Raw genomic sequence first — 72089 nt, forward strand, 5'->3', positions numbered from 1 at the left:
ACAGGACTATCCATCTGAAGTGGGATAAAGTACAGTTTTGTACCTACCATAAATGTAGATGTCCGATAGGAATGCATCTGCAGTCCTTACAATGTGTTTAAAGCAGACAGGTCGAGAATAGGCCTCCATTTGTTCTCTTTTCTTGGTACCAGGAAGAGTCTGGAGTAAAATTCCCTTCCTTGCTCCATAGATGGTACCTTTTCCACAGCTCTCATCTTTAATAATTGAGATATTTGTTTTAGAGTTTCTGTCTTTTGATTTGGCGGTAGGTTTGGCATTCCTCTCTTCCCTGGTAGAGTATGGAAGTGGAACCTGTAGCCTTGGTCTATTGTCTGTAAAATCCACTTGTCTGTTGTGATGTAATGCCAGTTTATTGAGAATAAGGCTAGCTTTCCGCCTAAGGGTGCTTCTAGTTGTTCCCTTGTAGGCGATGCCAGAGCCAAGTCACTGTGATTGTCCTGTTGCAGTGATGGTGGCTGCCCATTTGTAAGGACTGCAGATACATCCTTGAAGGACATCTGTATATCACCCCCAGCTGAGGACTACCGCTGGGGAGAAAGGCATCAGTCCCTGAGGAATCAGTGTCCCCTTACTCAGTGCTTGTTGCAGACACCTTTGGTTTGGGATGGTTACTGACCCTGAATATTCCTGCGCAGCTTCCCTTTGCTGAGGTTGTAATCAGCAAAGCAGGATTTGCGATGCAGTGAGGCATGGTGGTGTTCACCTAAAAAATGACACACGCCACCCACAAGTAGAAAATTTGAACATTTTTCCTCTTCCTGCCTCAAACCCTCAGCTGCACATAACTACTTACTTGCATACACACCCCTTTGAAGCTTAACAAATCTCTTTTCTGAGAAACACAATGAGGTATGTAACTTCTGAAATCTGGTTGCGATAATATATAAGTACTGAAGTTTTTAACATGGAAAACAATCTTCTTACTGGCAGTCACCTCAGCCAAGATGATCTCAGAACTACAACCAGTTTGTTGCAAACCACCATATCTGTTTTTTTCATAAAGAGAGAGTGAGTTATTTTCATTTAAATATCTGTTATCTCTGTATGTCTTCCTCCCTTTGCCTTTAGCTAGTAAGTTAGCAAGGTTTCTAATGTTAATTTTTTCATTTTTTCTTGTTAGGCTTTTCTACCCTTATGAGGATATTCTACTAAGTACCATCATTGCTGATATTCTCATTCTAGTCCTCTTTTTCCTACCTAACTGTAGGATATTTTAGCTGTACTACCCACAATTATAGGCCACCATAAATTATCATATATGTTTCTTTTTTCTTCCTATCCCCCTATTTTTCTTTTCCAATAATATACTTCCTCTTTCTTTCTCTCTTCGCTCTTCAGCCACTATGCTAATATAACTTTTTTCTTCCACACCACATTTCCATTTTTATTTTTTTTACCTCCTCTTACCTTTGATGTCTAATACCTTATTGCTTAATATCCCATTACTTTCCTCCTTCTATTTACTGTTGCACTACTACCTCCCTCCTCCTGCTGTCAAACCTTTACAATTCAACTGTTCCTATCTACATTATTAATTCAAAAGTTATTTTGAACACAACTTGATACATTTTATGATACTTTTTTGTACTTTGTGCCTAGTATATGCATATAGCAACTCTGTCAACTGTTGACATATGTATATGTATATAATAACTCTGTCAATTTTATTAACACATCTTGTACTACTTAACCTGTATAGTTTGCTTTGTTAAAATTGTTTAGTGCCTTTAATTATGTACATCTTTTAGTAGTAGAGCTTTCTCCCTGGGCCTGGGTTCCTGACCCAGTGGACTTTCCCTGTCAACAAATAAATAAATAAATAAATGGTGTCATTGGTACATTTCCCTCTGATGTGCCTGTCCAAAAAAAAAACAACAAAAAAAAACTTTTTCTCCCTTTTACTCTTTTGCATGTCTTTTGTCATGGCTGACAAGCCTACGGGCTTTAGGAAATGTACTTCCAGTGAGCATAGGATCCCTAACTCTGATGCCCACAGGAAGTGCGTTTATTGTCTGGGCACAGCCCATTTACAGTTGGATGAACTTTCTGTTTGGAATTCAAATCCCATGCTTTGAGTGACAGGAGGAACAAATTGGTGATAAGAGGCTTATTACCTTCCACTTCTGATTAATTTTCAGCTGATGCTCAAACCCCCTCCAGAAACTCGATAAATGGAAACATGACTTAACTCCTTAGCAAATGGAATTCAGGAAACAGTCCCCTGAATATTCTTCTCAATCAGATCTGGTACCTGAACCTCCAGCTAAAGTTTCAAAGAAGCTGGATCTGACTGCAACCATGGATCCTACCACTTTTAAGATCAAATTTCCTTCGATCTTTTCTCCATGATTTTCTCCAGAGCCAATACCTTCTCGGCTCCATTCACCATTTTTACAAGAGACACAAAGAAAACCCTCAAGGCCAACTTCCACAAGTTTATCTCTTAGGTCCTCCAGGAGCTCATCTGAAATAGAGGTGGATAGAATCATGAGGAAGTTTCTCAGGGCTCAGATCCAGATGGGGGTGATCCTGTCTCCATCTCCCATCAGATCCATAAGCCTATCCTCCTCTCAGCCTCAAGTTATATCTCCTTTTCTGATTCAACCTATGGTTTTGGAGCTCTCAGATCTGAAGATAGTCTCTTCTTTCACTCTGACCATGTTCTTGAATCACTTGTCTCTGATCTCTTCTAAGTAGGATAACTCTCAGAGCCAAAGCATCGGTGACAACTCTGGGTTGTTGGTGTTGACTCTGAAGCTGTTAGAACCATTCTTGCCTCTTGGGGTCTCAGCGTTCTATGGGGATTCAGAGTTTGTCCATGCAGGTAGCTTCAGCTCTAGTGCAACTGGCTGTTGTTTCTTATGGCCCTACTGCCTTTGAGGTAATGGAGAGGGCTTTCCCTTTATCTAGAGAAAGAGGGCATCCTTACCCTCCTCAGATCCTATCTGTATTCCTCCATTGGATTTAAGCTCTGAGCCTCTCGTATCTATATCACTGGTACAGTCACATCATACTAGCCTTCAGACAGTCCTCACACAGGACTCCCCAGCCACTTCTGATATTTCACCAGACCACCACACTGATGAGTTCCCTAGGAAAAGGAAGTGTAAAAGGAGACACATAGATTCCCCTCAGGAATTTTTCACTGAAGACATGGACTTCAATGAAGGAGAGAGGTCCCACAGATCTCCACATGACAATGTCTCTTTTGGAGAGATCCTGGAACTTCTTAAGCAGTGAGGTGGATGGTCATCTGAACCCCCCTTCCCAGGATGAGTCAGTGTTTCTGGAGTCTTTCATAGCTGGCCCAGCTACATCTTTGGCAGTCCCTCCAGCTGATGAGTTGATCGACCTAGTCTCATGCTTAGCATGGAAGGAGCTAGATACTATGGAGCCCGTACCTAAGAGCCCTATAAGTTTTTAGCTCCACACATAGATTGAACTCACTGGAGCAAGGGAGTTCCAGTTGGTGTCATGGTCATGGCAGCAGCCGCTAAGAAGAAGCTTGCAGAACAGAGATCATCTGCCATCCCCCTAATAGGAAACCTATGGTCTTGGCAAGTTTGGTAAGCACATCTATGCTTGAACGACCTTTGCCCTTTGGTCACTGAATTATCTGGCATTCTTCACCAGGTTACAAAGGGATATGGCCAAAGGGTTTTCCAAATCTGTTTCACTGTCCACATCTGTGGAGGACCAGAAAAAAAGTTTCATCAAAACTGACCACCCATCAGTCTCTTTCCAGTGTGACCATGAGGTAATTTTTCATGCATGTTACTGTGTAAATAATGCCTTTCCAGGGGTTACAGGCCCTACGCCTGTGCACTGGGCATCAAAACCACCCTGGGCATGCATTATTTACACAAAAATACATGCTGGAGGACATTATTGCACTTAGTCTGTCTGTAAAATTGTCTTTTACTTTTTTCTTTCTTTTTTATTTCTATCTTCTTCTTATTTTTTTATATTTTTGATGCAAAAGAGTTTCTTCGCCTAATGTTTCATACTTGCTCTACTATATGTAAATGATGTTGGAGGAGGTATTTTAAATCCAAAATGTAAGATTTTCAAAAAATGTCCAAATATTTACCTTATTTTGTAGTAAACACGATATTATTCATAAAGTGAATCCAGACAAATCGTGACAAATTGCTTCTTAACTCACAATGCTGTGACAATAATAAAGGCAGCAAAGAGTGTTGTGACATTCACTGTTACATATTTATACAAGAAAGATTTTTATATTTTTTAGAGAAGTCTTGAAACTAACATTATAACATAATGCTTTAGAAATATTGAGCAAAGAATTTTCATATGTGATTGTAAAGCTTTATGAACTTATTAGCAACGTTTTGTCCAAAAGTCTATTCTGTCAGACTTGCCCTCTCAATATATTGAAGATGAAGTACAGTATACACTTATAAATAAATATCAGAAAATTACTTAGACATGTATAAGTGACTTTCTCTAAAGCGTTGTACTTCTGTTAAGGAAGAAGAGTCATAGGTGCATTTAGTACGTACTATGTAGCAAGTAATGTCTTGCCTACAGCTGACTGCTGAGTCAGGGATGTTCTTACACTATCTGTATAAAGAAGTGTCATGCTGCCGCTAGTGGAATTTATTTTAATGCTTTTTATGTATTTATTTATTTATTGTGTACCAAAAATTGAATTACATCCAATAAGCCAGTCTTAATGCAAATCAAATCATAATAAACCAAGCAGGAGCTGTATAACAGAATATTGCAAACATTGAAAGTGGGTCACACCAACAATTAAAAACTCATGTATGATCACTGACCACTAATCGAAAGAGACAGTAGCTACAGAATAATCCAGCCTCAAAGGGCATAGAGACAACATGCTATTCAGCCACAACTTCCTCTAACAAAGGATTCCTCAGACAATAATAGTCTATGGCTTTGGCCCACTCTTACATGCCCACATCTTGCTTAGTCTATCTCCCTGTACACTTAACACCCTTACATTATTTTTGCCTTCCATTCTTAACCTCCAATCCATGTTACCTTTCCATGACTTCACAACCACAGTTCCAACCCAGCCTCCCAATACCAGCAATATCACTTTCTCAGAGCACCTCCAACCTAGTTCTATCCCTAATAATAATAAAAAAGACTGCCATGTCTTTGAAATATTTTTTTTTTTAAAAAAAAATGTTTCCCATTCTCCAATACACTCCTCCCAACATTTACTGATGCTACTACATTCCCAAAACATAATGGGGCCACTACAGCCTGCATTTCACTGCACCTCCAACAGCTCCCTTCACCTTTATGAATCCCATCAGTCAAGTATGCCCATGTTCTAAATCATCTATGATGACCTCACAACCCTGGCAGAAACTTTAGAGTAGTTCTTAACTGTATGCAGTCTCGCCAGTCCTTAATGGAAAAATCAACTCATTCCTTGTCTTTCTGTTTCATCATTAAACCTTCCTTAGCTGGTCCATAAAATACTTTAGTTAATAATCTATGCAGCATACTACAAGTCAACTTAATCTTGAGTATCCTTGCATCAGTGCTGGTGACAGCATTAGCACCCATACAATCATCTCTAACTCTGTCCAGCCAGCCATCCTTAATTAATCTTGTCTAACTGCTAATTGTAATTGTTTAAACTGCATGCAGGCCCTCTCTGGGATTCCAAAACTATTTTTGAAATCTTCCTACTTCATATCCTTTCTAAGCAGAGGGAAACAAGACATATTCCATTCATTCTACCCATTTGATGTGCCATTAAAAAAAAAAAAGACATATCCTTGAATTAACATCTTGCTCTTGTTTGAAATTCACATTTTAACAGTACCAAAGATAGATTTTCTTGTTCCTTTTACCACATAAAGAAACTTATCCAAAATCTCTTTACCCTGAACATCACCCCCCTTCAAATTAAAACTCCACATCCTACCTAGTGGTGTCATGTGAAAAAAACATAGCAGTTGATGCAGTCAGGGCATATGGACCTTACTCTGGCATCCCCATCCTCCCGTCCACTGTGGCCACTTTAGTCTAGACTTTGCTATCCTGCTCCTTCTAGCACTACAAATAAATGTATCACATAAGTTTTGCAGTTTTTGTTTAAACCAGGAATTAGGCATCCCATAGTAGAGTAGGTGCTGGCTAAGATATAAAACTCTCAGCAAAATTATCATTTGTACTATGATAATCCTCCCTTCCATCAAAAAAAAAAAAAAAAAAAAAAAAACTTAGTGGGCCACTGCCTTAACAAAAAAGATGTTTTATTATATAGCTCCATGTCATGAGCCAATGACCTAATAGATTCTCCTACCCAAAGACATAAATATTAAACACTAGGTCTCCTAGTTATAAGTTTCTCATTAAACATATTGCTTCTTAGACCTAGTTTAAGTTGATATGTTTTGTTCCAATTAACATTCTAATGCTGACACCAGCCTAAACTGATCAAAGATCCAACCATCATTGGCAAAATGAGATCATGCGAAAAAGTGGAAGACCAAAAAATGTGGGTGTTTGCATCTTCAAACATCCAACCATCCATCCTCCTCTTCTCATGTAGCAGCCACATATCTTGCTTTCCCATGACTCTGTAATTTAAAATTTCTTTTTTCCATTTACTAAATTAAAGTCACCCTCCAATAATTTCCCTTTCACAACAGGGAAAAAAACTTGACCACTGTTGATAAAAATTCAAAAAGAAGTCAGCACCATCTTTGTTAGGTCTGTATAATGTCCATAACTTCCATTCATGCCCTATCAAAAAAGATCATTACCATCTCCCTTCTTTGCCTTCATTAACCCCCACTATAGCAGTTGCAAGTCTTCTGGTGAGCATAACAGCCCCTCACATTTGCCTTCCCTGCCCACTTAGCTTGACTCAACCACTCTCCAATTGCTGCCCTGCAACTTTGCAATTTTCTTTTTTAAACTTTAATTCTTGCAATAAAACAATACCAGACCCATTCTTCTAAGATTTCCTTGTATTCTAGAATGTTTATTAGTATGACACCCCCACCTCTACATTCCACATGACTATCTGAAACTGTTTCCCTAACTTAGTATTTTCCCTCATTTCATACCCTCTTCCCTTCTTCTGGACCCCCTCCACTACACATCCCAGGTTGGGTCCACTAAGACATTTGGATCCACACCAGATGTATACCAAGCTCTGTGTGCCGTAGATACTGTGGGCGCTAAGTGCATCTGTATACGGGCAGACTATATGGTTTCCTTCTTGCCATCAAAGAATACCTTCTGACACTAAACTTTATTTAAATATAATATTAAAAGATTTAAAATATAACAGCATTACATGTACCTTACTGTCAAATAAGATCTAATATGGATTGTTATCCATTGTAGCTTGCAGATAAATGAAAAGCTACCATACAAACACAAACATAAAACCTTTTAACCATACAATTGTTGATAGGTCTCATTAGCTTTAACATAACTGAATGGTAATGCCAGATGAGAAACAAGCCAATCCCTCTATTCAAAATATTTAAAAGTTATAAAAGAATAATCCTGCTACAGCAGTTCACCTTAAAAAGCAAAATCACAAAACAAATCACAAAGCAAATGGCATAACAGGTTATATCTGGCAAGGACATAACCGAGACCCAGCTTCCAAAGCATTAGGACACCTTCCACATACTCAAACTGTCAGTCAGCTCAAGCTGAGATGACTAAAAAGACAGGTTTGTGCACCAAGCCCTTCACAGGTTTCCTGCTGTTGAAAAATATGCACTTCCTAAGGCTTTGAAGGATTAATGGTTGGCCTGTGCTGTTCCTTTGTTGGGCAGATAAGCTCCCTTTGGGGAAAATCTTCCACATTAAAATACTGTTGTTTTATTGTACTTTCCTGTTTAGAAAAGTTATTTATAAGTTAGCTGTTTGTATTTTAATGTATTTTCATGACACTTAGCTGCGCTTTTAAATGGAGGCACACTTTTCCCTGTCAGTTTAAAACTTGATGCGATGTTGTCATTTTCATTTGTTCCTCAATGACTGGGTTCAGATCCTATTCTTGGGTCTGACTCAGTCACCTTCTCTAGATTCTAGGATCCAACTCTCAAGCTCCTCCCCTACCCATAATGTCCCTGACCACTGTGTTACTTCAGATCTTGTTTGCCGCTCTTCAGGTTCGGGTGGGACTGAGATCTGTCAAGCTCATTGTGGGTGTAGTGAGTGCAAAAACTTATATTTCTTCTCTTTAAATATTATTTCTTAGTTATTATCAATAGTATCTCCCTTACCTCTCTTCTAAACTTTCTAGCCACCAAAATTAAGATTTTTTTTTGGTAATCTTAATTACCATCATTGGTAAACTTTCTTCCTCTGTTATCTTCCTTTGAGGTATTTTTTAGTTATACCATTGCTGATATAAATCTTTTCTAGCTGTTATAACTGCTTAATAACAAAACAAAAAAAAAACTTTATTTTTTCCTTTGCTTGTAGGCTTTCTATCATGTGTTGCTTTGGGTTTATATCATAACTGCAAAACTGCACAACATTGAATGGCATTTCATCAAAACCAAAACCTCAAAAACTGACAATATCGAAGTCGCGGAACATCGAATTCTTACCCTGGGCAAACATTTGGTGGGCCGTTCCACAGCTTTGCTATATCCTCCACTGTGGTGCAATTTCAGAGTTGGTATATTTAAGTAGAAAGGGTGTGGGGGGCACAGCCCCCCACGTTAGACATAGTTTTTGGTGTGGCTGTGTTGTGTGTGTTTTTCTCAGAACAGCAATTTTTTTCCCTCGAAAAAAATTTACTGTTCTGAGTTTTCGATATTATCACATTTCGAACTTCCAAGTGTGAGCTTATGGTGTTCAATATTTTGGAAGTTCGATTATGTGATATAAACCTATTGCCTTAAAGTATGGCTGAAAAGCCTACTGGATTCAAAAGTGCACTTCCTGTGGGAATAAGATCCCAAACTCTGATGCCCACAGGTAGTGCATATATTGCCGAGGCCCTGCACACTTGGACAACTCCTGCTCCATTTGTGCAGGATTTAATGCCAAGGCATTAGTGATAGGAGGAATAAGCTTGTTTTTAAAGGCCTTCTTCCAGCTTCTGCTCCTTCCACTGGTACATTATCATCTGGGGCTCAAATCCTTTCTCATAAATCCAAGGAGCCCAGGGAGCACCAAAAATGTTCTCCTGCATTGTTCCCTAAATCAGTACTTCCTTCCAAGCCTCCTAAGAATATTTTGTAGATTCCAGATCTGAAATCTTTGGATCCAGTGTCGACTGTCCTCAAATTTCCTTGGCTCTGTAGTCCAAGGTTTTCAGTGAAGTAGGTATCCCCAATACTGAGGTCTCCTTTTCTTCAGTAGACTCTTAAATAGTCTTCCAGGCCACCTTCCACTTCTTCCTCCATTAGGTCCTCCTAAAGTCCTTAGAACAAAGATCCAGATTGGGGTCTCGCCGGCTCATTCTCCAATCAGATCCATGAGCCTTAAACCTTCTTTCCAGCTTGTTATTGCTCCTTTTCTGATCGGACCTACCATTTTGGAGCCCTTGTATCCAAGATCCATAAGAGTCAAACTGTTGTATTTGAAGATTCTTCTATCTTCCACTCTGGCAACTTCCCTGATCAGATTGGATCCTACCCCTCTGGAGCATGATGGTTCTCTGAGCCAAAGCATTGGATCTGAGGGATTGACTTTGACTCCAAAGCTTTTGGAGCCACCTCTTCCCCTCAGGGCTTTGGCATTGAACAACTCAGCTGCAACTCCTGCCTTGGAGCAGAGAGTCGAGGACTGCATTGGATAATCTGTGCTGAGAGCCTTGGCTCCAGTCAGATTGTCCTCAGTTTCTCTTGGTCCTTCCACCTTCAAGTTGGTGGAGAGGATTTTCTCTAACCCTAGAGCAGTTTTGACTCTTGCACCTTTGGATTCATTCCCTGTTCCCTCTTTGGATCCTGTGTCTGAGTATACTCATCCTACACCTCAGGGACAGCCAGCCAGTATGAGCTTCCAAGTAGTTCCTGCTAGGGAACTCTGAACTTCCACCAACACCTCTCCAGAACACACAACTGAAGGGGTTCCTCAGAGGAGGTCATGCAAGAGGAGGCACTGGAATTCCTTGAAGAAATCCCTCAAAGAAGACACCAATTTTGATGAAGGGGTAGGGCCCCCTAGATCTCCACCTGAGGATGTCTCATTTGGAGACATCTTAGAGATCCTTTACCAGAAAGGTGGTTGGTCTTCCCAAATCCCTTCCCAGGAGGAATCCATGTTCTTGGAAGCCTTCAGGTCTGGACCATCTATGTCCTGCATTACCTCCACTGTGGATGAGCTTATAGACCTTCTCTCCTGCAGGGCATGGAGGGAACCAGACTCCATGGAAATGATCCCCAAATGCCCAGTCATGGTTGTTGCTGCAGCCAGTGAAAGGGATCTGACTCAAGAGAGCTCCACTGTCCATCCCCCTAATTGGGAGTCTAGGGCACTGGACAGGTTTGGGAAGCAAGTGTATGCTTCAGCGACTTTTGTCTTATGGTTGCTGAATTACATGGTACATTTCACTAGGTTACAGAGGGACTTAGTTAAGGAACTCTTTAACTCTACCCCTTGGGTCCATGTCCAGTAAGAAACAAAAGCATTTTTACTCATGATTGGCCAACCTGCAATCTATTGCTAATACATCCATGAGGTTATTCTTGCACACAGCTAAAGGTTCTTCATGGGCAGCCAGTTCAGGCATGGCCATTAGGAGACATGCCTGGATGTGGTTGTGCAATGTTGCAGAGCCCATCAAGGATTCATTCTTTAGCTCTCCTTTTGATGGATCTTCTTTGTTTGGGCCAACATGTAAAGTGATGTTTTCTCACAGTGAGAAAGATGGAAATACCTTGTCTACCTTGGATATCCACTTTTCTACCCTGCAGAGACCATATTCTAGAAATCAGTGTGGTGGTAAAAACTTGTGGTTCCAGAAATCTCAATGACCTTTCCAAGAGTCACACAGAGACTTTTCCCACAGAGGCAGAGGGGGGACTAGCTACAATGGAAGGTGCCACCCACATGGCAGAGGGAGTCTACAGAATCAAGGGTCTTAAGATTCCTTCTCTGAGGGATCCTTTCAACATTCATGAAAGGTTGCCTGACTGTCCCTCTGTGGAGGCAGTTGGGGGGGGTGCTTGTCCTTGCACCTAAAATCATGGATAGCCATTACAAAAGATTAATGGGTTCAAAGGATCATATCCAGAGGATATTTCATTCCCTTTGATATAAGTTCCTCAAAGAAAAAGGAAATCTCTCCCAGATGTTCCACCCAATCAAAGGGAGATAGCATCTCTAGAGATTCAAAAACTGCTTGACAAAGCAGTCATCCAAGTGGTCTCCCAAGACCAAAGAGGATCCAGAATTTACTCAAAGTTCTTTTAGTGCCAAAGAAAATAGGGGACTTGAGACACATTTTGGATCTCAATTATCTGAACTTTTTGTAAAGAATTCCAAATTCTGGATGGTCACAGTTCAGTCCATTCTGTCTCTCCTTCAGAAGGATGTCTGGATGTGCTCTATTGATCTTCAAGGCACATACTATCACACCAGAATGAACAGGCACTCTCAAAGATACCCACACTCCTGGCTGGGAGGCAGTCATTACCAATTCAGAGCTCTGATCTTCAGTCTCTCCACAGCCTCCAGGGTGTTCACAAAATGCATGGCAGTGGTAGCAGCTCATCTAAGACTGCATGGATTCAGAGTATTTTCTTAATTAGATGACTGGCTCCTTACTGCACCAACCAGGCATCTTCTGAAAAGAGCCAGGGATTACTTGCTCTAACTATCTACTGTCTCACTCTCTGGGAATTACTAGCAATCTAGCCAAGTCACAACATCAACCAGTTAAAGTCTTGAAGTTTATAGGGGCTCATCTAGAAACAGTCAATTGTCTAGGTCTTCTGCCTCAAAGCAGAGTTCTTGCTTTGATGTTGCATGTCAGACAGGTTCTTTCTCATCCTTCTCCCCAACAAAAATGGTACTCAAAAGCCCTACGGTCAATGGCTACTGCAATAACTTTACTACCCACTGATCCTCTTTATATGAGAATTCTTCAATGGACTCTAGCAGTGCAATGGTCTTTTCATCAACATCCCTTATGATATGCGATAAAGTTATCCCAGATTTGCAAAAAAAATCCCTGCTGTGGTGGATACACTCCAAGGAGATTTGTCAAGGACGTTTATTTATTTTTCCTCCCCAAAATTCCAAGCTGACCACGGTTGCCTCCCAGTTGGGGTGGGGGTGGGTGGGCATTACTTGGGGCAGACCATTCAAAGCATGTGATCCCCAGAGAAGCCCAATTTGCATATAGATGTTCTGGAGATGGCAGCAGTGTTTCTAGTGGTGCAGGCCCTTCACAACTCTCTTCCACTAGGAAATATTACTATTTAAATGGACAACATGTCAATAGTCTGGCACATCAACAAGTGGGGGAATCAGATCTTATCCCCTTTGCCTAGAAGCAATGGAAATTTGGCAGGGGCAATCTCCTCTGACTGCTTCCTTGTAGTGGTGCACATACCAGGGATGTCCAGCATCTTAGTGGACAAGCTCAGCAGGACCATCCTGATGCCTCACAATTGGTCTCTCAGTCAAACTGTGGCAAACATGATCTTTAACAAATGGGGTCAGCTGTGCTGTAATCAATTCACCTCTCCCCTCAACAACAAATGCAGCAGGTTCTTTTCCCTAATTTCCCCTTAGGGAAAATTCACCAAGAGATGTCCTAGTCCGTGTTTGGCCCTCAGATCTCCTTTATGCTTACCATCCTCTGCCTATAATTCCCGAGTTCTTCAGAAAGTGCTCCAGTTGAGGTGTAAAGTAATCCTCATTACCCCTTTCTGGCCTTGGCAAGTGTGGTTTCCCTACCTATGGTATCACCCAGTATGTCCTCCATGGACACTGGATCCCACTCCACACCTCTTGTCACACCCATCAGGGATGTTTCATCAAGATATTTCAGGCCTCAAGTTTACTACATTGTTTCTCCAATTCCAATGATGGATAGACATTCCAGATGTTCCTCCCCATTTTGCCAAATTCTTCTTCATTTCACAAACCTTCAACTAGAAAGATTTATAAGAGTAAATGGAAGAGTTTTTTTTTTTTTTTGGGGGGGGCTTATCAGAGAGAGTTGGATCCTATCACTGCTCCAGTCCCTGCTGTTTCAGATTTCCTTGCCTCCATCTTTCAAAGCAGGGCAGGTTTCCCCTCCATCAAAGTTCAGTTAGCAGCCAAGTCCAACTACCACATCGAGGATAAGGCTTCTCATTTGGCTTCATCTAAGTTATGTAAGGCCCTTCTCAAAGGTACCTTCTTCAAAGATATCTTCTTACTTAGATCACTAATTAGGGACCCCACTCTACCTTGGGACCTAACTTTGGTTTACAGACTTTGGTGCATTCACCTTTTGAACCATCAGCTAAAGTAGACCTTAAGTTTCTTTCTTTGAAAATGGTCTTTCTGGTGGTCATAACTTCGGCAAGACAAGTCTCTGAACACCAAGCACTCTCTTTGAAACCACCATATTTGATTTTTTCACAAAGATAGTTACTTTACACATTCTTTCTTTCTTTCTTTCTTTCTTTCTTTCTTTCTTTCTTTCTTTCTTTCTTTCTTTCTTTCTACCAAAAGTTGCCTTTGAAACAAATATCAATCAGGTGATCAAGTTACCAATTTTCTTTTCCAAATTTGACAATAAAGGAGAATATACTCTTCTTCTCTTAGATGTACATAGGCAAGTTTACTTTTACCTTCACAGGACTAAGGAATTAAAAAAAAAAAACGACCAATTGTTTTTCTCCTTTGCTAACAATAAAATGGCAAAACCAGTCTCCAAAACTACACTAGCCAACTAGATAACAGATTTTATTTCCTGCGTTTATTCCTTGAGAGGACTAACCTTGCCAAGACAACCAAAAACACACTCAAATAGGCCAATAGCTACATCAGCTGCCTTTTGGGCTAGAGCCTCCATTGATGACATTTGTGCAGCTACCACATGGTCTAATTTTCATACTTTTATTGCTCATCACAAATTGGATATCATCTCTAGAAACAGAGCTGCATTTGATTCTGCAATTCTCCAGAACATCCTTCCATGATGGCAAGGTTACCATAGCTGGGTGCTCTGTCCCATTCATTGAGGAGTGAATGAAAATGACAACATCAGATGCAAAAGTTATGTACTCACCATAACTATGCATCTGTGTTATCAATTTTCATTCTTCCTCAACTTCCCCCCACCATTCCTATATCCATGTCTTTGGGAGAGACCTAACAGAATTGTTGTTATGAACCACAGTTCCTGTTTGAGCTCTTGAACTTTCAGCTATCACTTTTCTGTCATTGCAATACTGAGATACATTGTTGTGATATTGTAGAATAGCAGCAACTCGATCTAAGTTAACACAGTGGTCTGGGGCATTCATGCCAATCAAAGCTTCTCATTAGCTGTCTTTATGAAAAAACTTGACGATTGGATGGGAAATAGGAAATTCACCACAGGGATCAATTCTGTGGCTCTGCTTGACAGGGGCACAGGAAAATAATTTTCTTGTGAAAGCCAGGGAACCTTTTTGGCTAGGCTTATATAGGCCTCAGGGCCGATAGCCTAGTACCTACCTATGAACCTATGGGTAAGAGAACAGCTTGAAAGTCAGATCTTAGAATCAAGAGAAAGTAGCTGACCTGGATTTTAGGACTGGATCCGAACCCATTAACTGAGAAGGAATGAAAATGGACAACACAGATGCATAGTTATGGTAAGTGCATGACTTTCATTGTAAACTAATTGAACAATTTTTTTTCTGTGGAACAATTGTGCTTATTTAGCATATTATGAGGCTAAGAAATTGTTATACTGTTTTTTACTGTGTTTTTGTGTGAAAAAAAAGTGACTTTTAAAGACTTCAAATGTTTACCATTTTTTACTACTTTGTTTTCATCAGTAAAGAGGCTTCATTTTCAGTTTGAGAATGGAACAAACTTCCAGTCTCATGGTGAGTCTTTCTTCTAGCCACAAAAAGAAAAAGTTAAGCAAACAGTCTTTGCCACCACAGTAGGCTATCAATTTACCTCAGCAGCAAGTGGGTGATTCTGCTGTGGCCATACTTTGTTCTTCTGACCACTCATCTTTTACCCTGGATCCCTCTGGTGAAGCACCTTACAGCTAATATGGACTGAGAGTTAGACACACCCTTTGCAGCTGTTGAGGGTCCCCTGAGTCTGCAAGAGAAAGACTGTCTTGTTAGGTCTGGGGGAGGGAAAAGGTTACGCCCATTTCTGGGGAAGCTTTTGCTGCCATTAATAACATAGTGGGCCCCATTTGTCCTGTCAAAATGAAACATAAAACTATAAGTGTATCTATTCCTCCTCAAATTTTGTTAGAGAGGAGTTGTTTAATGTATTTGGTTCATGGTTTAATTTAGGCTATCAGTCCTTCTTATAAGGTGGTTTCTGGTAAAAATCCAACAGATGTATACAGACACTGGAAACACTCAATGAAGTAGAAGCTTTTAATATTTCACAATGTTCACAAAGCTTTCATGTATAGCTACCCTTCTTCAGTGTGATACACTGAAGATCAGAAGGAGGTTGACAGGGCATGACCTCATCCAACTTCAAATGACTGCCTGCATGATAGTCTTAATTCTCTTTAGGCACCTGTTTACTGAGAATATGCATCCAGTACTAATGGAGTCAAGAAGGCTTGTTGCAAGAAAATTATGTATTAGCAAATGGAAAAGGTTTTCTAACTGGTGCCAGCAACATAACCAGTACCCATCCAGGACTAGTTTTTCTCTGGTTTTACAATATTTGTGTGAGTTACTATCCTATGGCCTTTCTTACTCCTCCATCAAGGTTCTTTCATCAGATATACCAGCATGTCTGTCCATGAATCATCCTTTTTCAAAAGGGGGTTTGCATAAGAGGCCTCCAAGCAAACCACTGGCCTCTTCTTGGGATCTTAATTTTGTGTTGGAAAAGGTAACACTTGCTCTATTTGAACCAGGTAATCTGACTGACTTGAGGGTCTTAACATGGGAAACAGTCTTACTTGTTGCTCTGACCTCTGCAAGAAGAGTATGTGAATTGAAAGCTGCTATGGTGAGTTAACCCTATCTAATTTTCCACAGAGACAGGGTTTCTTTGAGAACTAATCCTTCGTTTATGCCTAATGTGGTATCCAAGTTTACTTTAAACTATACTATGCATTTTATTTCCTGAACCTAAAAATGAGGGAGAAAGGATTCTCTGTACTTTGGATGTCTACAAGCAATACAGCTAAAGCTTTCAGATATTTGAATCAATTGTTCTTTTCTTGTGAAGGCAAGAAAAAGGATCAATCTGTGTCAAAACAGACTTTCCAAATGGTTGTCTCAGGCTACTACCTTTTGTTATAGTCACCACAAGAAAACTATTCTAGGCAGGGTCAAGGCCCACACTACCTGGGCCTTGGCTTCATCTATGGATTTTTGAAAAGGGTTGGATTCTAGAAGGATTCTAGAAGCAGCAACCTGGTCCTCTGTGCATACATTTACAAGGCATTACAAGCTTGATTCATACTCTAGATCTAGATCAGGCTTTTTTAGGATCATTCTGCTGGCACTCCTGAGTCCTTCACCTTCCACCTCTCAAATGTAGTAAGATATAGTAATCTAGCCATATAGCTATGGCTTCTGCAGTTGTGGTCAATATGATGAACATAGTAGAGCTGTGTAAGTAAACTTACCATGACAGTAGATGTCAGAATTGTCACTGCCATAGATGTCACTCCCGTGGTCCATCCCCCTTGGTTTTTGGTGTGTTGTTTATGCCATGGACATTTATTTTTGTTGTTCCTAACATTGTTATTTCAGAGCTCAGCCTCCCTCTCTCTATATATGCTGGGATGAAGGTTCTGAAGGGCTTGGCACTCAAACCTGTTTTTTTATTAGTTAGCTAAGCTCAAGGTGAATTACTGTTTGGGTGTGTAGAAGGCTCCCAGAAGCTTAGGAAGCTGGCCAGCTGATAAAGCTACTGCAGCAGTGTTCATTTGAACATCTATTGTTATGGTAAGTTTACTTACACAACTGTACTTTGCAGTTCTGAAAAGGCTTCAAAATGCCCCAAAACTATGCAGTCACTTTCTAAGCCAGTCTATCAGTATTTTAGCTAGCTTTTTATTAGATATAATATTACCAAGGTTGTCTGAATGCCCTGCAGGTTGTTCCTCTGTAGATGAGTTATCCATGTCCTGTGACTCATCCATGATATTCTCCACCACAACAGCTGGCTCCTTCATTACTTCACATAAATCCTCTCTAACATGAGACACCCAACCATCTCTAAGGTCCTCGTTTTCTTTCCTGCCAACATCCACAGCAAAAAAAACCCACCAAAGGCAGCTCTTGGCTCTACACATTCACCCCTTCTTTTGTATTTGTCTTGCAGCAGTACCTTGTTCTCTAGATGCCTCTTGGATTACATGTTCCTCTCCTGGACTACCTCTTTGAGTGATTCATCTCTTCCATGCCTGTGATATAAAGTACATTCCATATTTTGATCCTCTTTGGCTGCCGTGACATTGTGTGCAACAGTGGGGGTCATATTCCTTTTTGAACCCTCTCTAACCTTCCTTTTGACTGTTGTGTCATACAAAGAAAAGGTCTGCTTTCCTGAGACTCATGTCTGAGAGGCCTGGGAGGATTGCAAAAGTAGTCCCTCAGCTACCAAAATGAAAACAGCTTGGAAGGTCAGCCAACATATGAGAATCCGTTCCTTCAGTGCTCTCCTCACCTCTTGAAAAGTACAATGGAGCAGCTAAATTTCATTTGAGAAATCTTGGTAAGGTTCTATTATTAAAACTTTAACCTTAAAACAATGGATCAGATATCTGTTGTTTAAAAAACATTCTTTGACCATGTAAGAATGGAGATTTAAGTATTTGATGTGTCAGGACTGGTTGCCAAGCCTGTTGCCTACCCCGTGCATGCGATCCACCTCCCACTCCATATGCATGGGCACACTGAACACAGGTTATAGTTAATTATATACAAATTAGATCATTTCAGTGTCTGGAATTGTCCTGGGTATTCTTGTAAAGCTGCTATTGCCTCTGCAATGTGTATTCTCCAAATCAGAGACTTTATTTTGCAAGGCATATTTGGTTTTCCAAATGTGTAATTCTGTCTTGGTGCTTTCAAGCAATGCAGATTTCTTTTGTAGTTTCTTTTCCTTAGTGGGTAGATCTGACTGTAGCTATGAAATTGATTTTTGCTGGTACTGCATCCATCCTTGCAGCCATTTGGTTTTAAATTAGACCTTGTGCATAATATCCAGTATTTAAAACGACATACGCTGTTCTGATCCCTTTTATTCTCTTTTTCCATGACAATGTCTTTTAGAAAAAAATAATACTCTTTAAGCTAGGACAGTAACTTTCTACAACAAGTAATTAATTAAAAAAACTTTCTGAGGAGTGAAATACATTTAGTCCACCATGTTGGGCTGCTAGCCACACCCCTTCCCCACTAGTTTTTAGGTCCATAGAGTATTACTAAGCTAACTGCCCTTGTGGGCCATCTTAAGCCTAGCCATTTATCCCATGTGAGAATAAAGCCACACACCCTATAGGTCCATAGCTTATTACTAAGCTGACTGCCCTTGTGGGCCATCTTAAGCCTAGCCATTTACCCCATCTGAGAATTAAACCACACACTCTGTGTTTATGAGGTAAACACCTTAACCATTATGCCAACCTCCCAACTGAATGCTTCATTTTCTGTCTTCCTTAGATTCATGGTTTCATAAATTCATAAGCTAATTATAGGGCTAGCTTTTTTAATTAGACCATTCTAAACCTAACTAATTTCCTTCCCTAAGGTGATACTCAAAGACTGTACGTTGTGTCTGGGAGGTAAACACCTTACCCATTATATCAAGCACAGTGGTGCAGATACTGGGTGTACCCTCTGGATCAGGTGGGTAGAACATATACACAGTAGTCACGGTATTAGCAGCACCTTGTGCATAATACACCCACAGCACACATAAAGTGGAATAGACATTAGTGGCTTCTTTTGGATCTTGCAGTTACATCACACATTGTTGTCTAGATGTTGGTGGTTTCATCTTCATCAAGAAATTGCTGTGCTTGAAGACTAGAAATGTACTCTAGCAGCTTCCTAATGTTTCCTCTGTTGTATATCAGATGGCATGCTTCTATTTTTGCCTCTTGTTCTCATCCAATAACATTTTAAATACTTTTTGATGACTTTTGTACCAGATGCATTGCCTGCATGACTTTAATTCAGATTGTTTTTCAGTATTAGAGTAAACATAATAAAAGCTTCAGACATTTTTATGAACACTATACAGCTTAATGAAAAGAAAAGAAAAAAGACAGTAATACTAAGTTCACCTTTCAGTCAGCTATAAATGCATATTAGATTCACAATATGTTTCACTGTAAAATATAAAAGAAAAATTATCTGCATGATCACCTCTTCCTTATTTTTAGCCACAAGAAGCTTTGACATTATAAATATAGCTTTTGCCAAGACTATTACATGCGACCCATGTGGATTTCTTTTCCAGATATTTTGCCCAGTTTATAGCTTCCATCAATATAACTGTTTGGATTTGTTCCATGTTTGCTCTTTACAATACAGCTGTCACAGTACTGCAGTTTCTCTTGGGCAAATTGGTTTATGCCAGTGTGCCTCATCATTCACTCCTTGTTTGAAAGACTTTAATATCTTTAGAGAGAGTATTGCACTAAGGGCGTGACATATAATATGAGCTAACTCTCTGGACACATACCACTGTGGTTTATTGTCCTGGGATAAACCGGATGTTCTTCATTACCACTAGCTCCATTGTGTGTCCCTTGAGTATAATCTAGCCTCTTCAATGTTTGTATGAAATGTATTTCCAAATTTTGCTATATATATTTTTTTTTTGGTTTACACATGAACTCACAGCCCCCCCCCCCCCCCCCACACACACACACACAATTCAGTTATTTTCCTTACAGCAAATGCATTAATGAGTATTCATGAAGATAAATGATGACTATCCATTGGGGAGTAACTAATAAACCTAGTCATTAATTATCAATGCCAACCACAGCTGTCTGCTTGATAAAAAAAACAAGTCTTCAAAGTTTTTTTTTTCTTTTAACTGTTTGCACATTGAACTGCTGCAGCTTTTTATTTGGCATGCTTAGTAAACAGAACCGCATGCAAAATCCCTGCGCATTGAAGGCAGACCTCTTTTTAATCAACCATGTAAAATTTAAACTTCTGGAAAATTACAAGACTTTTTACTAATTCTCTTGTCATGTATTTTAGCACACAGAAGAAAAGTATGTTATATAATGTTGTTAATATGCTTAATGATTTGTTTACAGTCATAGTGTAAGCTAACAGAATCTGTGTGTAGGTGTATTTTAAAATTCATGAGCATAGGATGATTATAAAGTAATGTCATTATTTCTGAAAAAAAAGTGGATGAATTTAGTGAGCTACAAATTATGGGGGACCACACTGTTTGTCACTGGGCACTTAACTAATGCTCAGAAGAATGCTGAACCTAAAAGATTGCCGTTGTCCTGTAATGGTGACTAGACTTGGATAAGAATGAAAAGGTGAGTGTTGCATTTTCCTCTCTTTCCCCCTCTTATCTCAGTTTGTGCAATCTCTGACTTAATTTTGAGGTGTGGGTGTTTGCCCCTGCACTAGGAGTACAGTTGGCATGAAAATAAACGCTTCATGTTTAGAAACCTCACAAGCATTGCTGTTTTGACTCACAACCTCCTAAGTTGTTAAATATTTTAAGTTCAGATAATCTTGTGTCAATTAAACATGATATGATTATTCATAGTTGACCTAAGGGACACATTCTAGTTCACTTCCAGTTTTATTGCCTTAAACCAAGAGTGGACAATGATGTCTTGTCTAAAAGAGCTGGGTGTGGTTCTGTCTGCTACATTTGACTATGTCATCTGTATATTCTTTACAGAATTTTCTGTATCATATGTTTCTAAGGAATCCTGGAATTGTTTTCTTTCTAATATCTGCTTTTTTATTTCATCTGTTATCAAAATAACATGTATAACCTTGCACAGTTTTTTGAAGACAGTGTTACATAAATATTAGACCCCTCTTCATCCCTGAGATACACATTTGGGTTGTGGCTCTTAAGAAAACCACCTTCTCCAATTTTTTTGTTCATATTTTCCTTACCCTTGATTTTTAACCTTAGTTATACTTTTGGTCAATCGTCAGTAAAGTCTTGCAGGATATATTAAAAGTGATGCCTTTCATAAGTGTAAAGACTGTAAGTAAGATCTTCCTAATACTGAACTGTTGCTCATCTGGTCAGGATAAAACAGACGAACAGTTGTGAGTTCAGTTCAAGCAACTTTATTACACACAGACACATCAGGAATGAGGCTTACTAACTTAAACTTAAATAAATTTATAAACAGACTAACTACCACACTCATACACGTCAACACTCTGTCTGTTCTCTCAAAATGGCACAGCTGCCTGCACATGCTCACTATATGCATGTGCCTACATCTGGAAATGCTTCTTAAAGTTGCATGCACACACTCTGTTCTATGTTCTCCCTCTTTGAGAAATGGATCAAATACCAAATGACAGTATTCAATGACATGCAATTACACATTATCTACTTGTTATCTCAATTACACAGAAATTATATTTTGACATACAATTATACAATTATACGGAACTAATTCTTTGACATCAATCATACAAAACTAGACACATATAAAACAATCATGTCCAGGTTGCTGTGTATTTTACACTAGGTCTGGAAGTACGACCTGATCATGTAACATAAAAGTCAGAACTGGATCTAGCAATGGGGACTGTCTTCAAGAAATGTTCAACTCTGACGCCACCTGGGACATCATCAGGAATTGGTATATTCTATACCCTCAAATTCCACAAAGTAGGATCTGGGCTTTTGGCACATGTGCTTCTCACCTGACCAATTTGATGAAAGCCTTTTGCCATTTGCATCCTCACTGTCTCCTTCTTTTAACGGACGAAGAAATCTGCTCATTTTATCATAGCTGAACTTCTGAAAGGAACACTTCTTAAAAAGTTGGGCTTTGATTGCTTTATTGTTTTTAGTACTGGGCGACAACAAACTAGAACTAATAGGCAAGGTTGTTCTGGTTTGCCTAGATAGAAGTCGCTGAGCAGGCGAGCCAAGTATATTTCTGACATTAAGTAAATTCAAGAAAATATCAGTATTGTCATGCTTTGACCTCACTAGTAATTACTTTGCACTCTGTACTGTACATTCAGCAAGGCCATTTGACTGTGGGTATTTCAGACTACTAGTAGCATGGATAAAGTCCCACTCTTTTGCAAATTTCTGAAACAATTGACTGGTATATCGGGTACAGTTGCCAGAAATAACTTTGTGTGGACTACCATGGACTGAGAAATTATGTTTCATCTAAGTAATAACAGCACTGGATGTTAGGTTAGGTAGCAAATCAATCTCAAACCAGTTTGAAGAAGAGTCTACCAACTTTAAATAATGCTGATTGTTCCACTCAAATATGTCAGTGGTTACTGTTGATCAAGGTAGTTCAGGAATCTGGCTTAGCTGAAGTGGCTCTTTTTGCAAATGCAGTTTAGTACTGTTGCATACTGACGAAGAAGAAAGCACTGCATCAATGTCCTTTGATACAGAAGGCCAAATACTAGTCCTATCACCCTTCTTTTGGTAGAATTGAAACCTGGGTGGCCATACTGCAAAACCTGAATGTATTCATGTTATAAGGAAGTAGGAACAATAACTTTTGGACCTTTGAAAATGATACCATCCTCCATCAGCATCTCATCTCTGTAAGGAAAAAAAAGGTTGTACTTCATCCAGCATTGATTAAGTGGTTGAGCTTCTGCGAAACTGGATCAGTCTTGGTATGATTGTTAGCTCATCAAGTCTTGTGGTAGAAAAATTATGCACTTCCGTGACATCAAAGTCAAAAGTCTCTGCATCAAGCTGTGGTATTTCTGGCCGATCTGGATAAAGTATCAGCCAGATAAAGAAGTTTGACTTTTGTGCAGACCATTTTGAAATTATGCTTTTGTAATCTAAGCATCATTCTTTGTAGTCTTGCTGGAGTGGTATGCATTGGCTTCTTTAAAATAGTGACTAGAAGTTGATGATCAGTTTTTGTTGGATGGCATGGAAATAGATGTAATCATGGAACTTCAAACATGTGAACATAATTGCCAAAAGTTCCTTCTAAATTTGAGCATACTGCATCTCAGTTTGGGTAAAAGTTCTAGATGTAGAGGCAGCACGTCTGCCCTCCTCAAAAATAACTGCACCAAGATCAAACTTTGAAGCATCACAGGAAACTGTTGGTTTGTGGACATCATAGTATCTCAATGTAGGCAGGTTGGCAATTTTCTGTTTGAGGTTATCAAATACTCACTGGTGTTGTTCTAACCATGATCAGGCAACATTTTTGCATGTCAGCTCTCTTAAAGGCACTAATAACTCACTAAAGTCAGGGATAAATGTGCCCAAATAGTTAACCCTACCAAGGAAACACTGTAGGGCTTGGACATTGTCTGGAGTCGGCATCTCAAGAATGGCTGCTCTTTTAGAAGAGTCTGGTTGTAAGCCTGTATTGATAAATAAGTGACCTACATAAATAAATTTTGGAAGTCAGAATTTACATTTCAGAGAACTAAGCCTTAAGTTTACTTCACGCACTCTGTTCAGATCTATCCTGAGGTTTCTGTCATGTTCTGCTTCACCATTACCTCCAACCAGTAAATCATTCACTATTATAGCACATGAATAGCCCAAAGAATTTGCTCCATTGCACACTGAAAGACCTCATTTTCAGGATTTACTCCAAAAGGCATCCTGAGGAATCTGTAAATGTCAAATGGTGTGCTGAATGTAGTCAGTAATGAAGATCTGCGATCAAGCATTACTTGACAAGATTAACTTTTTGCATCTAAGACAGAAAAAAACAGTGACATTTGGCATGAGGGTGGCAACTTCCTCAACTGTACGCATAGGATGATGAGGTCTCTTTAATGCCTTGTTCAAGTCTCTTGGGTCAATGCATATTCTGATTTCATCTGAACCGTTCTAATGAGTAGCTACCATGGAAGGCACACACTCAGTTGGTTCTGTGACTGGACAAATCACACCCTGCTGGACCATTTTGTCTAACTGGACTTTGACTTTGTCCTGCATAGCTATTGAAACTCTCCTCACTGGTCTGACCACTGGACTGACCTTTGGGTCTACTTTCATGGTGTACACAACTGGAAGTTTGCCTAATTTGTTGTTGAAAACTTCAGCATATTCTGAGAAAATAGCATCATTGAAGCTGGAACTGGGAGATGTTTCTACATGATGTACTTCTTGGTAAAAGAAAGCAGTTTCATTCTCAAACTGTCTCTGAGACCCAATAATGACTGCACAGGTCTTTTGACTACATTAAATTGCAAGCTGTAACTGTCCCCAGTCAAACAGCATGAAAGCACTACTGGGTCTTTGGTTTGAATCTCTTCACCTCCATAAGCAACAAGCTTTGCACATTTAGCCAAATTAAGTTGCTCACCAGCTCTCACTCTAGCAAATGTTTCTGCTGACATCACATTACACTTTGAATCAGTGTCTACTTTGAGCTCTGTGGGTTTACCATTGATCAGGACCATATATAATACTTTGTTGTTTTCTAATAAATCTTTTGCATTAACCTTTTCACTGACCACTGATACACCATCTACAAAGAAAGTAAGGTTGCAGCTTTCCACATGATCAGTTTGCTTTTTCCAGTGACCTTTCTTAATAAATGAATGAGGCTTGCTTGATTTACAAAACTTTTGAACGTGGTTCCCTTTTTTACACTTGAGGCATTGCTGACCAAATGCTAAGCACTTCCCTCTTTTAGACTCATGATTGGCATCACAATTATGACAGTTAACAATAAGATTTGACTTGAGTTTTGCTGACCCACCCTTATACTGCACAGAGCATGTCCATTTTGCTGAGCTAGTCTTGGAACCCACTAGAAAGTTACAAGTCCTCCCTGGGAATCCCACAGAGGTTGCAGCTCCAATGTGCTTAGGCCTGCTTCTGCTTGCCACATTCTGCATGCTGTCTATGCTTGCTCTAGAGGCTACTGAAACTAAGCTCTTATCACTTGTAAGCATACTTGTGTGCCTTTCTGTGAGCTCATGGATTTGACAAATCTCTATAGCTTTTCTCAACATTAAATCACTGTCAGGAGGCAAAATCTTTCTCACTGCAGCATTATTAACACCACACACAAGCCTGTCCTTTATTAATTCATCTTTCAAATCATTAAATCTGCACGTTTTAGCCTTATTTCTCAAGTCAGTAATATAAGCTGTAAAAGTTTCACCCTGCTTTTGGTCTCTTGTGTAAAATAGGTGCATCTGTAATGTAACATTTGTCTGGGGGCTGCACATTTCTCTTAATTTACATTTCAAGCAATCAAGGCCCTCTCTTTATTCAGCCGGTACAACAATATGGTGGTTTTCCCCTCACCTGTATATGTTGCTGGTGCATACACAAATGAATGCTCTCTCTCATTGGCCTCTGATCCAGCTAAGTTCAGCAAAATGAATGCCCTTGTATGTGCATCTTTGTTAGAAAAAGCTGCTTGTATGAAAATATCATATTCCTGCTCAAATACTCTCCAATTCTCTGCAATATTATGATCAAACACAAGAGAGTGGGTCTGCGAAATGCCTCTGCCATATTAACACATAATAGTGAAGGTGCTTGAAATTATATACGAACAAAAACACACACACACACACACACACACACACACACACACACACACACACAAAATCATATATATATATATATATATATATATATATATATATATATATATATATATATATATATATATGTATGCCAGAACTTGTAATTATGGCCAATTGCACAACAGACTCTTTGAAATAACTTCACTTTGTTAAATAAGTTTCTGTAACATAGGAATACTTTGTGAAATCACTCCTTATCAGTGTAAGAAATGCTCATGCTCTGCCAACTCTGTTTCCTCACTCCAGACCCTCACCCAAACTATATTCCATACTGTTGAAAATTGGTTCATGAGTCATTGCCTCCTCCTTAACCCCAAAAAGACTAAATTATTGCTCTTTACTCCTAACCAAAGATCTCCTAAATGTCACTTTACATTAACTTCTAACAATGGAACTACCATATCCCCAGAAACTACAACCCAACTCTTAGGTATTACAATAGACCACAGCCTTAGCTATGATGATCATATTAATACTACTATAAAATCAGTCAGCAGAAAACTAGGATCCCTTTATAAAATCAAACCCTTCCTCACACCACTAGCCAGAACTACCATTGCCCAAACCCACCTCATCTCTACCCTGTTTTATGCCTCTGCAATTTATACTAACCTTTCTAAAAACAACCTTAGCAAACTTGCAACCAGCTATAATAACATTGCCAGATGTGCCAGTGGATTGCCCTTTTAGAACCCATCACTGTCATAACCTTAAAAAGCTAGGATAGTTAGAACTACAGAATCAACTACTTTCTCAACAACTGACTATTACCCAAAAGATTCTCTACCACCCTAACAAGACTCCTATCCTCACTAGTTTGGTTACCCCATATAATAATCTGGCAACACTGCGCTCTGCTAATAAACTTCTAGTCTCTACTACTAAATCTAACAACACGGCTGGGGACTCACTATTCTCCAACACAGTGGGAAAAACCTGGAACCAGCTTCCTAAAGAATTATCATCACTTTCTTCCACACTACTCTTCAAAAAACATCTTAAAGAACATCTCAAAACACATTGGCTATGTCCCTGCTCTAACCCTGACTAAAAGTCTATTTCCCTATCTCCCACTCCCTTACCTCTCTGCTCTGTTGTTTTATTATGCCTATCAATTTGAAACTTGAATTATTGACCAATTCCTAGCATTAAAAAGACTTCCTCTCTGCACTGTTTCATGACTTACCTCTCTAAAAGAACTCACCTCCATTCTCCAGTATAAAATATGTAATGCAACTTCCTTCTTCTTTGTATATAATGTATTCTAAGATACTATTGCCTATATTGGAGTTTTTCTCTCCATGCCTCTACTGAATATGTACTGTTTCTAAGTAAAAGATTGTATGCCTGTAACCATGCCTTTAATTTAAGACAAAAAGACAAATATTCTTGGTATTCTTTATCATTTTATTATATACTATCCATTGTTTTTTTTCCAGGAAACTCTTAACACAATTTTTGCATTGTCTATTCTAAAAGATTGAAATGTAACATCTGTCTATTGTACATACTGTATGCTATGATATTTTTCCTATGTTGGAGCTTTTCTCCCCGGGCCTCAACTGAAAATGGACATATATCCAGTTAGACCAGCCCGGTAAACAAATGTAAAGTAAAAATAAAGAAAGAAATACAATACAGAAATTGAAACTGTAAAAACAGCTAAACTATTTGGCATCACTATTGATTGCAAACTAGCCTTTGAAAATCATATACACAACTCAATCAAAAAGATCCATTTTAAGCTTGGCAAACTCTATAGGCATAAAGTGTATTTGGACAAGTCTACCAAGTTGAAACTAGCTAATAGTCTACTTCTACCCTCCATCCTCTATGGTTGCCCCATTTTCACTAACCTACACGCATCTCTCCTGAACAAACTGCAGTCATGCTACTACAAAATAGCTAAGTTTGCCTCCAACATGTCAACTCTTACACATCATTGCCTGGCCATTAAATCTATAAATTGGTTTGAGTTCCCTCATTACCTATATTACTCCCAACTTACCCTCACCCACAGACTATTAAATAATCCAAACTACTGCCCATCCCTTCAAACTATAATACAAACACACACCCCTACTCAGCATCTTAGGTCCGATAACAAACAACTACTAAGCATAACTAAGCCCAACAAAAGAGCTGGGCAATGTCTCCCCTCTCTCTATTACCCAACTAAACTCATTCACAAGATTTAAACTTGCACTAAAAGAACACTATCTCAATAACCACGTCTGTTTTTGTAGACATATGATTAAACCACCTTAAATATTTTGGCCACTATATTCAACATATAATTTTACTAACTTGATATAGCAGAAATCTATTTGTATTCAATTGCTCTTGCTTTATTTCTGTGACTGAATAAACAGAAGTGCTTAAACAGTATTCTTACTTGAGAATGTACAAGCAAAATTACTCAAAATTTAACACTCCAGGTTTCATTTATTGTATTGTATATCTCTATATAAGGTATTTGTCTTTGTATTTCTAAATTAATATGCACTATGTAAGAAACTTATCTTGACTATCAGTTTTAATCTGAAGTTATGTAAATATTTCTGTGACTGTATGGAGATTTTCTCCATGGGCCTCCACTGAAAATGGGTCATTTGGGCCCAGTGGACTTCCGCAGTCAATAAATGTCAATAAATAAATAAATGAATGCACTTTGCAAATAAACTGTACACAGCACAGGAACCTTGGCTGGACTTTGTGAAATAACTCTGTACAGTGTAAGAAACACTTTGAAATGGTGGCACTCTGCGAATAAATGCACACAGTGCAAGAAACTTTTTCAAAACGGCTGTACTTTGACTGCACTTTGCAATATAATTGTACTTGGCACACAGCAAACTCATTGAAATAATTGCACCATAATAAAGCACACACTCTGCAAACACTTTGCACACTCTGAGATACATCAAATAACTTTAGTTATGCTTTGAATGGCTTTGATCAATGGGAAATAGTAATTTATGTCCAAAACACGATCTTCTACTAAAAAAACATGCAATCACCTTGCTCTTTAAGCTTAATTTGCCCATTTATTGTACTTGTTTTGCCCATTTACCCTCTTATCATGCTTATTATACTTTTCTTGTGCTTGTTTTACTTTAAACATCCTCGTTATACAAACCAAATGTAATTCAGTGCCCCATATTGAATATTTCTGACAGTTGTATCAAATATCATAGTTTCAAACATTTTGTCTAATTAATAATGCATTTTGTGCCTTTCATTTGATTAATAATGCGTTTTGTGCTACTCATTTGATTAATAATGTGTTTGTGCCCTATGAATGCTCCTTTTCATTTTCTTTGCAAAATAAACCATTTGTGCAAGTGTTGGTTACCTTAAGTTCATCTCTGACCATTTTTGATTGTTTGAGCACTGTTATCACCCAGCCTGCTCAGTATACCTTCACCATTAACTCTACACCTCATGGCTTGAAGAAGTTGTACTCTTGATCCCAGTTCTAATACCATGTCACTCGTCTGGTCAGGCTAAAACAGACGAACAGTAGTGGGTTCAGTTCAAGCAGCTTTATTACACATAAACACATCAGGAATGTGACGTAGTAACTTAAGCTTAATTAAACTTATAAACAGATGAATTACCACACTCATACATGTTAACATGCAGAGCTTGTAAGTACATTTTCTCTTGTAGCACTTTTGTACATCCACAGCAAAAGTTTAGAATTGAATTTAATTTCTATTCAGATTGCAGTACTAGAAACTTTGTCTATCTGAGTTTTTGCCAATATTGTAAAGCTTTTTATGTAGGCAGGACTGATAGAATGCTCAAAGAATGCATTTTAGAACACATGAGGGACATAGTATATAAAAAGTAGAGTAGTGCCCAAGCTAAACATGTAGAAGCTGAAGGGATGCACCAAGTGTTTAAATTTTTAGTTTTAGAAGTTCTGGAAGAAAATATCAGAGGGGGTGACATTAGAAACAGAACAGAAGAGGATGAGCAAAAATGGATTCTGCAACTAAATGCAGACAAACCCCCAGGCATTAATGAAACTGTTTCTTTGAAACCATTTTTAAAGGCAAGAGCCTTAAAGCACTAATTCACTTCTACATGGTTCTATAGGCATTCACATTTGAACTTGCATACTGCTTTTAACAGTTTTATGTCTATTTATGTTTTTTTCTACTATTTTTAAATTAATTGAATCTGATATAAATATTTAATTATTTATCTTAACTGACTGGTCACTTTGAAAGTATATATATCAAGGAAGGCATGGGATGTTTTATCAAGTCTGATGACGTGACCTGAAAGGTCGGGAAAGTGCTCACTTTGTTGTTGCAACAAAGAATTTTCCTTCTACTGTGGCAGTTCAACTTTTTATACATATTATTGGCTCTGAGGTGAAGACCGAGCTATTCATCTGGTACCTGTGTTTTTGCCTTTCTCTTTGTACTTTTTGTGAATATCAAGACCAGAACATGGCAGAAGGGTATGAAATTGAACTGAATTACTATCCAAATGGGAATACCAACACTAAAAAATTGAATGGAACGTTTTAGTAGAAACCTAAGCATCGAGGTAAACCCATTGGTTGAGAGACCAGTTTTCTCTGGTGAATATTCTGTTGATGTGGATGATGGGGCACAAATGCTCTTCAAAGACAAATTTAAAGCCTTTGAAAACAAGTTATATAAGTATAAAAGGCTCTAATGGCAGACATTCCATTTGGAAGCCTGCTTAAGATATATAATGTTTCCCAAAAGTCTGAAAGTTCTAACTATGCCAACTTATGGTGATGCTCTCCCTGACCTCCTGAAGAAATGGCAGCAGCTTAACTTGCAGTTAAGCTATGACTACATGAACTTATTAATTGACTATTTTTACCTGAAGAAAGGGAACTTGCAAATAAACTGAAGGCTCTGCAGATCGATCTATGCACTAACTTTACAAATAGCATTATTGGTGACAAGCTAGATACTCTCTTTGAAAGAATATCCAGCTATGAGAAAAGATTTCAGAATACGAAGCTGAAAAAGCTTCAAAGGGACATGAATGATTTCCAGTCTGGTGCTGTTTTCTCATGGCCCAAACCTTTTACTACAGCAACAGACCAGCCTGTAAACCCAGCCCCTTTTGTGATAGACAACACACAACCAGCAAAGAGAAGCCAAATAACTGAAGAGGGAGTGGCTGCAGCTACTAACACTGAGGAAACACAGAGTTGACCAGTGAATCCTGCTGAGCAGCAGTCAACAGTAAAATCAAAGGATATAAATACAAGAAGCAGCAAGAAGAATGACAGCAGACACCTATCTAATGAGAATCCCCCTTTTCCCCATACAACAGAAGGGAATGCCAGGAACTCAAATGATACCCATCACACTAATGGATGTTTTACCGATAAAAAGCAGATCAAGGAGCAGAGGGAGGGGGGCCAAGTCAGGCAGATACCAAACACAAAAGCAACACGAAGCACAATGGTAACCTGCAGCAAGAACACAAAGGTCTGGTAATAAATCTTTAACACTAACTGATGCACATATGTCACATTTGAATAAAGGGCTGTTGTTTATTCCAGTACAGAGAACTGTGTTAGTTGACATTCTTAAAGAAATTAAGTTATTTGGTCGCAACTTAACTTTAAAAACTATGTTTAAAGGACAGATGATTGACACTATAAATATTTTTAAAAAACCTAGTACCTTTGTACCTAAATTACATCCTATGGTAGAAGCCTATGTATCAGTATGTGAGAAGCAAATAATGGAAGCATTTAATTCAGATAGAAGAGCTGTCATTTATAACTTGAGTAAAGAAGAATCTGATGCTCTATATGACCTGAGGGAAATGCATTCAGTGGAAATTAGACATGCAGATAAAGGAGGGGGGATTGTGATTATGGATAGGGAATTTTACATCCAGCAAATGATGAAACTACTGAATGACCATGAAACCTATGCCTGTTTTCTCAGTAAATATAATTAAATGTGTTATGGACAGGATTGCTGTTTTGTTGTTTGATTTGCTGACTACAAATTTGATAACAGAGGATTTATTTAAGTATTTTAATGTAGAAACTCTCACCATTCCAGTTATATATGGCCTTTCCAATGTACATAAATATATCATATGTCCACCTATGAGACCCATAGTGTCTAGTAGAGGTAGGGCAACAGAAGCCATGTCAATATATGTAGAGAATGATCTACATCCAGTGCCTGAAAAGTGTGAAACAGTACTGAAAGGCACACAATCTTTTCTCCAAACAATATATAGAAAGACAATTTTTATAAATAAAGAATATTTGCTTGTAACCTTAGATATTACATCACTTTTTACAGTGATTCCAAATCAGTGGGGAATAGTGAACATTAGGAACTTGCTATGTTCTAAATGTGTTTTCTCTAATGATAGAGTGAATCTGTTATGCAGTCTGCTTGAAATAATTTTGGACAATAATATTTTTGTCTTTAAAGATGATTTTTACCTACAAAAGGTTGGCGCAGATATGGGCACAGCTTGTGCATACAGTTACGCCAACGTAACATTAGTCTAATGGAAAGAAATATTTCTATTACAGGGGAATGAATTTAGCAAATATGTTCTGTGGTATGCACGTTTTGTAGATGACATGTTTTTTTTCTATGGGAAAACTCAATAGAGATGCTGGGTAGATTCTTAGAATACCTACACACAACGACACCATTTTTAAAATTTACCTGTAAGTACTCAAATGAACAGACAGAATTCCTTGATGTTCTAGTGAAAAATCAGAAATGGGGCAGATGGCTACTAGCCTGTATAGAAAACCAGGTAGAAAGAATTCCATATTACGTAAAAACAGCATGCATCCAAGACATGTTAGCAAAAGCGTTATGAAAGGGTAGTTCCTGAGAACCTCAAGATTACATAGTAAAAATGATGAGTTGGAGAGGTCTATGGAAGTGTTAAAAGGAGAACAACTTGATAGAGGATATAACCAGACAGAAACAGACACCACCATAGAAGGAGTATATCAAGAACATCAAGGGAAGGGTAGACCTTACTTCTCAGAGCAAACTACAAAAGATAACACTGAAACTGAATCCAGGGATGAGAAACTCAGGTTCCCCATTACATATGCAAGTGATGTCAGTCAATTTTGTGATATATTTAGGAAGAACTGGAACATGTTGTTAGCCACTAAAGAACTTGAAGGTGTCATAGACTCTGGACCTCACTTCTCTTTTACAAACAAAAAAAATCACTTAAAAGGCAGTTATATTATAAAACCCAAACACATAAGTCCCTGAACGCATCAGATAGGATAGGGACATATATGTGCAGGAACTGCAGAGCTTGTAAGTACATTTTCTCATGTAGCACTTTTGTACATCCACAGCAAATGTTTAGAATTGAATATAATTTCTATTCAGACTGCAGGACTAGAAAGATAGTCTATCTGAGTTTTTGCCAATATTGTAAAGTTTTGTATGTGGGCAAGACTAATAGAATTCTCAAAGAACACATTTTAGAACATATGAGGGACATAGTAAACAGAAAGAAGAGCAGTGCCCTAGCTAAACATGTAGAAGCTGAAGGGATGCACCAAGTGTTTACATTTTTAGTTTTAGAAGTTCTGGAAGAAAATATCAGAGGGGGTGTCATTTGAAGCAGAACAGAAGAGGCTGAGCAAAAATGGATTCTGCAACTAAATGCAGACAACCCCCCAGGCATTAATGAAACTGTTTATTTGAAACCATTTTTAAAGGCAAAAGCCTTAAAGCACTAATTCCCTTCTATATGGTTCTATAGGCATTCACATTTGAACTTGCATACTGTTTTTAACAGTTTTATATTCTACTATTTTTAAATTAATTGAATCTGATATAAATATTTAATTATTTGTCTTAACTGACTGGTTACTTTGAAAGTATATATATCAATGAAGGCATGAGATGTTTTATGGAGTCTGATGAAGTGACCTGGAAGGTCGTGAAAGCGCTGACTTTGCCCTTGCAATAAAGAAGTTTCCTTCTACAGTGGCAGTTCGACTTTTTATGCATACTATTGAAAATAAGATTGGCTCTTAAAGAAAAGGAGTCTATGAAATGGTACCCAACCATTCTTTTTTGGCTCTCCAAATCAGAGACTTTATTTTGCAAGGCATATTTAGGTTCATAGGTTCATAGGTTCATACTAGGCTATCTGCCCGAGGGCATTTACAAGCCTAGCCCATAGTTTTGTGGCTTACGCCACCCCTTTAGTATGGGGAACTATACCCATTATTTTGCTGTGCCTCTGTCGAGCAGTGACACTGAGGTAATCCCTGGGGTATATCTGTGATCTCCCATCCATTGGTCAAAATTTCTCTTGAACAAGGCCAGCGAGGTGCTCTGCCTCACATATACCGGGATTTTATTCCACAGCATAGGGAGTCTTTGGGTGATGAATCTATCCCTCCAGCACATCCTATTAATAGCCGTGTCGAGGTTTAAGTCTCCCGCCCTTGTGGCTCTGACGGATCTAGATTTTTTGAGGTGAAGCATATTCATCAAATCTGGGTTTGACATGGCCTTGTATGTTAGGCAAAGGTCACCTCTGAGCAAGTGGTAGGCGACTGAATAGAGCTGGAGTTCTTTCAGTCGGGCAGCATAGGACAGATGTTTGAGACCCTTTATCCTTTTGGTGAGGAACTTTTGTGGCCTCTCCAGCTGCTGCAAGTGTCGGGTCAGATACATTCGAATGGGGCATTGTACTCAATCATTGGTCTGATGAGTGATGAGTATAGGAGACTATGACCTCCCTTGATCTAGATGAGAATCCCTTCATGATAAGGTGGGCAATGTAGAAGGTCTTCCTAACTACTTTAGCTACATGGGTGTCGAATGACAGACTACTATCAACCTGGGTCCCCAGGTCCCTGATAACTTCTTCTGTGCTCAGTGGATTGCCACCTATTTGGTAGCTAGGGGTAACCTTGTTTTTCCCGAAGGGTATGACTATGCATTTTTTGGCATTTAACTTTAGGCCATGGCTCTGGCACCAGTTATCTGTTTCTGTGAGACCCTTCTGAAGGATATCTGTGTCAGATGTGTTTTCTACTATGGCGCCCAGTTTGCAGTCATCTGCAAACTTTGTCAGCCATAACCCTCCTGTGTTTGCTTGTACTTCGGAAAAGTAGATGCCAAACAAGAGTGGGCCCAGGACTGAGCCCTGTGGTACACCACTTGTGACAGGCTTTGAGTCTGACATGGCGCCAGCAACTCTGACCCTGTGGTTTTCCAAATGTGTAATAATGTCTTGGTGCTTTCAAGAAATGCAGATTTCTTTTGTAGTTTATTTTCTTTAGTGGGTAGATCTGACTGTAGCTATGAAATTGATTTTTGCTGGTACTGCATCCATCCTTACAGCCATTTGGTTTTAAATTAGACCTTGTCCATAATATCCAGTATTTAAAACAACATACGCTGTTCTGATCCTTTTTATTCTCTTTTTCCATGGCAATGACTTTTAGAAAAAAATAATACTCTTTAAGCATGGACAGTAACTTTCTACAACAATTAATTAATTAAAAAAAACTCTCTGAGGAGTGAGCTACATTTAGTCCACCATGTTGGGCTGCTAACCACACCCCTTCACCACTAGTTTTTAGGTCCATAGATTATTACTAAGCTAACTGCCCTTGTGGGCCATCTTAAGACTAGCCATTTACCCCATCGGAGAATAAAACCATACACCCTGTGTTTATGAGGTAAACACCGTAACCATTATGCCAACCTCCCAACTGAATGCTTCATTTTTTGTCTTCCTTAGATTCACAGTTTCATAAATTCATAAGCTAATTACAGGGCAAGCTTTTTTAATTAGACCATTCTAAACCTAACCAATTTCCTTCCCAAAAGTGAGACTCAAAGACTGTACATTGTGTCTGGGAGTTAAATCCCTTACCCATAATATCAAGCACAGTGGTGCAGATACTGGGTGTACCCTCTGGATCAGGTGGGTAGAACATATACACAGTAGTCACGGTATTAGCAGCACCTTGTGCATAATACACCCACAGCACACATAAAGTGGAATAGACATTAGTGGCTTCTTTTGGATCTTGCAGTTACATCATACATTGTTGTCTAGATGTTGGTGGTTTCATCTTCATCAAGAAATTGCTGTGCTTGAAGACCAAAAATGTACTCTAGCAGCTTCCTAATGTTTCCTCTGTTGTATATCAGATGGCATGCTTCTATTTTTGCCTCTTGTTCTCATCCAATAACATTTTAAATACTTTTTGATAACTTTTGCACCAGATGCATTGCCTGCATGAATTTAATTCAGATTGTTTTTCAGTATTAGAGTAAACATAATAAAAGCTTCAGACATTTTTATGAACACTATACAGCTTAATGAAAAGAAAAGAAAAAAGACAGTAATACTAAGTTCACCTTTCAGTCAGCTATAAATGCATATTAGATTCACAATATGTTTCACTGTAAAATATAAAAGAAAAATTCTCTGCACGATCACCTCTTCCTTATTTTTAGCCACTAGAAGCTTTGACATTATAAATATAGCTTTTGCCAAGACTATTACATGTGATCCATGTGGATTTCTTTTCCAGATATTTTGCCCAGTTTATAGCTTCCATCAATATAACTGTTTGGATTTGTTCCATGTTTGCTCTTTACAATACAGCTGTCACAGTACTGCAGTTTCTCTTGGGCAAATTGGTTTATACCAGTGTGCCTCATCATTCACTCCTTGTTTGAAAGACTTTAATATCTTTAGAGAGAGTATTGCACTAAGGGCATGACATATAATATGAGCTAAATCTCTGGACACATACCACTGTGGTTTATTGTCCTGGGATAAACTGGATGTTCTTCATTACCACTAGCTCCATTGTGTGTCCCTTGAGTATAATCTAGCCTCTTCAATGTTTGTATGAAATGTATTTCCAAATTTTGCTATATATATATTTTTTTGCGTTACACACAAACTCACAGCCTCCCCCCCCCACACTCACACAATTCAGTTCTTTTCCTTACAGCAAATGCATTAATGAGTATTCATGAAGATAAATGATGACTATCCATTGGGGAGTAACTAATAAACCTAGTCATTTATTATCAATGCCAACCACAGCTGTCTGCTTGAAAAAAAAAACAAGTCTTCAAAGTTTTTTTTTTTCTTTTAACTGTTTGCACATTGAACTGCTGCAGCTTTTTATTTGGCATGCTTAGTAAACAGAACCGCATGCAAAATCCCTGCGCATTGAAAGCAGACCTCTTTTTAATCAACCATGTAAAATTTAAACTTCTGGAAAATTACAAGACTTTTTACTAATACTCTTGTCATGTATTTTAGCACACAGAAGAAAAGTATGTTATATAATGTTGTTAATATGCTTAATGATTTGTTTACAGTCATAGTGTAAGCTAAAATAATCTGTTTGTAGGTGTATTTTAAAATTCATGAGCATAGGATGATTATAAAGTAATGTCATTATTTCTGAAAAAAACGTGGATGAATTTAGTGAGCTACAAATTATGGGGGACCACACTGTTTTCACTGGGCACTTAACTAATGCTCAGAAGAATGCTGAACCTAAAAGATCGCCGTTGTCCTGTAATGGTGACTAGACTTGGATAAGAGTGAAAAGGTGAGTGTTGCATTTTCCTCTCTTTCTCCCTCTTATCTCAGTTTGTGCAATCTCTGACTTAATTTTGAGGTGTGGGTGTTTGCCCCTGCACTAGGAGTACAGTTGGCATGAAAATAAACGCTTCATGTTTAGAAACCTCAGTAGCATTGCTGTTTTGACTCACAACCTCCTAAGTTGTTAAATATTTTAAGTTCAGATAATCTTGTGTCAATTAAACATGATATGATTATTCATAGTTGACCTAAGGGATGCATTCTAGTTCACTTCCAGTTTTATTGCCTTAAACCAAGAGTGGACAATGATGTCTTGTCTAAAAGAGCTGGGTGTGGTTCTGTCTGCTACATTTGACTATGTCATCTGTATATTCTTTACAGAATTTTCTGTATCATATGTTTCTAAAGAATCCTGGAATTGTTTTCTTTCTAATATCTGTTTTTTTTATTTTATCTGTTATCAAAATAACATGTATAACCTTGCACAGTTTTTTGAAGACAGTGTTACATAAATATTAGACCCCTCTTCATCTCTGAGATACACATTTGGGTTGTGGCTCTTAAGAAAACCACCTTCTCCACTTTTTTTGTTCATATTTTCCTTACCCTTGATTTTTAACCTTAGTTATACTTTTGGTCAATCATCAGTAAAGTCTTGCAGGATATATTAAAAGTGATGCTTTTCATAAGTGTAAAGACTGTAAGTAAGATCTTCCTAATACTGAACTGTTGCTCATCTGGTCAGGATTAAACAGACAAACAGTTGTGAGTTCAGTTCAAGCAACTTTATTACACACAGACACATCAGGAATGAGGTTTACTAACTTAAACTTAAATAAATTTATAAACAGACTAACTACCACACTCATACACATCAACACTCTGTCTGTTCTCTCAAAATGGCACAGCTGCCTGCTCATGCTCACTATATGCATGTGCCTACATCTGGAAATGCTTCTTAAAGTTGCATGCACACACTCTGTTCTATGTTCTCCCTCTTTGAGAAATGGATCATATACCAAATGACAGTATTCAATGACATGCAATTACATATTATCTACTTGTTATCTCAATTACACAGAAATGATATTTTGACATACAATTATACAATTATACGGAACTAATTCTTTGACATCAATCATACAAAACTAGACACATATAAAACAATCATGTCCAGGTTGCTGTGTATTTTACACTAGGTCTGGAAGTATGACCTGATCATGTAACATAAAAGTCAGAACTGGATCTAGCAATGGGGACTGTCTTCAAGAAATGTTCAACTCTGACGCCACCTGGGACATCATCAGGAATTGGTATATTCTATACCCTCAAATTCCACAAAGTAGGATCTGGGCTTTTGGCACATGTGCCTCTCACTTGACCAATTCGATGAAAGCCTTTTGCCATTTGCATCCTCACTGTCTCCTTCTTTTAACTGACGAAGAAATCTGCTCATTTTATCATAGCTGAACTTCTGAAAGGAACACTTCTTAAAAAGTTGGGCTTTGATTGCTTTATTGTTTTTAGTACTGGGCGACAACAAACTAGAACTAATAGGCAAGGTTGTTCTGGTTTGCCTAGATAGAAGTCGCTGAGCAGGCGAGCCAAGTATATTTCTGACATTAAGTAAATTCAAGAAAATATCAGTATTGTCATGCTTTGACCTCACTAGTAATTACTTTGCACTCTGTACTGTACATTCAGCAAGGCCATTTGACTGTGGGTATTTCGGACTACTAGTAGCTTGGATAAAGTCCCACTCTTTTGCAAATTTCTGAAACAATTGACTGGTATATTGGGTACAGTTGCCAGAAATAACTTTGTGTGGACTACCATGGACTGAGAAATTATGTTTCATCTAAGTAATAACAGCACTGGATGTTAGGTTAGGTAGCAAATCAATCTCAAACCAGTTTGAAGAAGAGTCTACCAACACTAAATAATGCTGATTGTTCCACTCAAATATGTCAGTGGTTACTGTTGATCAAGGTAGTTCAGGAATCTGGTTTAGCTGAAGTGGCTCTTTTTGCAAATGCAGTTTAGTACTGTTGCATACTGACCCAGAAGAAAGCACTGCATCAATGTCCTTTGATACAGAAGGCCAAATACTAGTCCTATCACCCTTCTTTTGGTAGAATTGAAACCTGGGTGGCCATACTGCAAAACCTGAATGTATTTATGTTATAAGGAAGTAGGAACAATAACTTTGGACCTTTGAAAATGATACCATCCTCCATCAGCATCTCATCTCTGTAAGGAAAAAAAAGGTTGTACTTCATCCAGCATTGATGAAGTGGTTGACCTTCTGCAAAACTGGATCAGTCTTGGTATGATTGTTAGCTCATCAAGTCTTGTGGTAGAAAAATTATGCACTTACGTGACATCAAAGTCAAAAGTCTCTGCATCAAGCTGTGGTATTTCTGACCGATCTGGATAAAGTATCAGCCAGATAAAGAAGTTTGATTTTTGTGCAGACCATTTTGAAATTATGCTTTGGTAATCTAAGCATCATAGGTTAGTACTAAGCTAACTGCCCTTGCGAGCCATTTTAAGCTTAGCCAATTATCCCTTGTGAGACTCAAACCTTGCACCTTGTGCTTGTAAGGGAAACACCTTAACCATTAGGCCACCCTCCCAACCAATTTTGGAAGTCAGAATTTACATTTCAGAGAACTGGGCCTTAAGTTTACTTCACACACTCTGTCCAGATCTATCCTGAGGTTTCTGTCATGTTCTGCTTCACCATTACCTCCAACCAGTAAATCATTCACTATTATAGCACATGAATAGCCCAAAAAATTTGCTCCATCGCACACTGAAAGACCTCATTTTCAGGATTTACTCCAAAAGGCATCCTGAGGAATCTGTAAATGCAAAATGGTGTGCTGAATGTAGTCAGTAATGAAGATCTGCGATCAAGCATTACTTGACAAGATTAACTTTTTGCATCTAAGACAGAAAAAACAGTGACATTTGGCATGAGGGTGGAAACTTCCTCAACAGTACGCATAGGATGATGAGGTCTCTTTAATGCCTTGTTCAATTCTCTTGAGTCAATGCATATTCTGATGTCATCTGAACCATTCTTATGAGTAGCTACCATGGAAGGCAAACACTCAGTTGGTTCTGTGACTGGACAAATCACACCCTGCTGGACCATTTTGTCTAACTGGACTTTGACTTTGTCCTGCATAGCTATTGAAACTCTCCTCACTGGTCTGACCACTGGACTGACCTTTGGGTCTACTTTCATGGTGTACACAACTAGAAGTTTGCCTAACTTGTTGTTGAAAACTTCAGCATACTCTGAGAAAATAGCATCATTGAAGCTGGAACTGGGAGATGTTTCTACATGATGTACTTCTTGGTAAAATAAAGCAGTTTCATTCTCAAACTGTCTCTGAGACCCAATAATGACTGCACAGGTCTTTTGACTACATTAAATTGCAAGCTGTAACTGTCCCCAGTCGAACAGCATGAAAGCAGTACTGGGTCTTTGGTTTGAATCTCTTCACCTCCATAAGCAACAAGCTTTGCACATTTAGCCAAGTTAAGTTGCTCACCAGCTCTCACTCTAGCAAATGTTTCTGCTGACATCACATTACACTTTGAATCAGTGTCTACTTTGAGCTCTGTGGGTTTACCATTGATCAGGACCATATATAATACTTTGTTGTTTTCCAATAAATCCTTTGCATTAACCTTTTCACTGACCACTGATACACCATCTACATAGAAAGTAAGGTTGCAGCTTTCCACATGATCAGCTTGCTTTTTCCAGTGACCTTTCTTAATAAATGAATGAGGCTTGCTTGATTTACAAAACTTTTGAAAGTGGTTCCCTTTTTTACACTTGTGGCATTGCTGACCAAATGCTAAGCACTTCCCTCTTTCAGACTCATGATTGGCATCACAATTATGACAGTTAACAGTAAGATTTGACTTGAGTTTTGCTGACCCACCCTTATACTGCACAGAGCATGTCCATTTTGCTGAGCTAGTCTTGGAACCCACTAGAAAGTTACAAGTCCTCCCTGGGAATCCCACAGAGGTTGCAGCTCCCATGTGCTTAGGCCTGCTTCTGCTTGCCACATTCTGCATGCTGTCTATGCTTGCTCTAGAGGCTACTGAAACTAAGCTCTTATCTTTTGTAAGCATACTTGTGTGCCTTTCTGTGAGCTCATGGATTTGACAAATCTCTATAGCTTTGCTCAACATTAAATCACTGTCAGGAGGCAAAATCTTTCTCACTGCAGCATTATTAATACCACACACAAGCCTGTCCTTTATTAATTCATCTTTCAAATCATCAAATCTGCACGTTTTAGCCTTATTTCTCAAGTCAGTAATATAAGCTGTAAAAGTTTCACCCTGCTTTTGGTCTCTTGTATAAAATAGGGGCATCTCTAATGTAACATTTGTCTGGGGGCTGCACATTTCTCTTAATTTACATTTCAAGCACTCAAGGTCCTCTCTTTATTCAGCCGGTACAACAATATGGTGGTTTCCCCCTCACCTGTATATGTTGCTGGTGCATACACAAATGAATGCTCTCTTTCATTGGCCTCTGATCCAGCTAAGTTAAGCAAAATGAATGCCCTTGTATGTGCATCTTTGTTAGAAAAAGCTGCTTGTATGAAAATATCATATTCCTGCTCAAATACTCTCCAATTCTCTGCAATATTATGATCAAACACAAGAGAGTGGGTTTGCGAAATGCCTCTGCCATATTAACACATAATAGTGAAGGTGCTTGAAATTATATACGAACAAAAACACACACACACACACACACACACACACACAATTATATATATATATATATATATATATATATATATATATATATATATATATATGTATGCCAGAACTTGTAATTATGGCCAATTGCACAACAGACTCTTTGAAATAACTTCACTTTGTTAAATAAGTTTCTGTAACATAAGAATACTTGGCGAAATCACTCCTTATCAGTGTAAGAAATGCTCATGCTCTGCCAAGTCTGTTTCCTCACTCCAGACCCTCACCCAAACTATATTCCATACTGTTGAAAATTGGTTCATGAGTCATTGCCTCCTCCTTAACCCCAAAAAGACTAAATTATTGCTCTTTACTCCTAACCAAAGATCTCCTAAATGTCACTTTACATTAACTTCTAACAATGGAACTACCATATCCCCAGAAACTACAACCCAACTCTTAGGTATTACAATAGACCACAGCCTTAGCTATGATAATCATATTAATACTACTATAAAATCAGTCAGCAGAAAACTAGGATCCCTTTATAAAATCAAACCCTTCCTCACACCACTAGCCAGAACTACCATTGCCCAAACCCACCTCATCTCTCCCCTGTTTTATGCCTCTGCCATTTATACTAACCTTTCTAAAAACAACCTTAGCAAACTTGCAACCAGCTATAATAACATTGCCAGATGTGCAAATGGATTGCCCTTTTAGAACCCATCACTGTCATAACCTTAAAAAGCTGGGATGGTTAGAACTACAGAATCAACTACTTTCTCAACAACTGACTATTACCCAAAAGATTCTCTACCACCCTAACAAGACTCCTATCCTCACTAATTTGGTTACCCCATATAATAATCTGGCAACACTGCACTCTGCTAATAAACTTCTAGTCTCTACTACTAAATCTAACAACACGGCTGGGGACTCACTATTCTCCAACACAGTGGGAAAAACCTGGAACCAGCTTCCTAAAGAATTATCATCACTTTCTTCCACACTACTCTTCAAAAAACATCTTAAAGAACATCTCAAAACACATTGGCTATGTCCCTGCTCTAACCCTGACTAAAAGTCTATTTCCCTATCTCCCACTCCCTTACCTCTCTGCTCTGTTGTTTTATTATGCCTATCAATTTGAAACTTGAATTATTGACCACTTTCTAGCATTAAAAAGACTTCCTCTCTGCACTGTTTCATGACTTACCTCTCTAAAAGAACTCACCTCCATTCTCCAGTATAAAATATGTAATGCAACTTCCTTCTTCTTTTTAAAAATAATGTATTCTAAGATACTGTTGCCTATATTGGAGTTTTTCTCTCCATGCCTCTACTGAATATGTACTGTTTGTAAGTAAAAGATTGTATGCCTGTAACCATGCCTTTAATTTAAGACAAAAAGACAAATATTCTTGGTATTCTTTATCATTTTATTATATACTATCCATTGTTTTTTTTTTCCAGGAAACTCTTAACACAATTTTTGCATTGTCTATTCTAAAAGATTGAAATGTAACATCTGTCTATTGTATATACTGTATGCTATGATATTTTTCCTATGTTGGAGCTTTTCTCCCCGGGCCTCTACTGAAAATGGACATATATCCAGTTAGACCAGCCCGGTAAACAAATGTAAAGTAAAAATAAATAAAATAAAGAAAGAAATACAATACAGAAATTGAAACTGTAAAAACAGCTAAACTATTTGGCATCACTATTGATTGCAAACTAGCCTTTGAAAATCATATACGCAACTCAATCAAAAAGACCCATTTTAAGCTTGGCAAACTCTATAGGCATAAAGTGTATTTGGACAAGTCTACCAAGTTGAAACTAGCTAATAGTCTACTTCTACCCTCCATCCTCTATGGTTGCCCCATTTTCACTAACCTACACGCATCTCTCCTGAACAAACTGCAGTCATGCTACTACAAAATAGCTAAGTTTGTCTCCAACATGTCAACTCTTACACATCATTGCCTGGCCATTAAATCTATAAATTGGTTTGAGTTCCCTCATTACCTATATTACTCCCAACTTACCCTCACCCACAGACTATTAAATAATCCAAACTACTGCCCATCCCTGCAAACTATATTACAAACACACACCCCTACTCAGCATCTTAGGTCCGATAACAAACAACTACTAAGCATAACTAAGCCCAACAAAAGAGCTGGGCAATGTCTCCCCTCTCTCTATTACCCAACTAGACTCATTCACAAGATTTAAACTTGCACTAAAAGAACACTATCTCAATAACCACGTCTGTTTTTGTAGACATATGATTAAACCACCTTAAATATTTTGGCCACTATATTCAACATATAATTTTACTAACTTGATATAGCAGAAATCTACACTGTCTGTCTTTGTATTCAATCGCTCTTGCTTTATTTCTGTGACTGAATAAACAGAAGTGCTTAAACAGTATTCTTACTTGAGAATGTGCAAGCAAAATTACTCAAAATTTAACACTCCAGGTTTCATTTATTGTATTGTATATCTCTATATAAGGTATTTGTCTTTGTATTTCTAAATTAATATGCACTAAGTAAAAAACTTATCTTGACTATCAGTTTTAACCTGAAGTTATGTAAATATTTCTGTGACTGTATGGAGATTGTCTCCATGGGCCTCCACTGAAAATGGGTCATTTGGGCCCAGTGGACTTCCGCGGTCAACAAATGTCAATAAATAAATAAATGAATGCACTTTGCAAATAAACTGTACACAGCACAGGAACCTTGGCTGGACTTTGTGAAATAACTCTGTACAGAGTAAGAAACACTTTGAAATGGTGGCACTCTGCGAATAAATGCACACAGTGCAAGAAACTTTTTCAAAACGGCTGTATTTTGACTGCACTTTGCAATATAATTGTACTTGGCACACAGCAAACTCATTGAAATAATTGCACCATAATAAAGCACACACTCTGCAAACACTTTGCACACTCTGAGATACATCAAATAACTTTAGTTATGCTTTGAATGGCTTTGATCAATGGTAAATAGTAATTTATGTCCAAAACATGATCTTCTACTAAAAAAACATGCAATCACCTTGCTCTTTAAGCTTAATTTGCCCATTTATTGTACTTGTTTTGCCCATGTAACCTCTTATCATGCTTATTATACTTTTCTTGTGCTTGATTTACTTTAAACATCCTCGTTATGCAAACCAAATGTAATTCAGTGCCGCATATTGAATATTTCTGATAGTTGTATCAAATATCATAGTTTCAAACATTTTGTCTAATTAATAATGCATTTTGTGCCTTTCATTTGGTTAATAATGTGTTTTGTGCTACTCATTTGATTAATAATATGTTTGTGCCCTATGAATGCTCCTTTTCATTTTCTTTGCAAAATAAACCATTTGTGCAAGTGTTGGTTACCTTAAGTTCATCTCTGACCATTTTTGATTGTTTGAGCACTGTTATCACCCAGCCTGCTCAGTATACCTTCACCATTAACTCTACACCTCATGGCTTGAAGAAGTTGTACTTTTGATCCCAGTTCTAATACCATGTCACTCGTCTGGTCAGGCTAAAACAGACGAACAGTAGTGGGTTCAGTTCGAGCAGCTTTATTACACATAAACACATCAGGAATGTGACGTAGTAACTTAAGCTTAATTAAACTTATAAACAGATGAATTACCACACTCATACATGTTAACATGCAGAGCTTGTAAGTACATTTTCTCATGTAGCACTTTTGTACATCCACAGCAAAAGTTTAGAATTGAATTTAATTTCTATTCAGATTGCAGTACAAGAAACTTAGTCTATCTGAGTTTTTGCCAATATTGTAAAGCTTTTTATGTAGGCAGGACTGATAGAATGCTCAAAGAATGCATTTTAGAACACATGAGGGACATAGTAAATAAAAAGTAGAGTAGTGCCCGAGCTAAACACGTAGAAGCTGAAGAGATGCACCAAGTGTTTAAATTTTTACTTTTAGAAGTTCTGGAAGAAAATATCAGAGGGAGTGACATTAGAAACAGAACAGAAGAGGCTGAGCAAAAATGGATTCTGCAACTAAATGCAGACAAACCCCCAGGCATTCATGAAACTGTTTCTTTGAAACCATTTTTAAAGGCAAGAGCCTTAAAGCACTAATTCACTTCTACATGGTTCTATACAGGGGCGGCTCGTGGCATCGGGCTGCCGGACTGCAGCCCCCTCAGCTAGATAGCTGAGTTGTTTATTTAGTTTTTTTATGTTAAAAAATAAAATAAAATCTGATTTTGTACTGTGAAATACTTAAATTTCGAGTCCGCGACTCAAAATTACGTGCATGCGCATTGCGCTTCAAACGCAACAGCGTTTTTTTTTTTAAATTCTTGCTTGGTTGCTGCAATGTTTACATTGCAGCCCGGAGAAGCAAAGAAGGCATCATTCTGATGCCCAGAACTTCCCAGAAATCTATGCGGTTGACTCACAAACCGCATAGATATGGAAGGGGCTCGGACTGCGACGTCCGCAGGCACGTCATGACATGCTTGCTGGGCAAATGCTGCTGATTGGTTGTCGCTCTCTTCCCGGGCTTTATGTCCTGGGAAAAGAGCGAGACTCAGTCAGTCGGTTTTCGGCGTTGGACCTAGTAGTGTAATTGTGACCTTTTTTGTGTTAAACAGTACAATTAAAAACATTTTTTTTTATTTTTTGGCACAACAAGAGAGACAAAGAGCACGAGGCAAAAACTGTGGTGGACCTGGTGGATTTATTATTTTGCTGCTTCCCTGCTTCTTTCATCAGGCTGTTCTGGAATCAACAGGTGAGTTATTTACTATTTTTTTACTATTTATTTCATTACTTATTAATCCAATATGACATTGTAAAATATATATAATATTAGATATTTTAGTATTATTATTAATTATTATTGTATCACCTCATTACATGCTATGTCAGACTGTTTTAGATAAATGTATAAAAGCTATCTTATGATTTTATTTATACTGTATTTATATATATTTTTGATATGTGAATGTTGAATTTATTTATGTGCTTGTCCCTTAGGATTGTGTTATGGCAGGGGTTGATTGAAGGAGCAAACAGATGGTATATTACTAATTGGTGATTCTATAAGGAAAAACATTAGATCTCTGAGCAGTCTTGATAGGCAAAAAATACTCTCTTATGCCTCAGCAGTGCAGATCTAAATTGCAGGATATTCTTTTAGGGTTACAGAAGCTGCTGGGATGCAAGAATAGTTATGACTTTGCTTGTGCAGATTATGAGTACCATGTGCACCTTGTCTCTTCTCCTATACCAAAGCCCATTGAGTAATGTCAGCACTCTTTGTAAACACTCACTTATACCCTGATACATGTCTGTAACCCAGATAGTGTTGGAAGTGATGAAATAGAGAATATAAATTATTTTTTTACCATGAATGTGAGATTCTGGCATTTGCATATGAGCTTTGTGAGTTAATTGATCGGTTGGAAAATTATGGAAGATGTAAGAAACTTTTAAGAGGATGTTAAATCCCAAAATCTTGGGCATCGTGCCCTAAAGTTTCAATCCATATACTACCTGTTGGCCTGCCATCAGATATTTTTCTTTATGTTAAGATACCACACCAGTGGCAAAGAAAGGTAAAGCCCTGACTATGTTCCAGGCAACCCTATTTCATTTAGTGACTCAGATGCTTGATGTATAGACAGGCAGGAGCAAAAAAGTCATTCACTGGAGAGAGAGAGAATGGCTTATCCCCAAAGCTCATCTTGCCTGCTTGTCTGGTGGGGAAACTAACCGTGAAAGTCTACGTGAGGAATCTGAAGCATCCTCAGAGCAGAACTTTTCCGAGAAGAGACACCATTCAGTGAAGGGTACAGTGGGTATCCATTAGGGTGGCATTTCCAGGTGGTGTAGAAGTGGGGCATGATGGTCAGCCATTATGGGGAAGGAAAATAGTTTTCTTGCTGATAAAATAGAGTAAATTTCTGAGACACATTCCCCTGGAGATATTTGACTTTTGTTTTCATCTGTTTTGGCCTCATAGTGAAGACTGGGGCTATATATGTGAGATACTTTCTTTCTGTTTCAACACAGTATTCTTTAAATAAAATATAAATCCACAACTGATCTATCTGAAGCAGCATTTCTTTTGTATATGCTTAAAGTTATCAAATTTACCAAGTATACTTTTTTCAGTATCCCTATGAGTATTTTAATGACCACTGTAAATAAGGGCATTGTTGCCTCACAGCTGCAGGTTCTCAGGTTTGATTCTCGGCTGGGGTTCCTTCTTTGTGGGGTCTGTATCTTCTCCCTGTGTTTGTTTGGGTTTGCTTTTGTGTCCTCCCATGTTACAAAGACATGTCTGCATTATTTCTTCCTGGGCCTCTGCTGAAAATTGTTTTTTTGTTCCAAGTCAGACTGTCCTGATTAACAAATGTTAAATAAAATTGACAGGCATTTGAATTTCAGACTTCAGGTTTCTGAATGTCTAATTCCTTGCATATTTGATGGTGCAGTGGTAGTATTGTTGCCTCACAGCTATAGGTTTTTTGGTTTGATTCTTGGTTGGGGTGGCTTCTGTGTGGAGTCTGCATCTCCTCTCTGTGTTTGTGTGGATTTGCTCTGGTGCCCTGCCATTTTACAAAGACGTGTCTGCAGTTTTAATCCCTGCGTCTCTGCTGAAAATTGGTTTTGTTCTGTCCGCAGTAAAATTGACAGGCATTTGAATTTCAGACTTCAGGTTTCTGAATGTTTAATTCCATGCATATTTGATGGTGCAGTGGTAGTATTGTTGCCTCACAGCTATAGGTTTTCTGGTTTGATTCTTGGTTGGGGTGGCTTCTGTGTGGAGTCTGTATCTCCTCCCTGTGTTTGTGTGGATTTGCTCTGGTGCCCTGCCATTTTACAAAGACGTGTCTGCAGTATTAATCCCTGCGTCTCTGCTGAAAATTGGTTTTGTTCTGTCCGCAGTAAAATTGACCGGCATTTGAATTTCAAACTTCATGTTCTTCAAAATACATAGTAGCACAACCTTTCTTTCTAGCAATTTTCTAAGTTTGTAAGATGAATATTTTAAATTTGTCCCTATTTTTGGGACTGTATTCCCCCAATATTGGCTTCGTCCAGGTTTTTGTGCTAAGGTTGACAGCTATGGCAAGAACTGAATTCACTGAATATGTTTGAAGGCTGTATTCCCTCATTACTGGGTTTGTCCAGGTGTTTTGTACTAAGAGGTTGACAGCTATGGTGAGAACTGAATTCACTAAATAATAGCCATTTAAGTTTCAGTCTTCCTCTCTTTTACAAAGCAGCTGATGTGGCGTAGTGGTATGTTACTCTGACTGTTTTTTGCTCAGGAACCTTGGCAGTAAAATATATGGTGGCAACACAACATTGTATTCTAGCAACTTTCCAAGATTATACAAGCAATGTTTAATGTGTCCCTGGCTTTTGACCCCCCCCCCCCAATACATTTTGGCTTTTTCCAGTTTTCTTGAGCTGCGAAGTTGAGATGCAGTTGAGTATTGAGTAGATTTTACAAGGAGCTGAGAGCTGCAGGGGAATAGAAGTTTAGTGCTTTGCCTAGTTAATACTATAGCACAACAGGTTGTGTATTTGCTTTTGATGCAGAAGGCTGTGGGTTCTACTCCCACAAGGGGTGGATGCTGCCGTACTGAGAATGTTCTCCTTGGTGAAGATACTAACTATGAGTTCGTTATCAGTTTGCCATCCATTTCCTCTTGCAATATTATTACTAGCTTATCATTTTTTAATGTAATATAGGCAATTTATTCCTGAGGGGCAACAGACACTTTATTTTTCGATGAAACCATGAAATATAAAGGTGATTGCTAGCAGCAACCGCTTCATTAGTTACAAATTTCTTTAATGTGGAATTATTTAGATGACTTCTTCAGAGATTGTGCATATTTACTGATAATGGACTGTAGAATTGTGCATATTTACTGATAAAGGTGGACTGTAGAATTGTGCATATTTACTAATAATGGTGGACTGTGGAATTGTGCATATTTACTAATAATGGTGGACTGTAGAATTGTGTATATTTACTAATAATGGTGGACTGTGGAAGTCTAAGTAGACTTTTTTATTTTAAATGTTCTCAACTGGGCAGTTTTGCCATTATGGGTGCATATGGTTTGTTTCATTGCTTACTGGAAAAATGTTCAAAACAAATTTAAAACACCCTCTAACAAGTGTACTGTATTGTACAAGGAATATAATTTTAGTACAATGAGGAAGGTGTATCAAAGAGCACATGTATGTTTCATATGCAAGGGGCCTATGATTCGAAAACAGCCCAAAATTAATCTTTATCTGCCACTGGCAAAATGTATTTTCTTTTAATGTGGGTTTCAATGCTGTTTCAATGAATGTGAGTTTCAAGGGCAGAGAAGTTTTAATGCTAAGTTTTCATTGTGAGACTGCATTGCTTTGTTTAACAGATGACTTAGTGTTTGTGCTGTAAAATACAAAATAAAACTTTCAAATGAAGTCCAACTCATCATAGAAGTAAAGCAGTATGCACATTAGTGTTTGTGGTAAATGGAGTGAAATAGCCAAGTAATGGTTCATTGGAATGGCTGCAGAGGCTCCATTCAACCATTATTTTGTCAGGGGGGAAGGGCAGCAAACTCAGACAGGCCCAACTGAACTATACCTCCCAACTGTCCAGATTTTCAAAGAATGAATAGATTTTTGCTTCTTATTTTTGGTTTGTTGTTCATAAAATTTGTAGTTTTAATTCCTAAATGATTTGCCAGAAGTCACTAAATAATAAGTTTCAGACTTCATAACCTTCAGAAAAATGCATGTTAAAGTAAAAGCTGTTCTATCAACTGTCTCAATTTATACAAGAGCAATTTTTAGTACTGTTTATATGTGCCCCCAATATATTTGGCCTTGTTCAGATTTACTGCATTAACAGGTTGAGAGGTACATGCAAATAAATTGCTTTATAGAATTAGGCATAGCCAACCTCTCAACTGTCCCCAGTTTTTGGCTCAAAATGTTGCTCTTCCCTAATAATCCCTCCGCAAAATAGCAATTTTGGAATAAAACATGGAGGGTTTACAATTAAGAAATAACTGTAATAATCAAAGTTATAGATTACTTGAAATGCATGTAGATTATTTTATTTTGTCAGCTGCTCAAGGTAGCAGTACTAATATTAAAGTGTCCCTTCTTTGACAGGTAGCAGCTGTATTGTGTGTCTATTTTATATTTTTGCATCACATTTTTGGTCCATTTTTCATAAAATTATGTTTTTTTGGCAAATTAGTGACAAATCACTAAAGACTGAAGTTAGAAAATGACAGACATTTGAGTTTCAGATTTTATACCCTTCAGAAAATTCATACTAATGCAAGACCTATTCTATTATCTTTCTAAGTTTATTAGAGCAATATTTAAAAATTGTCCTTATTGTTGGGCCTTTGTCCCACTTCTGTGTATGGCTTTGTCCAGATTTATTGCTCTTGAGGTTGAGAGGTATGACAAATGTGTCAGGGCCATCACTGTCAGCCAGAGAGATTTCAAATTGTGACATGCTTGTTGCACCCCACTCCCCCATGTAGTGACTCTGGATGTGTCCAAGCAAGGCAAGGAATAGTTGTATCTACCTTGGATGGGGAGGACACACTGCATAAGTACTATTGTGGCTTTTCATCTGTCCTTGATTTTGCAGAATGGTCTGGTTTCTGTCATATTTTTGTACTGTTGATTTATGCTTATTACTCAGATTTATGCTTATTACTCAAAGTGCCTGTTGCTCTGTGTTTAAGTAGCAATGCTTTAATGACCATAAGGTAAGCTTGTCTGACATCGTAAGATGCAAGTAAGCTTTAATAAGCATACTGTTAAAGAATTGCCAACATTGAAAGCCTTTCTGTTGTTGCCATGCAGAGAATACTTGACTAGATAATGTATAAGCCTTGGGTATTAAAGGACAGGATTCCATTATTTTAAAAAGCTCATTACACTTGTTGGAGACTTCCAGTCATCTCTACAGACTTTACCCGTAAACTAAACAGAATGCCAAACGTGTGGTCCATAACCTGTACAGTAATCCTTTAAGCAATGCATCTTGAGCTTGTTTCTTGTTTGCTTTTCATTTTTTACTTTGATCATGTTTTCCCCATGAAACAAGTTGTCAGGCAGCAGGACTTTTTTGGATAAGAAACATTTTTACAAGTGGGGGCATCACATAGATTTCTACCTTCAGCATGTTACTTGGTACTTTAATAAAGCTGAATATATTATAATTAGAACTGCAGTGCAAGGAGAAGTGGTTTGAGTTGAGTGCTTCTGGTTTTTCTTATACTTGATTTTGACTGGCATTCCAGTAATGTATTTAAAAAGTAATTAATTTTTTCATGCCTCAACCTTTTGTTTCCATCTAGATATTAAGTAAGCTGTCATGCAGCCAATGCATTGAAATATTTTTATTCTTCTACACTTATTTTTGTCTTGATTGGACTTTCATAATGATGGTTTGCCACCCAGGGCAGCGTATTTAAGTAAAGTTAGTTTTTTGTGGTTGTGTGCATAGCTCCTCCCCTTTATGGTTGACCACACCCCTTCCCCTTGACCCCACCCATTCAGCTGTCTCCTGCAGCCCCCCTGTGATTTGAAGTCACCAGCCGCCACTGGTTCTATAGGCATTCACATTTGAACTTGCATACTGTTTTTAACAGTTTTATGTCTATTTATGTTTTTTTCTACTATTTTTAAATTAATTGAATCTGATATAAATATTTAATTATTTATCTTAACTGACTGGTCACTTTGAAAGTATATATATCAAGGAAGGCATGGGATGTTTTATCAAGTCTGATGACATGACCTGAAAGGTCGGGAAAGTGCTCACTTTGTCGTTGCAATAAAGAATTTTCCTTCTACTGTGGCAGTTCGACTTTTTATACATATTATTGGCTCTGAGGTGAGGACCGAGCTATTCATCTGGTACCTGTGTTTTTGCCTTTCTCTTTGTACTTTTTGTGAATATCAGGACCAGAACATGGCAGAAGAGTATGAAATTGAACTGAATTACAATCCAAATGGGAATATCAACACTCAAAACAGAATGCAACGTTTTAGTAGAAACCTAAGCATGGAGGTAAACCCATTGGTTGAGAGACCAGTTTTCTCTGATGAATATTCTGTTGATGTGGATGATGGGGCACAAATGCTCTTCAAAGACAAATTTAAAGCCTTTGAAAACAAGTTATATAAGTATAAAAGGCTCTAATGGCAGACATTCCATTTGGAAGCCTGCTTAAGATATATAATGTTTCCCAGAAGTCTGAAAGTTCTAACTATGCCAACTTATGGTGATGCTCTCCCTGACCTCCTGAAGAAATGGCAGCAGCTTAACTTGCAGTTAAGCTATGACTACATGAACTTATTAATTGACTATTTTTACCTGAAGAAAGGGAACTTGCAAATAAACTGAAGGCTCTGCAGATCGATCTATGCACTAACTTTACAAATAGCATTATTGGTGACAAGCTAGATACTCTCTTTGACAGAATATCCAGCTATGAGAAAAGATTTCAGAATACAAAGCTGAAAAAGCTTCAAAGGGACATGAATGATTTCCAGTCTGGTGCTGTTTTCTCATGGCCCAAACCTTTTACTACAGCAACAGACCAGCCTGTAAACCCAGCCCCTTTTGTGATAGACAACACACAACCAGCAAAGAGAAGCCAAATAACTGAAGAGGGAGTGGCTGCAGCTACTAACACTGAGGAAACACAGAGTTTACCAGTGAATCCTGCTGAGCAGCAGTCAACAGTAAAATCAAAGGATATAAATACAAGAAGCAGCAAGAAGAATGACAGCAGAAAGCTATCTAATGAGAATCCCCCTTTTCCCATACAACAGAAGGGAATGCCAGGAACTCAAATGATACCCATCACACTAATGGATGTTTTACCGATAAAAAGCAGATCAAGGAGCAGAGGGAGGGGGGCCAAGTCAGGCAGATACCAAACACAAAAGCAACATGAAGCACAATGGTAAACTGCAGCAAGAACACAAAGGTCTGGTAATAAATCTTTCATCTTTAACACTAACCGATGCACATATGTCACATTTGAATAAAGGGCTGTTGTTTATTCCAGTACAGAGAACTGTGTTAGTTGACATTCTTAAAGAACTTAAGTTATTTGGTCACAACTTAACTTTAAAAACTATGTTTAAAGGACAGATGATTGACACTATGAATATTTTTAAAAAACCTAGTACCTTTGTACCTAAATTACATCCTATGGTAGAAGCCTATGTATCAGTATGTGAGAAGCAAATAATGGAAGCATTTAATTCAGATAGAAGAGCTGTCATTTATAACTTGAGTAAAGAAGAATCTGATGCTCTATATGACCTGAGGGAAATGCATTCAGTGGAAATTAGACATGCAGATAAAGGAGGGGGAATTGTGATTATGGATAGGGAATTTTACATCCAGCAAATGATGAAACTACTGAATGACCATGAAACCTATGTCTGTTTTCTCAGTAAATATAATTAAATGTGTTATGGTTGCTGTTTTGTTGTTTGATTTGCTGACTACAAATTTGATAACAGAGGATTTATTTAAGTATTTTAATGTAGAAACTCCCACCATTCCAGTTATATATGGCCTTTCCAATGTACATAAATATATCATATGTCCATCTATGAGACCCATAGTGTCTAGTAGAGGTAGGGCAATAGAAGCCATGTCAATATATGTAGAGAATGATCTACATCCAGTGCCTGAAAAGTGTGAAACAGTACTGAAAGACACAATCTTTTCTCCAAACAATATATGGAAAGACAATTTTTATAAATAAAGAATATTTGCTTGTAACCTTAGATATTACATCACTTTTTACAGTGATTCCAAATCATTGGGGAAGAGCGAACATTAGGAACTTGCTATGTTCTAAATGTGTTTTCTCTAATGATAGAGAGAATCTGTTATGCAGTCTGCTTGAAATAATTTTGGACAATAATGTTTTTGTCTTTAAAGATGATTTTTACCTACAAAAGGTTGGCGCAGTTATGGGCACAGCTTGTGCATACAGTTACGCCAACGTAACTTTAGTCCAATGGAAAGAAATATTTCTATTACAGGGGAATGAATTTAGCAAATATGTTCTGTGGTATGCACGTTTTGTAGATGACATGTTTTTTTTCTATGGGAAAACTCAATAGAGATGCTGGGTAGATTCTTAGAATACCTACACACAACGACACCATTTTTAAAATTTACCTGTAAGTACTCAAATGAACAGACAGAATTCCTTGATGTTCTAGTGAAAAATCAGAAATGGGGCAGATGGCTACTAGCCTGTCTAGAAAACCAGGTAGAAAGAATTCCATATTACGTAAAAACAGCATGCATCCAAGACATGTTAGCAAAAGCATTATGAAAGGGTAGTTCCTGAGAACCTCAAGATTACATAGTAAACATGATGAGTTGGAGAGGTCTATGGAAGTGTTAAAAGGAGAACAACTTGATAGAGGATATAACCAGACAGAAACAGACACCACCATAGAAGGAGTATATCAAGAACATCAGGGGAATGGTAGACCTTACTTCTCAGAGCAAACTACAGGAGATAACCCAGAAACTGAATCCAGGGATGAGAAACTCAGGTTCCCCATTACATATGCAAGTGATGTCAGTCAATTTTGTGATATATTTAGGAAGAACTGGAACATGTTGTTAGCCACTAAATAACTTGAAGGTGTCATAGACTCTGGACCTCACTTCTCTTTTACAAACAAAAAAATCACTTAAAAGGCAGTTATATTATAAAACCCAAACACATAAGTCCCTGAACGCATCAGATGGGATAGGGACATATATGTGCAGGAACTGCAGAGCTTGCAAGTACATTTTCTCATGTAGCACTTTTGTACATCCACAGCAAATGTTTAGACTTGAATATAATTTCTATTCAGACTGCAGGACTAGAAAGATAGTCTATCTGAGTTTTTGCCAATATTGTAAAGTTTTGTATGTGGGCAAGACTAACAGAATGCTCAAAGAACACATTTTAGAACATATGAGGGACATAGTAAACAGAAAGGAGAGCAGTGCCCTAGCTAAACATGTAGAAGCTGAAGGGATGCACCAAGTGTTTACATTTTTAGTTTTAGAAGTTCTGGAAGAAAATATCAGAGGGGGTGTCATTTGAAGAAGAACAGAAGAGGCTGAGCAAAAATGGATTCTGCAACTAAATGCAGACAACCCCCCAGGCATTAATGAAACTGTTTATTTGAAACCATTTTTAAAGGCAAAAGCCTTAAAGCACTAATTCCCTTCTATATGGTTCTATAGGCATTCACATTTGAACTTGCATACTGTTTTTAACAGTTTTATATTCTACTATTTTTAAATTAATTGAATCTGATATAAATATTTAATTATTTGTCTTAACTGACTGGTTACTTTGAAAGTATATATATCAACAAAGGCATGGGATGTTTTATGAAGTCTGATAAAGTGACCTGGAAGGTCGTGAAAGCGCTCACTTTGTCCTTGCAATAAAGAAGTTTCCTTCTACAGTGGCAGTTTGACTTTTTATGCATACTATTGAAAATAAGATTGGCTCTTAAAGAAAAGCAGTCTAGGAAATGGTACCCAACCATTCTTTTTTGGCTCTGGTATGCAAACCTCCATCTAATGTCTCTACGAAATCAGATCTGATGACAGCCTCAGATCCTACAACTTCCAGGACCAAATCTCCTCAGACTCAATCTCTGTGATTTTCCCTGGAGTCAATATCTTCACAGATCCATTCACATTCTTACAAGAGAGGCTGAGAAAATCCTCCAGACCACCTACCACAAGCTCATACTTTTGGTCTTTCAGGAGCTTATCTAAAGCAAATGTGGAAAGAACGATGAGGAAGTTCCTCAGGGATCAGATCTAGATAGGGGTCATTCCATCTCCTTTCAGATCAGTTAGCCAGCCCCCTCTCAACCTCAACTTATATTATCTTCACCAATCTGACCTGTGGTTTTGAATCACTTAGATCCAAGATCTTTGAGAGCGTCTATGATGGAAGCAAAGATAGACAATTCTTCCACTCTGACCAAGTTCCAGAGTCACCTGGCTCCAATCTCTTTGGAGCAAGATGACTTTCAGAGCCAAAGCACAGGTGCCGGCTCAGGGGTGGGGAGGTTAGGGTCAATTCCAATGCTGTTGGAGCCATCCTTGCCTCTTGGGCCCTCAGCACTAGATAGCTTGGGTCCAACCCCCTCCTCAAGTCAAGGATCTATGGAGATTCAGAGTTCATCTGTGCAGGTAGCTTTGGCACCAGTGTGGCCAGCTGTTGTTTCTCCTGGACCTTCTGTCTTCGAGGTTGTGGAAAAGGCTTTTTCTTTACCTAGAGAGAGAAGACTTCCTTAACCTCCTCGGACCTGATCTATAGTCTTCCACTGAATTTAAGCTCTAAGCCTCTCATGTCTATTCCACCAGGACAGCCAACCCATGCAGCCTTCAGGCAGTTATTAGACAGGACTCCACAGCCACTTCTGATACTTCACCAGACCACTGCAGTGATGAGGTCCCTAGGAAAAGGATGTGTAAAATGAGACCCATAGATTACCCTCAGAAATCTCTCGCCAAAAACACAGTCTTTGATGAAAGAGATGGGTCCCATAGAACTCTACCTGATGATGTCTCCTTTGGAGAGATCCTAGAACTTCTTAAACAGAGTGGTTTATTGGTCTTCTGAACCCCCTTCCCAGGAGAAGTCTATGTTTCTGGAGACTTTCCGGGCTGGCTCAGCTCTGTCTTGAAATGTCCCTGTGTCTGATGAGTTGATCAACCTTAACTCATGCTGAGCATTGAAGGAAACAGATACTATAAAGCCAATAACTAAGAAACCTAATAAGTTTTTAGATCCACTCGAGGATAGAGCCCACTGGAGCAAGGGAGTCCCAGTAGATGCCATGGTGGTGGCAGTAGCCACTAAAAAGGAGGTTGCAGAACTGACCTCTTCTCTCTGTCCCCCTAATAGAGAGTCTAGGGCCTTGGACAGTTTTGGCAAGAACATTTATGCCTTGGCAACCTTCACCCTTTGGTTGCTGGATTATCTGACACACACAACCTGGTTAAAAAGGGATTTGACCAAAGAGCTTTCCAATTCCATTTCAGGGTCCTTGTCTGTGTTGTCCCAGAAAAAAAACTTTCTTCTCAAACAACCACCCTTCAATCTATTTCAAAAATGTCAAAGAGGTGGCAATGTCAGGAGTCATGGCTGGATGCACATGTATGATTTTGCGAATTTCTTCATGTCTTCATTCATCAATGCTTCTTTTGATGGATTGTCGTTGTTCAGCCCAAAGATTAAGGAAACACTCTCCAGAAGTTAACAAGACAGAAAGACCATGTCTGCTCTTGTGATTCATTTTTCTACCCCCTCAGAGATCTTTCACAAAGAATCAATGAGGTTGTAAAAAGAAGTAGTTTTGCAAGTTCCAGTGGCCTTTCCAGGACTCACAAGGAGATAGCACTTCCCATGGCAAAGGGAGAGGAACTCTAATGGAAGATGCCACTCTCATGGCAGAGGTGGACCGCAGAACCATGGCTTCAGAAATACCTTTTCTGATAAGCCCTACCAATGCTCCTGAAGGGTTGCCCAGCTGCTGTACTCTGGAGGCTGGGGGGACGGGGGGATTTATCACAAAAGACACTTGGGTGCAGCAAAAAAATCATATCTAGAGTATATTTCATACCATTTCCCCAAATCCTCCAACAAAAATGAAAATGATCCCTGATGTACCACCCAATCAGAGGGAGGCAGCAGCCTTGAAAAAGCTGCTAGAAAAAAAAAATAATTCAAAAATTCACTTCAGACCAGCAAGGATCCGGGACTGACTTAAGATTCTTTTTTGTGCTGTAAAAGGCAGGGGGCTTGAGACCAATCCTGGATCTCAGCAAACCAAACCAATATGTAAAATACTCAAAGTTATGGATGATCATGGTTCATTCCATTTTGCCTCTGCTGCAAAAGGACAATTGGATGTGCTCACTAGATGTACAAAATGCTCAACAGATCTTCAGGATGCATACTATGATATAAAGATGAACAGGGGCTCCAGAAGACACCTATGCTTCCCACCTGGGATCCAGTCTTTATGATTTCAGAGTACTGCCCTCTGGCCTCAGCAAATCTCCCAGGATTTTCACCAAATACATGGTGATGGTAACAGCTCACCTGAGTCTGCTGGAATTCCATGTGTTTCTGTCCCTCAAAAACACTCCAGACTGCCCCGACCAGGCATCTACTTTTACAAGCAAGAGACTACTTGTTCAAGATATGTCATCACCTGGGCATCATGGTCAACTACACGAAGTCACAATTTACATCTCCCCAGGCTCTGAAATTCATAGGTGTTTGTCTAGACATGATCAACCAGATAGCTTCTCTACCTCTAACAAAAGTTCATACACTCAGATTTATTGTCATGGAAGTGTTCTGGCACTCTTCTCCCCCAGCAAGGCTAGTGTTATAAGCCTTAGGATCAATGGCAGCAGAAATAACTCTCATTCTGTTAGCCACATTTCATATGTGGGTCCTGCAGTGGACTGTTCCAGTGCAGTGGTTTATTCTTCAGTATCTCTTGACCACTCCAGTCAAGATCACCAACATTTGCAAGGAACATCTTTTTGGTGGAATAATTCAGAAACATTTTCTCGAAGCCATCCTTTTGTTCTCCCAAAGCCAATAGCCACAGTGACAACAGCCACCTCCAAAATTGGGTGGGGAGGCATTTTTTGGGAAGAATAGTCCAAGTTATGTGGTCCCTGGTGGTGGTCAATTTGCACATCAATGTCCTGGAAATGAGAGCAGTCCTACCAGCATTGCAGGCTTTTCAAGACGTTTTCCCCTCAAGGATGTCTGTGACACAAACAGACAACCTGCATGTAGTTTGGAACATCAACAAACAGGGGGAACAAGATTGTATCCATTGTGTCGTGAGGCAATCAGAGTGTAGCAATAGGTGATCTCTTCAATTCACTTTCTTATGGAAATGCGCATACCAGGGAAAATCAGCGTGCTTGCAGACAAACTAAACAGATCCATTTTGATGCTTCCCAAGTAGTCTTTCAATCAAAGAGTGGTGGAAAAGATATTCCTTTGATGGGGCAAGCCATGCTGTGATTTTTTTTGCTTCTTCTCTCAACAACAAGTGCAGCAGGTTCTTTGCCCTGGTCAGTCCATGGGAGGAGTCACCGAGAGATCCTCTATTTCATGATTGGCCCTCTGGTCTCATTTATGCTTACCTTCCATTATCCCTGATCACCAAATTTCTACAGAAAGCATCCTGGTTGAAGAGCACCGTCATCCTCATTGAGCTTTTTTGGCCTGTGGCCTCATCTTCTGCATCCACCTTTGATACTGGATCAAAGTCCAGACCTTCTGTCTATCTAGCAGGGATGAAACACCTGAACATCAATGGTTTCAAGTTGACCGCATGGTTTTTCCAGTTCCAGTGATGGATAAACAGTCTAGGCTTTCCTCCCCAGTCAGACGTATTCTTTGATCATTTTGTTTTGATCTTCTGACCTCTGCCTGTTGGCTCTATTTCTGCTTTATTCTTTTATCTTCTCAGAAGGTTTCTGTGGAGAAAATTTAAAGAAGTAAATGGAAATGATTTCCAGTCTGGGCCCTTCAGAGAAATCTGGATTCGTTCTCTGCCCCAGTCTTCATAGTTCTTGATAGTCTGGCTTCCATTTTTAACAGCGATGTGAGTTATTTTATTATTAAAGTGGCTATTTTTCTAATTTTCACTCGGGTAAGAATAACTTCTGTTTGGCTTCTTTGAAGTTGAGCAAGGCCTTTCTTAAGGGTTCCCTTTTACTCAGGTCCTAGTGAAAGGCCCTGCTTCCCCACAGAATTTGAGTATTTTGTTGCAAGCTCTAACCCAACCTCCTTTTGAACCTTTGGGTAAGATAGACCTTAAGTCTGTGTCCTGGAAAACAATTTTTCTGGTTGCTGTCATTTCTGCTGGATGAGTATCTGATCTCTAGACAATCACCTCATGATCGCCTTACTTGACCTTCTATTAGAATAGGGTTTCCTTACTCATGAACCCATCTTTTTTACCTAAGGTGACTTCAGAATCCAACATAAATCAGGTCATCAATCTACCTGTGTTCTTTCCAAAATTCTTAAAGGCAAATACAAGCTGTATCTTTTGGACATGCACCAGCAGTTTAGTTTTTATCTGTGCAAAACCAAAGATTTCAGAAAAACTGACCAATTATTTATATCCTTCTTCAAGAACTAACTGGGTAAAGCAATGTCTAAAGTGACTTTGCTAAATGGTTGACTGATTGTATTTCCTATGTTTATAAAGAAAGAGGGTTATCTTTACCTATGCCCCCCAAAAGCGTATTCCACAAGGTCTGTAGCTACTTTACCTGCCATCTATAAATGACATTTGTGCAGCTGCTACTTAATCCAGTGCTCATACCTTTATTGATCATTACAAGTTAGACATACTATCCAGGAACAGAGCAGCATTTGCCTCCACTGTACTCTACAATAACCTTCCATGAGGACCACCCAAGGTTCATCTTGCTTAGGACTCTGTCCCAACAGCTGAGGAATGAATGAAATTGACAACATCAGATACAGAAGTTATGTACTCATCATACAATTTCCCATTCTTCAGCTCCCTTTCCTTTCTTCCTAGTGAGACCCAAAGGATGTCCCTATGGGAACCTGCTTGTTTCCTGTTTGAGGGTCAGCTTTTCTGCATGCCTCTGTCTTACCTTTTTGTAATGTTGTGGTGTCATGTGTATGTTAGTTTAGGGGCAGAAAACTCATTTTGAGGTATGCCAGGATGGTGGGGCATTATGGGTAAAGGGAGGAGCTCAAAAGCTGGATTCATGAGTCTAGTAAAAGTGACTGAGTCAGATCCAAGGTTGGATCCAAGACCACCAGTTGAGGAAGAAAGAAAATGGACAACACAGATGCATCGTTATGGTCATACATACCTTTTGTTTTTATCAAGGGATGCAGACTCACTGAGGTTGTTTCCACTGTTGCTCATAGATATTAACACATTAGGCTTGGTTTCCATCTGGGTGATATGGCCAGTGATTTTGTGATGGAACAAGTTTCATGGTCAGATCACAACCTGATTCACAATGTGGTTAATTTACCCTGAATGGCATTCCCCACTGAAAGTCTTTTGGTTTGCAGAAACCTTAGTCTAGTTTACCCAGTCTCATTGGTTCCTGTTTTTCACCAAATATAGGAGTTCAATCCTGAGGGACTTAATGAGACTGGTGATGTCTATCACATTGCTTTGGCTTTTGTTTGATGAACATTTTTCCATTTAATTAGTCTAGATCTCTTACAATAATGAAATCTTTATGGAAGCTAACCAAACAGAAGCCTCCTTCCACCTTGTGGGCAGACTTGACAGCCATCTTAACTTGCCACCTTAAAGGCATTATTGGGACATGAACATGAACTAAGAACTTGATGTTATACCACTAGACTTGCCTTGATGAGGTCATATGCTACTCAAGGTGCATTCCTAGCATCACTGTACCATGTTATAGGATGTTTCCTTCCTTGATATTGTCTGAGTTTTACTCATATTTCCAAAATGTACACTACTGCTTTTGGACTGGATCTTTGTTCAACTACGCTTGCGACATTATACCTGGAAATGATGAGTCCATTTTTTTTACTGGATCATGGTGCCATCTCTTAGGGAAGCAGTATTTCCATCAGTTTTAAAAACGGGACTAATTACTAAAGTCCTTAGAAATTCCATTTAAGGTTGCTATGATCTAGATAATTACATACTTATTTTGCACTGACTTGAGTAAAAAGTGAAGGTGCAAGATAAGTCTGTAACTATCCAGATCATATAGACCCAATATGGTGCACTTACAATTCAGTTTTCCTTACTGGGCCCAAGTTAGTACATAAGCACTTTTTTGTACATTGACTTGTAAAAGTAAATTTTGTCACGATACATACATGTATTTTTGACTTTGCTTTAAAAGACTGGTTACTCTTATTTCTTATGCAGTCAGAGATCACATGAGATACTTTTACACAAATTTAATATTCACCAAAAACTGAAAATTGTTAGCTCACACCAATTCATTTTTTGATTTGTTTCAGCACTATTTACTTAATACTACAATTTTTAATAATCAATTATATCCGAAATTTCATTTATACTAATCATTATTTTTGATAGGTAAATTTTGTAATCATTTCCTTTAAAAAGTACACACATGCAGCTATTTGAAAATTATGTTGTGTAATCTTTAAAATCATTTTATTTGTGCTCCTAGAAAAAATAATATATCAGCATACCTGTCAACCTCCAAACAAAGACAATCATAACAGAAGGTGAGAAAGAGGACCACTTTTTATTTTTCAGAAGAGGTGTATAAAATACCTTATATAGGTATAGCTAATGAATCTTTTATATAGGCTTAGTTTGTATATTTAATAAGGTACATACTCATAAACAGGTTCCTCCTTTCTGAAACATTGTACATCTAGGAGAAGCAAGGCTAAATCTGACAGCGAAAATCATAACATTATGCATTAATCATAACAAATCAGAGGTATGTACAGCGGACATTTTGCAATAGTACTGAAAACATTTGTTTTCCCCTTTTGTTAAATTTTACTGACTGGACCAAGACCTTGCTATCTTAGCAGAAGGTTTTCTTTTTGTCTTGGCTGGTAACCCCCCATTCGCAGCTCCCAGATATAGACAGTGGCAGAGTTGCTATACAACACCACATTTGTGTATGTGACACAGAGTATCATTTGGAGTGTCAAAGCAAGCTTCCACTGCCTGGGCACATCTGGTGATGCTCTGCAGTATGTTTCACAGATGTTCATAGGTTCATAGGTAGGTACTAGGCTATCAGCCCAAGGGCCTAAGTAAGCCTAGCCAACAAAGTTCCCTGGCTTACGCCAACCCAAGAAAGATAATTTTCTGTGCCCCTGTCGAGCAGAGCCACAGAAGTGATCCCCGGGGTGTATTTTCTATTTCCCATCCACTCATCAAGATTTTTCTTGAAGAGTGTTAATGAGGAACTTTGTTTGACATAGATGGATAGCTTGTTCCAGAGTATGGGAAGTCTCTGGGACAGGAATCTATCCCTACAGCAAGTCCTGTTTATTGTGGTGACAAGGTTTTGGTCCCTAGAGTGTGTAGCTCGGAGGGATTGGGATTTCTTTAGGTGCAGCATGTCCAGCAGCTCTGGGTTTGACATAGCTTTATATGTTAGGCAGAGATCACCTCGGAGTAGGCGATATGCTACAGAGTAAAACTGGAGTTTTTTGAGACGATCAGTGTAGGTCATTCTCTTTGTGTGTTACATCTGTGGCCTTTCCAGCTGCTACAGATGTCTTGTGAGATACATTCCAAAAGAGCCGTTTTACTCTATAATGGGTCTAATGAGTGTCGATTAGAGGGGAACAGTGACCTCTTTTTCCTGGATGAGAACCCTTTTGTGATGAGGTGTGCTATGTAGAAGGATTTCCTGACTACCGTGGCAATGTGATTATCAAAGGAGAGACTACTGTCTACCTGGGTCCCAAGGTCTCTTATCAATCACACATTCGGTGTTAAGAAGACTGCCGCCTATGTGGTAGTTCATGGGTACAGAGTTTATACCAACGGGGATGACAATGCACTTTTTGGCAATGAGCTTGAGGCCATGGCTCTGACACCAGGCATCTATCTCAGTGAGTCCCTTCTGTAGGATGTCCACATCATTTGGGGACTTGACTATAGCTCCTAGATTGTAGTCATCTGTGAACTTCATTAGCCAGAGGCCTTCTGTGTTAGCCTGTACTTCAGAGAAGTAGATACCAAACAGGAGAGGTCCCAGGACTGAACCCTGTGATACTCCACTTGTCACTGGCTTGAAGTCAGATTTGGAGTCTGCAACTTTTGCAGTGTGGGTTCTGTCAATGAGCCAGTTAGCAACCCATCTTGTGATATAGGGATTTATACCTAGTTTAGTGAGTTTAGCTATAATTCCAGAATGGAGGATGGTGTCGAAAGCCTTGGCGAGGTCAAGATAGGCTATGTGAATCACCTTACCCTCGTCTACAGTTTTGGTGACTGCCTCAAACAAGTAAACCAGATTCAGGAGGCAAGATCTGCCTTTTACAAACCTGAACTGGATGGGGGCCCAGATTTTGGAGGTTACCAATGTCTTTGTTTATGAATTCCATTATGATACCTTCCATGGCCTTGCAGACGAGGCTCGTCAGGCTAATAGGGTGATAGTTCCCAGGGTCAGTGGTGGCTCCCCCTTTGTGGAGCAGGATAACTGTTGCTATGCGCCATTCACTGGGCACAAAGCCTGATTTGAGGCTATGATTAAAATGGTGCTTAGGTGGGGAACCAGTTTGTTCTGAAGTTCATGTAAAACGCAGCTTGGGATGTTGTCCGGTCCCATGGATGCTGTGTTTTGGGCTGTAGAGAGTGCTGCTTTTACCTGTGAAGTTGTGATTACAGGAACTCTACATTCTTCCTATATAGATATGGGCCCTTTAAGGGGTGAGAGGGGGGTAAAGTTAGCACTGAACCTATCTGCCAGGATGTTGGCAATATCAGTTGGTTTTGTAATTTTTGTGCCATTGTGCTGTAACTCATAGCAGATCTGGGCGTTGCCATTGAGATTCTTGCTATAGAATGCTTTGTATTTGTCCTTAGAATCAGTGGCAATCTTGTTTTCATGGCTAGCGCTGGAGGATCTTATAAGGGATCTCGGCTTCTTGCCGAGGCTGAGCAGGGAGCTCCTCCACTTATGGGATTTTACTCTCTTTTGCAACAATTTCTTCCTTCTGTTGTAGAGTTTGTTTATGGCAGGGGACCACCAGATTGGCTTCCTTTTTTTGGAGGATAGCATCTTGGTTCTGTTTGCGATAGCACGATCCATGCACTCGTGTAAGTGCTTATAGAGTGCATTTGTGTAGGATTCAGCAGTCATAACTGTATTGTTCATCTGCATGGGTGCCATGAAGTTCACCAATTCTGTCTTAAAAAGCATGAAGTTGGCTTTGGAGAAATTCTTAACAGTGGTTTCCTTAATGGGGGGTAGGGTGGGATGTGGATATCAAGGGTGATTAGCTTATGGTCAGATCTGACCAATGAGGAGTTGACTTCAGGTGTGGAGCACTGGTCACTCATGTTGGCAGTGACTAGGTCTAGGATATTGTTGCCCCTGCTGGGGATGTGGATAAGTTGATCCAGGGCATTGGAATTTATGAATTCCAGAAAGCGCTGAGTGAAGGAGTTGGTACATGAGTAGTTTTCCCAGTTAATGGTGGGGTAGTTGAAATTGACCAATATTATGATGTTTGTTTGAACCCTAATATTTCCAGTATATCAAGAAAAGAGGAGTGGGAATCCTGGGGAATGGTGGGAGATCTGTAGCAAGCTACAATTTGGATTGCATTTTTGCCCAGAGTTAGTTGCACTTGGATAACCTCGGCTGCATTATGCTAAGCAATTAGCCTGGAGGTGGGGATATCCTTAATGAATATGGACACACCTCCGCCTTTGGTGTTCTGGTCCAGGTTTGATGGCCAAAAAGTGTGGTATGAGTTATAGCCTGGTAATGCAGGGGTGCTCTCTGGAGCCTTGAACCAGGTCTCAGTCATTGCACAGACATCGATGTTCTCCATTTTAAGGAGTGCCTCAAGTGAGTGCATTTTGAAACAAGAAGGTGCACCATAAGCCGCATAAACTGGAATAAAAATTCTCTTTCTCCAAATGATAAAAACCAATGCCCTAGCTAAGCATGTAACAGAAAAAGGACGCTCTCATATTTTTAAGTTTCAGGTATTAGAGTTAGTCTTCAAAAATGGCAGGTTGGGCAATATTAAAAACCACACTGAAGAAAGGGAAGCCAAATGGATACTTAAGTTGCAAGCCCATAGGTTTGGGCTAAATGACAGGATAGCACTTAAGCCGTTTTTAGTTAGTAGACCCCTTAGGCACTAGCTATCGTATATAATGACATTTTATTGAACATGTTGTTGTGCTTTTTTTCTCTTTTTTATCATCTTATTTTGTCCCTTGATTGTTTTATTAGTTGTTTGCATTTTGATTTGTTGATTCTAATGGGAAGTGATGTCATCATGTGTATTTAAATGGAAGTTATTTGACTGCTTTTATGTCTGATGAAGCGTTGATTACAACGCGAAAGCGCTAACGTATATACTGCAGTTTGTTTGTCTGTTCCTTATTACATTAAACGTGGTTTTTATCATTTGGAGAAAGAGAATTTTTATTCCAGTTTATGCGGCTTATGGTGCACCTTCTTGTTTTTTCGTTTGTGCATTTGTCCTTATTCCTGAAGGTGCTTCACCTGGCAGGAACTATCTGCATTTTCTTCTGAGTGCATTTTGAGATTTAGACTTCTAGCATTAAGTAGCATTACCCTCAATTTTTGCTTGCCTGTTCCTGTTATGGTGGTGAATTTGTCATTTGATCCTTGCGTAAAAAAGGCACTATGGGGCGGCAAGAGCCTTTACCAGTATCCGGAATCCCAGTGGTGACAGATGCAGGCCATCTCTGGCAAAGCATCATGGTCTGTCGACCATGTTGTCCCAGGCAGACAGATACTGGATCCCCTTAGAATGACACCAGAAGCTTAGCCAATTGTTGAAGTCAATCATTTTATCCTTGTACTGCAGTATCATTCTGGGCAAAGGCAGGATGCTACTCAGGGCTAGGGTCATACCTGCCTGGGCTACAAGATTGGATAGTTCTTCCATGTCTCTTTTCATGTAGTCCAGGGAGGTACGTCTCAGGTCATTCACACCAACATGGACAATCACAGAGTCATATTTGTGCTTGTTGTGGAGTGACCTGAGTGTGTGGGTTATGTGGTGGATTCTGGCACCCGACATGCAGCTGACAGTGACCTTCTCCTTGTTTAGCCTGGTGAGTGGGACATCAGTATGCCTGACTATAGAGTCACCTTTGACTAGTGTGCTGGGTATGTGTCATTTGGGTTGTGTTGGTGGTGGGAGGTTGCTTGCATTTCTGCTTTGGAGGTCTCTGTTGCTTGAACAGATTATTATTTAGAGCCTCCGCAAATGTTTTTGTGTTTCTATGTGTGGATTTTGGTGGTGTAGGTTTAGTGGGACTATGTGATGAGTGTGGTGTGGTGCAAGTGTTTACCTTCTCCTCTTGACTATCAAGTTCAGTCTTGGTTGGAGAAAGCTTTACCTCCAGTTTGGCTAGATAAGTGCATCTCTCACAGGTTGTAGTGCTGGGTAGTAGGAGGAGAGGGCTGTCTGTACATGAGGCAATTGCTACATTGCCCCAAGATGCCCAGATTCATCGGCTAGACAGGAGAGAACACTGGGAGCTGACGCTTGGACATGCCTGAATAAAAAAAATATTTTCCTCTAGACAAGTGAGGTGTGCAGCAAAATATGTGTGGTGTGTGCCATGCAACACAACATGGTATTATGAAAACATTTACAATGTGTGGACACTGTAGCACTGGCTGACATACCTGTGCCAGCAGTTGAAGAAAAGTCATGTGACAGTCGGTCAAAGATGTAGCAACAGCAGGTTCATATGTTAGGCAGATGCAGGTGCAATATATTGTGTCACTGTCAAATAGGTGGAGTGTAGACCACAGCTGTGAGGTATGACAAGACAGACACAGAACAAAACTGATGCATTTTTGATTAAACTAAGCTATATATATATTACAGTGCATTTATTGGCCATGCTGTGCATCAGACATTGCCATACCCACAGACAGAGGGGTAGCACAACACAGTCCTCATTATTCATATATTTGGCAGCGTCACACTGGCATGGGACAGCCATGCTGTCATGGGTGATGCCTTTAGTAAAAATGCATGCAGATGAGTGGTTGTGGGGTATCAGAGAATATGTCTTCAGATAATGTTATGAAGCTTCCAGAGGTAGTCTACTGGTTTTACATATTTTGTCACCTTTTAGTGTCAGATCTGGAGGCAAGTGGTCCAGCAGATGATATAGCATGTAAGTTGTGTATGCAGTAATATGACAGTAGACAATGGCAGATGAATGGCCACTTCTACAACATATTGTAGGGGGATATGTCAATCCTGGCATGAACAGGAGCTTAGGTGATGCTGGACCACAGAACCCTGAGTAGAATGCTCAATAGAGTGTGCCCAAAATGGAGCTGGATAAGCACTGAATATCTCCATGTGACTGTCCATAACCAGGAATGGAGGCCACAGTGGTGGCAGATGAGCATCAGTCACAGTTCAGCCAGACATGTAAGTCACAGCGAAATCAGATGAGCATCAGTCATAGACTGGTAAGTTTCCAGGGTCAGTGGTGAAGGTCATAGTAGAACCATGTGAATATCAGGCATGACCTACTGAGTACCTATGTTCTGGGATGGAGGCAGTTATGAACAGTATAGCCATCAATGGAATGGTCTGTGCTATATGTGATAGGTAGCTATGCATACTTGCAATGTTTAACTGGCTCCATATAAGTGGTCATGGTCAATTTCCATTAAGATATCACATGAGATGCCAGTGCCTGCATTTCCTCTTGCTTTCCCAAATTGATGACAAGTGTAATGGCCATGTCATGGGATAATTGAGCTGTAGGGTGCCAAATGCCACCAACACACCTCTCTCCTGTAAAATGTCTGTGCACACCTTAGAGGCAGTGTACTCTTTGATACCACCTGTGCTGGTGCTGTGTATTATGTGTAGAGCTCAACTGGACTAGATGTCCACTAAGAAACATAGGTTATAATATAGGTTCATCCTGAGCCGACAAAGTCCCCTCTGTTTTGGAAGATGGGATCATTCCCTCCACTCTTAACATTATTGACAGTGCAATGTCACTGATGACTGTGGCAGGTGCCTGACATCATTGTCATCATCATCATCTTCATCATCATCATCATCATCATCATCATCATCATCATCATCATCACAACTTCTACAGATGAACTGACATCAGGCATGTGTTGATTTGTTGCTCTGTATCCTATCCTGTTGGAACCTTTGAATGTATACAGGTAATGTGTAAGCATGTACACAAGTATGTGTGATTCCCACCACCTTACAACAGCCTGATTGCTAAGCATTATGTATATACATAGTCATAGGATCATCATAGGATCATAGGAGGTTAGTAGACTAATTGCCCTGGGGCACTTAAGCTTAGCCATGTTATACCCTTGTTTCCTTATATACCAGGAAATGTAATCTATATTTGTATGCAAAAGTGTGATCAGCACTAACCACCCCTATCAAGGAGGGACAGAGATGAAACCCCAGGGATACATTTTCATTTTCCCATCCAATTGTCCTAGTTACACTTAAATAGGGCCATAGAGTAGCTCTGTTTAACGTGAATTAGTAGTTTATTCCAGAGGAGTGACAAACTCTTAGAGACATATCTGCCTCTCTAGCATGCCCTGTTTATGATGCAAGCCAGGTTAAGGTCCCTAGATTGAGTGAATCTTGTCCCATTAGATTTGCGGATGTGTAGCATTTCCATTAAGGCAGGGTCTGAGACAACTCTGTAGCACAGGCACAAGTCACTGGCTCTAAGCAGTCTGCATGATGGTGACAGCGATTTCAGTCTGTACATGTAGGACATGTGCTGAAGACTCTGAATTTTCTCAGTAAAGAACCTCTGAAGTCACTCCAGTTGCTGCAGGAGTCTGGCAAGGTACATACAAAAGGGAGCATTGTACTCTATTATTGGTATGATAAAGGACAAGTACAGGGGAGTTATAACCTCCTTCACTCTGGATGCTATCCACTTTCTTATGAGATGAGCAACACAGAAGACCTTTCTCACCACTGTGGACACATGCTGATCAAAGTTAAAGCAACTATCAACCTGTCTTCCCATATCTCTCACCACTGAGTTTGAACTTAGGATATTATTATTAATATTGTAAATTGCAGTGACATCCCCCTTGCCAAAGGGGATGATAATGCATTTTTTGTGTTGAGTTTAAGACCGTGGCTTTGGCACCAACCATTTGTCTGCATAAGCCCATTTTGTAGTATGTTGATGTCATTCAGAGATTGCCCCAAGTTTGCAATTGTCAGTGAAATTATTTAGCCACAGACCGTCTATTTTTAGTCTGTAAGCACATATATCCATTATCGTATTGGTTGTCTATAATGCAGATCTGATGTCTGTGACAGAAATATGGCATATTATATATCAGGAAATTGTGTAGAGGTGCTAAGCAATGTCCTTTTGGAATTGCATATGCCACTGCTTACCCGGAGCTTACCCCAGAGAAAACTGAGCAGTTGCAACTTGAAGTGCAGATGCTGTTAGTTGCAGGTCTGATGTCTGTGAGGGACATTAATGCATATGGTCATGTGGGAGTAAATAATGATGATGTGCTAGGCAATATCCTACTTGAATGACATTTAACTCATACATCCCTAATTAACACCAGTGTAGTCTTCAACAGCTCAGCTCCCATATCCTGTCCAACAGTGGCAATTAGTGTTCTATCTTTATTACCACTATGGGACAGAAGGAACTCAGTATATGTCAGCTGCTGCTTTGTTGATGGTGTACCTCCAGTGGCTGAGCTCTCCAAAATTATGTCCTGGACCTTGTACTTTGCATGAAAGATCATACCAGTAACCCTTTAGTGCGCATTCACTAAGGTCTGATTGTGATCACTAACCACATTGCTGTCTTGTACCAGTTCCTTCACAACTTATTCCAGAAGACCTTGTCAAATTTAGCTCTGTCCTGGATTTTGCTGCCATGTGTGCATAGGGCCTGCAGCA

This window comes from Protopterus annectens, chromosome 7.part0 (genome assembly GCF_019279795.1).
Source record: "Protopterus annectens isolate FY-2018-M chromosome 7.part0, PAN1.0, whole genome shotgun sequence".
NCBI lineage: Eukaryota > Metazoa > Chordata > Ceratodontiformes > Protopteridae > Protopterus > Protopterus annectens.